The sequence below is a fragment of the Rhea pennata genome, chromosome 2 (assembly GCF_028389875.1).
Source record: "Rhea pennata isolate bPtePen1 chromosome 2, bPtePen1.pri, whole genome shotgun sequence".
NCBI classification, from domain to species: domain Eukaryota; kingdom Metazoa; phylum Chordata; class Aves; order Rheiformes; family Rheidae; genus Rhea; species Rhea pennata.
In genome coordinates, this window is record NC_084664.1 from 99,137,843 (window position 1) to 99,198,790 (window position 60,948).

The 60,948-nt window shown below is 38.6% G+C and overlaps 1 protein-coding gene across 3 annotated transcripts; it reads left to right on the plus strand.

Moving 5' to 3' along the window:
- The first annotated feature begins 24,348 nt into the window (after window positions 1-24,348).
- Window positions 24,349-60,746, plus strand: ECI2 (enoyl-CoA delta isomerase 2). 3 transcript variants are annotated; one of them, XM_062570011.1, is made up of 12 exons: window positions 24,349-24,446; window positions 45,108-45,270; window positions 46,535-46,633; window positions 48,650-48,841; window positions 49,687-49,756; window positions 51,572-51,674; window positions 53,326-53,446; window positions 56,519-56,608; window positions 57,171-57,314; window positions 58,149-58,240; window positions 59,897-59,958; window positions 60,443-60,746. In XM_062570011.1, the coding sequence occupies exons 1-11, from the start codon at window positions 24,379-24,381 to the stop codon at window positions 59,946-59,948; spliced, it is 1,194 nt and encodes a 397-aa protein (XP_062425995.1). In that variant the 5' UTR covers window positions 24,349-24,378; the 3' UTR covers window positions 59,949-59,958; window positions 60,443-60,746. The 3 variants fall into 3 exon arrangements, with proteins under 3 accessions (XP_062425995.1, XP_062425996.1, XP_062425994.1); XM_062570012.1 differs by having other exon boundaries at window positions 59,897-60,746; XM_062570010.1 differs by lacking the exons at window positions 59,897-59,958; window positions 60,443-60,746 and having other exon boundaries at window positions 58,149-58,939.
- The last annotated feature ends 202 nt before the right edge of the window (window positions 60,747-60,948 follow it).

Genomic DNA, 60,948 nt, shown 5'->3' on the forward strand with positions numbered 1-60,948 from the left:
TCTCAGGTGCAGGACTTGACATTTGTCCTTGTTGAACTTCCTGATGTTCCCGCTGGTCCATTCCTCTGACTTTTCAGATCTCTCTGAATTGCAGTCATGCCCTTGAGTACATCAACAGCATGCTCAAGTTGGTATCATCTGCAGTCTTGATGAGGATGCACTCCATCTTCTCCAGGTCATTGGTAAAGGTGTTAAACAGAATAGGTCTGAGGACAGACATCGAAGAACTCCAGTTTTAACAGTCTCCATACACAGTATGAACCATTAACCATGACCCTTTGAGCCCTGCACTCACACTGGACAGTTTTTCACCCATCTAGACTGTAAGAACTCAGACAGAAGGATGCTGTGGGAGACTGTCACCTTACTAAGTCTAGGTAGGCAGCATCCACTGCTCCTCTCTTATCTGTGGATCTAGCCACTTAATTACAGTTCAGGTTGGTCAAGCACATTATACTTGCCAAATCCATGCTGGCTGTTTTCAGTGACTTTCTTCTCCTTCATGTGCTGAGAAATGGCTTCCAAGAGGATTTGCTCCATGAGTTTTCTAGGAACAGGAATGAGGTTGACCTATGAACTCATATGGGCTGAGATTTCTCAAGAGTTCCTTGTTTCGATACTCTTCCATTCCTATTTGAACCTATCTTTAGGCACAAAGGCCCGTGAGACCTTCTTGGTAAAAACACAGGCAAAAAGCACTGAGTGCCTCAGCCTTATTTTTATCTGTTACAACTAATTCACTCAGCCCATTCAGCCGTGGGCCTACATTTTCCTCATTTGTTCTTTTACTGCTAATGTAATGGTAAATGCTCCTCTTGCTGCCCTTGATGTTTATTGCCAGTTTCAACTCTAGTTGAGCTTTTATTTTCCTATCATCCCTGCATGCCTGGGCAACTTTTATGCTCCTTCTTTGTAGCCTGTCTTTTTCCTGAGTACTGGCATTCTTCCTTAAGGAAGCAGTCCTTTTTGCCTGTGTCAGCTGTCTTGAGCTCCTTTGCTCTTCAGAGCTGCCTCCCACAGGTTCCCATCCACCAGTTCCCTGAATTATCCAAAGTCTGCTTTTCTGAAGTCCAGGGCCTGTTCCCTGCTCCTTGCCTTTCTCATTCCCTTCAGGATTTGGAATTCTACTTCCTCATGGTCGGTACAGAGAAGGCTGCCACTGGTGTCATCAACAGACTACACTACCTCAGAAGACATTTCTGTAAGGTCTGATTTACTCAGTCCTAAAACTCACAAAGCAGAGATCACTGCTAAGGTTGAAGTCCCAGAGCCCAAACACTTATAGTGGAAGGCTCATTGTAGAGAAGAAAATGGGTTTATTTTATTTTCCATCTTAAAAAACCTAAGAAATAGCAAAGGCTAAACTGCATGCAAGTACGTATTTCATTATTTAGGAGAATTTATATCAGGTTTTACAGGATACACTTATCAATCCTGATATGTCAAATAAATATATTTATTCTTTATAGAGTAGGGCTGTGGGGAATTTTGAAATAGTGCTATCAACTTTCTTTTAAATGCTCAGCAATGAGAACTGTACCAGTCTCCTACGAATTCAGAGGCAGCTGTTTATTTCTTTATGCTTCACTGTCTTTCTCCACCCTCTTCTCTCTTAAATTGTAAGCTCTCTGTGGCAGAAAAGCCTTTTGTTCATTGTTTCTTTTGGACTGTACACAGCACAATGCGGAATTAAGTTCCTAAGCTTCACCATAATACTAAGCAATGTACATACATCCATTTTTATTTTTATACCAATAGAGATGACACTTTAGATTCCTTTTACCCAACACAGCCAAACTCCAGAAACTATTCCATATACATCTTCTAAAAGTTAATGGATGCAGCTACAAGGAGCAAAATATTGCTCCAAAATACTTTTGTTTATGTACTATTGTAACAGGAAGTGAGACTTGCCTCCCCACTTTTCCTCCCATCATCAAAATATGTGTAATATAAATATTGCCAATAAATATGTAGTCTACAGACAGAATTAGCTTTCTGAAGAGAGACAGAGGAACAAAAAGGTGACCAAGTTATGGACTGCTATTGTGAGAAGGAGCAAAACTACTTTCATTAATGTGTTTTTGTCCAAAAATATTAGAAAGTCAGACTGGGATGAATATGATATTGTTCTTTATGAGAGAGATGTAGTGACACTTTGGGAGGAACATGTTTTTATTAATGACTCCTTATTCCGAGTAAAATTCAGATAAATTAGTCTCTCCTTCCAGTCATGTGAATAAATTTCCTAGCAATTTTAAGCAACTGCATAGCAAAAATAAACCTTTCTTGCAGCCTCACTTATATATATATTATCCTTTATTTTGTGTGTATTGTTCTTCTTGAGAGAATCTCTCATGCTCTGAAACCTGGGTTTATGACACATGGATCTGTTAAAATTTCTGCTATTTAGGCTGTAAGCTGTATTAAAACCTGAATATATTTCGTAATAAACTCCTGAAGCAAATTCACAACATTCATTTTACATCATGCAATACCATCAAAGATGGAAGAACTCAGGAACCAGCATTAGGTTTGACAAGTAACTGTAAAGCCTTCCAGCCTGCCTGTGCAACACAGCTGACGTCTGCCTCTTAGAGTTCCTCTTGCCATTTAATAATTTGATCCCCAGTTTTTCTAAGATACTTATAATAACTACTTTACTTTTAGGCAGGAGCTCCTTTTACTTACTGTATCTGAAAAACTTGGGTTTATACGGGTTAACAGAGTCTTATAGTAGACAGGGTAGCCTTTCCACACAAGCAGCTTTTCCAGTACAGTTACCGAAATCAACATTGAGTACTGCAATCTCAGTGTTGTTCCTGCACCTACTGCAGGATGACAGCATTAATTTCCATGACATTGGTAAGTAATTTATGTTGTTCCCAACAACTCCGAACACATTTTTGAAGGATGAGTGCCAAAAGTATGGAAGTAAGTAAGTAAGGAAGATCTACTGCATGCCTTTCTAAATGAAAATACATAACATAAAATTCACACAACTTCAGAAGATCCAAGTGTCAACCTAGTGTTATTTGAAAGCATTAATTCTGGAATTCTCTGCCCTGAGAGCTCCCCAAAATACCAATCATATTGTAAACCCACATGTTGCCAGACTACCTGAACTGGACTGAAATACAACAGTCAGTATCACTGGAAATGCTGCAACCTGTTCGCAATGAAAAAGTGGAAACTATCGTGTCAAGACAGCAAAGCAGCAGTAATTCCAATTAGGAAGAAACTCCTAGGAAGTGATAAACAAATTCCAAGTGAAACAACAATACAGAGGCAGAATGTATCTTCTGCCAGAAGAGAAATAAATGCTTGAAGGAATAAAGGACTCCTGAAGGATAATGACACTGCTTACATCGCCCATTTGAAGCTGGCACTTCAACCTATCAGCAATCCTTGTGATGACATTTACCAAGAAAAACTTAATATCATCTTTCAGAGTTACTCATTTTCACAGATCATATATTTATTGAAGCATCCTTTGCTTACCGATGAGATAGCAGTAATGAAAGCCTCACAGCATTTTGGATGTTTTTCCTTAGCATAATGCCGACCATATCCATATGAGTAGGGCCATATAATAAAGGGAACTTGATGCTACAACTGTAATTCCTGACTCCTTGGTCAGGGAATCATGACACGGAGGCCTAAAAAGCTGAACTAGTCGTGATACATATTTGTCCACTATGCATGTTTAATGCCTTTGTCAGCTAGCCATCCAGTTGCCTACATGCATATTGAAATAGAAGATTTTGGTTTAGGTTATATTTCAAAACCCTTTTGACAGTATTTCCATAAACCAGGCAGCAAATAAGACTTCTCAGACTTCTTGGGGGGAGGCAAGGGAGCTGAGGATAAAAGCAGCAAGCTTTCTTCAAGGGCTAGGTATCGCAGAACTGCTGAGCACCAACATACTTGTATGCAGACATTTGATAAGCGTGATGCTGTTGAATTATTCATCTGAACTCATGCAGATGACTGGGGCCTGGGATTGAAAGAGATCAAGCAGATGTTGAGTTCTTGCTCAAAATGCTCAAGAACAACTGGACAGATCCTGCAAATACATGTCAGTATGTGAACCTAATCTTGCCATATGTTGCTAAGAAACAAAGAGAAGACAGCTTCCAGAAAAAACTGTCTTGAAAAAAACATGTCATGGTCATATACCTAACCAGAACTTCACATGTTTTTGGATTTCATCTGAAAAAAAAAAAAAAAAAAAAAAAAAAAGAACGTAGAGTTCTCGAGAAAGGGCATCTCAGGTAAGACAGAGGTTTATCTGGATCCATGTTAACTGCTCCTCTGACAACCAGTTCTTTGCTCTGAGAAGAGCCTCCTGTCACAGTAAGCTCAATTTCTAAAGATCATGATAAAAGAAAAAAAAGAAAACAAAGCAAAGCAACTTAAGGAAAAGGAGAAGCATAGAATGCAAATCCTGCTAAAATGAACCCCAGCCAAGGCAGTATTTCTGCTAGCGAAGTCTGAGCCAAAGAATGAATTTGCAGAGTTTGTGGAAAGTGCTTGGTTGTTGCCAGTGTCAAAAGGTGCAAAACACTGGAACTGATACTGTGATCTATACATACTGGAGCACAGCAATAAAATATGCTGACAGGTACAACAGAGACTAAAAAAAATGCTTCAAGAACAGAGCTGCAATCACAATATGATAGAGGAATACTTTATTGCATAGCTTCATCAATAAATTGTATTTTATCAAATGTTTGATCAAAGAACAGGAAAAAATATATTATAAGTATGACAAAGTTAATAATAGTTAATAAAGTTAGTAATATAATAGATGTCGATTTCTCTGCTTCAAGCTAGGCAAAGATCACTGTGAAGAAACTTAACTCCTCAAATTATCAGTGGAGGTGAGAAGTACTCCTGTTATTTCTCTCAATAGGTATAAATAAATTAGTAATTTCTGAAGTCACAAATATCTCTGTACTCCACCTAGAGTTCAGCAATGAAATCCTGCACAATGTAGCAAAGGGAAGGGGTAAGGAGGACACCAAATCAAAGTGTTAGTATGCTCCCTTGTGATTGATGTATGCAAAGCAGTAGTGACCAGCCTTTGCAGGATGCATCAAAAGTGTAGGGGAAAAATTAAAACACCATAGTTTTTCCAAAGGTACGAATTTATCAACAGACCTCCTTAGAACTTCAGTAAATCTGGAATTTTCCCAGCTCTGTTTCAGAATTTGTTGGAATTCACATGCCATCTATAGATTCCAAAAATGCAGCAAACATCACCAGTGAAAGCCATTAGCAATTCTTCTGCTCCAAAAAGCCACTGTTTTACTTCAGACAGCTCCTGCTGTGAAAAAGCTACCTATTCCAGCTTACACTCTATGCAAAAATGAAGCAGGATTTTGGAGAAGATTTCTGCAGCTTTGACCTACTGTTATCCGTTTCAAACAAACAACTGGCTTGCTCCACATGACCTAGAACATAGAGCTGGATAACCTACAAACTTGTATCGTTCAAAAGAACAGTGAAGTAAAGGGTGCTAAAGATCATTTTGATCAGCTCTAGTGAGAGAAGAACGAGTAGGCTCTATCAAGTTTACCTTTAGTTCCCTTGTAATTAGCTTGCAGTACATCTAGCAGCTTTTCTACAAGGAGAAAGATACTGTGTTTATTTCTGAAACTATGAGTATGTGTTGTGTTTCTTTGATTGCATTAAGAATCTCTTTTTAATCACTACAAAATTATGGCTTGAGCATTACAATTCGTGTTTACAAGTAGGTTGGAGGGTAAGGTCTTTAAGAATCAATGCTGCAATGTCATAGTTTGCCAAAGACTACCAAACCCTGAACACAGGCACACACTTCCAGAAAGCATCATTAGCATTCATGCTTCAGCAACAGCTGAAGCAAAATTGTCAATGTTTCTGATCTTACCTCATTTACTCATGGATGCTGCACTCAGCCCTATGTTTTCTATACAACCATCTTTCTATTCTTTGCAGCTTGATATCTGGAAACTATCCTACTAGATGAAAAGAAGTCATGCACAACATTCCTACTTCTCCACACTCGGTTACTTTAAGAATTTGACCAATTATGAATAATTTGATTAACTTTACATATTGTATTTTGTTACTTGTACTGCTCCAGTAAAAGGGATAGTCATCATCCTGTCCTCATTTTGCAATAGTTCACCACCAGGAGGAGCTACCAGGCATCTTGAAATGAGAAAGAAAATTCCCAGATACTTTCTATTTGAATGAAGACCTAGTAAACGTTTGTTCCAGGCTCAGTCACTGCTGGAAACAAGTCTTTTAACCAACTGCTTACATCAGCCTTTACAATATGGCATTAGCACGGCTGAAAATCAAAGGATACACTAGACTCCCGTCTCCTAAAGTTATCCAATGCAATTTCTATTATTTTAAAAAACACTTTCAAAGTTACCAGTGAAGAGAAATACCCATTTTTCCTAGCTTTGACTTCTTTCCCTTATACAGGAGGAGGAGAACCAGCTATTAGCACTGGGTTTCATGCACTGTTATCTATGTTTGTCTATGTAGAAGCCCCTTCTGTACGAGTTTTTTCTCAAGCATGCAAGCTTAGCACAAGCTGGACCCTATACTAAACTACACTGGACACTATACTAAACTGGTTGAGTTGTCTCTGAGAGATATGAAAAATGCATTAGCATGTATTACATTCTAATTTCTTCTAAAAGCTTAGTGTTGGCATTACTTTTAAATCCTAGAGGAGAAATTAGTCAAGAATTCTGTTTGAAGCCTGTGGAATTTTATGTTATTTTCTATTCCCTTTTACAGCAGCTTTACTATTTAGTTACAGAGATGTAAAATACCAACAACATACTGTGAATATGTTACTCAAAGCAACAGCCATAACAAATATTTTACAAGCCAACCATACCTTGAAATCTTCTAACTTTTTTCCTAACTCAGATGAATGACACATTTCTTGATGAATCAGGAAAGGATGAGAAACTTACCACAAATATTTCAACAAGAAACAGGGAATAAGTATATAAATGAATTAATATCACTACATCCTTTTCTTTTTCATCCTTTTTTTCTGTCTTTCAGCATCTAGCCTTCTCTATACTGAACCATGTATTTCATTCATTTGTTGATATTTCCTTTGTCTGAATCTTCTCTCTCTCTGAGTGTATGGGCAGTAGAAGTTAAATGTCCAAATCGTAAAAGTCACTAGCACTAGTTGTCATGGCAGCTGATAATCACAGTAGAGAACCAAAAGGATGAATATATGTGAAGAATGACTTATTTGCTAGGAATTAAAAGCGAGCTTCATCTAATTTCATCATATGCCTCTCTCTGACTGCATTTTACTTTGCAAAATAAATCCGTATTTCCAAACTTGACATGTTGTTCAAATACATTATCCTAGGCCATTCAGCCAATAATGAAGTTTGCTTTTAATTGCAGGAACTTTACAATTTTGCTTTCAACGATATAATAAACGGGATAATTTGGAGCACTGAGATGTTTTACTAATAGCATTCATCACTTACACTTAGGGTCTCTAGGCCCTCATATGAATTGGAGCTCTACATAAAAATGCTGCTGTCTTGAATATAACTGCATATACCATGTACTCTTTCAGTAAACCAGCACTCCGTTGTCCTTGTGTATTGCCAAAACAAATCCAAATTCCACAACAGATATATTTAGAGTCTCCAAAGATAAATCAACTTAAATCTTCCGAGAAGAATATGACACCTCTGCCTCTTACAAATAAATAATGATATGGTGCTAAAACAAATAACTGAAAAATATTCTTCACATATGATCAAAAGCACATTTTACAGCTGGACAATGAAAGGATATCCACTGTACACTGGAGAGAGCATGCCATTATATTTTTCTCAACAAAGCACTGTCACGGTGACAAAGAGAGCACAATTCCACTGACTTAATATAGCAGCACTAAATTCTTTTTCAGGCATAGCTTGCCCCTCTAAGAATGAGGGAACACTTACAGTTCACAGCATTTACAGCACTAGTGGGACGCACAGATTGAGTGCATATGTGCATGAAGAGCGTATTGTGTTTTCCAGCAAACTTAACTCAGTATATGAGAAAGACATATTTTTTGGAACAAAACTAGCAACATTAGGACTTGACTGGATCTCAAGATGTGATGTAATTTAATCCAACATTTTGCCATTTTTAAAGCTGCTCTCCCAGTCCTTTGCCGACCATCTTCTGTTACTCAGCAAGCCACAATGCAGCCCATGGAACGCCAGCTAAGTCACTGATTTAGTCAACTCCTAGCTAAGCCCATAGCTTGGGCTTCCTGTCTGAGCAGAAGCTGTTCTGCCTTTCATTTCACCTATGACTCAAACCATTTACAAGAGATGCCCTGGTTCTTTTAGGGAGAAGTACATACCCAGGATTGCGCCAGTCCCTTCTATAACCAACCAAGAGCCCAAGTTCTCATTTCATAGTTGTGCAATCTCTTTTCATTTCTTTAGTAGTGCATCCAGGCAGTGGAAAAGAAGATAGCAACCGACAGAGTTAAACTACTGCCAAATGGACAAATAGAGGTAAAAGCCTGTTTCCACTACAGTTACTTCACAATTTAAATGTTTTTTCCACAATCTTACCAGGCAAAGATCTTCATTATAAACAAATCTTTCTAAAACATAACTGGGGAAAAGCCTTTACATAATGTTCCCCTCTAAGAAAAGCATCTCCAACATGTGGATTATCCTATCTTAGATTACTGCTGACTGAATTGATTTAAAACAATTAGTGACATGGGGACAAGTCTGCAGTAGAGGAGACAAGAAAACTGAGAGAATAATTTGACAAAAGGAAGCAGGATATAAGACAAAAAAGATTGTCTGTCAAGGAAGAACAAGATAGAAGAAGAAAAAAGAAAAATCTTAAAATCAAGGACAGGAGGATTAGTTTTTAAATATCCAGATTTGAAAATTTTGAACTAGTATGGTATGCTTTTACATACATTGACTGTTAACTAAAACAACTCTCTATCTCGGGGGTGGAAGGTTTCCCATAAGAAAATGTTGCTATTATTCTGATGATCAATAGATTCCTTCATACAAGCTGCTTATCAACCTAATTAAAAACATTCATAAAAGCATTAAAAGAAATCAGTCAGATTAAATACACAAAACACAGCATCAGTTCAGTAATGTACCTCTCTTATCATAATATCTAGGTAGCAACTATACTTAAACTTAACCTCATCAGATGTATGTGATCTAGAGATATTTTAATCTGCTTCACATAGATGTGGAACAAAGATACATAGAGTCAGCTCTTTAAGAGTGTTTAGGGACCTAAAGATGAACACAGGCATTGAGTATTATATTCAAAACTAGCTGCATTTTATTTATCATCAAAATACTTTTAAAATCCAGACTTTTGATCAAGTTTGCAAGACCTGGCCTCAGTATTTCCAAGCCCCAGGTAGTGCTCTAGAATGTAGTATTTTATGTTTTAATTGCTATTGAGCACAGAGCTGCTGTTTCCATTAAACTATCTATTATAACTCAAACTTTGTCTCTGAGTGGCAATAATCACTTTAGCACCTATGTTCAAAATAATTATTTTCTTCTCCACGTGTATGTCACTTACTAGTTACCTAGATTGAATTCACCTGCCTTTTTGTCATCCAGTCACACAGTATCATGAGATCCTTCTACACATCTTTGCTGTTGCCCCTTAGTTTTCTTACTTTAAATAACTCGGTAACATCAAGAAAGCCTTTCTGTTCTTTAAATCCCCTTGGTGTCACTTACGGTTATGCTGTGCACCAAGTTCCATTCAGGTGAGAAGGGACCTCAGGAAGTCATCTATCTCAACCTTCTGCTTCCTGTCAAACTCCTCTAATGACCTCCTACTCAGAAAACCATTTGTTAATTCCTATCATTTGTTTTCTATTATTTAAGTAATCATTTATCCATGTGAGAACCTTCCTTCTTATACCATGGCAACTTAATTTCTTTAAGAGTATTTAGTGAAAATCTTGTCAAATAGCTTTGGAAAACCAAGTAGGATCACTGTTTTCCCTGTGTCTACTGACTCTTACAAGTACAAGGTAGAAGCGGGGATAAGTCACCAAGGAGGAATACAGATACACTGTCAGAGCATGCAAGATGGGTTTAGCAAAGCCAAAGCCTGGAGTTCCATGTGGTGAGAGCTGAGAAGGGCAACAAAAGGGCTTCTACAGGTCTATCAGCAGCAAAAGGAAGACTAGAGAAAACATGGGCCCACTGCTGAATGGGGCAGAGGACCTGGTAGAAAAGGAGGTGGAAAAGGCAGAGATACTCAATGCCTTCTTCATTTCAGTCTTTACTGGTAAGATCAGCCTTCAGGAGTCCCAGGTTCCTGAGACCACTGGAAAAGATTGGAGCAATGAAGACTTACCCTTCTTGGAGGAGGATCAGGTTAGAGAACACACACAAAAGTCCATGGGACCTGATGGGATGCACCCACAAGAGCTGGGGAAACTGGCTGATGTCATTGTGCGGCCATTCTTGATTATCTTTGAAAGGTCATGGTGACTGAGGGAGGTTTCTGACAACTGGAAGAAAACTAGTGTTACTGCTACCTTCCAGAAGGGCAAGAAGGAGTATCAGGGGAACTAGAGTCTGGCCAGTCTCACTTTGATCTTTGGGAATGTGATGGAGCAAATAAATCTTGGAAACCATTTCCAAACATATTAAGAACAAGAAAATGACTGTAAATAGTCAGCTTGGATTCCCAAGGGCAAATTATGCATGACCAATCTGATAGTCTTCTACAACAAAATGACCAGCAGTGGATGAGCAAAAAACAGTGCACGTTATTTATCTTGACTTTAGAAAGCTTGAACTGTCTCCTGTAACATCCTCCTAGGCAAATGGAAGAATATTCTATGTAAGTCAGTGAGGCAGACTGAAAATTAGCTGAACTGCTGGGCTCGAAGGGTCGTGAGCACGGCACGAAGTCCAGCTGGAGGCCAGTCACCAGTGGTGTGCCCCAGGGATCAATACTGGGGCCCATACTGTTTAACATCTTTCTTCATGATATGGAAGATGGGGCAGAGTGCACCCCGGCAAGTCTGCAAATGATACAAAACCAAGAGGAGGGGTTGATTCACCAGATCGTGTGCTGCCAAAGAGACCTCAACAGGCTGGATCTTTTGTTGAGCTCACGAAGCTCAATAAAAGGATGTGCAAAGTCCTGCACCTGGGGAGAAATAACTCCACGCACCAGCACACGCTGAGGGCCAACCATCTGGAAAGCAGTTCAGCACAAAAGGACCCAGGGATTCTGGTGAACAAGCCAGCAATGCACCCTTCTTGCAAAGAAGGCCAACAGCATCTTGGGCTTCATTAGGCAGAGCATTCTTTCCTAGAAGAGAGTGAGGCAATCCTTTTCCTCTACTCAGCCCTGGTGGGACCACATCTGGAATGCTGTGTCCAGTTCTGGGTTTCCCACTACAAGAGAAGCACAGACATACTAAAAGGAGTTCAGTGAAGGACAACAAAGATGATTAGGGGATAGGGTCATACGAGGGGATGTCTAAGAACTGGTTTTGTTTTGAGAAAGGAAGGCTCAGGGAGATCTTATCAATGTATATAAATAGCTGAAGGGGGGGGGGAAGGAAAGCAGGCAAGAAATAAATAAGATGGGACCAAACTCTTCTCAATGGTATCCAGTGAAAGGACAAGAGGCAATGGGCACAAGTTGAAATACTAAATGTAAGAAAGAACTTTTTCACTGTAAGGTTGGTCAAAAACTACAATGGGTTGTCCAGAGAGGCTGCAGAGTCTCCATCCTTGGAAATATTCAAAACCTGACTGGACATGATCCTGAGCAACCTGCTCTAATTTACTTTGCAGTGAGCAGGTGGGGTGGATAAGACAATCTCCTGAGGTCCCTTCCAACCTGAAAGATTCTATGATTCTTCAAAAAAACATGTCCAAACAACATAGCATATTTATCTATGTGCCCACACTATTCTATTCTTTGTTATAGTTTCTACCAAACTCACTGAGTTTGTATCCTCACCATAAAAGAAATCTTTTAATATATGCTGACTAAATTGAATTTCAAAAGTAAACTTGCAGTACACCAAAAAGACAATGCAAAGAAAATGTGCAAAGAAGAAATATTCCAACAACATCATCAACACCAATCAGAGGGATAACCAACCTCTGGCACCTGACCCTTGCAAGTAGTTTAGGCACAGCTCCTGCTATGAAACTACATCATACAGTTGGTAGCAAGCCTGGCCTGGCCAGGAGCCTGCAAGGTCATCTAAACCCACTGCAAAGGAAGTAAGTGAACTAGCAGGGGCAGTCTCCAAATCACACTGGGTCCTAGCTGAATGTTCTGCTCACTCACCTCCAAACTACTGTGCCCTGGTAATACCACTGTCATATTCCACCTGTGAATTACTGCTGAAATTCCTCCTTCCACCAGGTTGCTGAGACACCTGTCTTCTAGCTCTTAGCTATGAGAAAATTTTGATATGTGGCTGTACTCACAGGAAGATCATCTGTCCCTATACTAGAAGGCAATTCTGATACCGTTGAATAAATACATTTTTTAAAAATGTAGATCTTAATATAAACAATGACAATGAGAGAACATGATTGCAAAACAGAACTTAGATAAACCTGTACCAAGGCTGCTAGGCTGCCAGCACACATGTATTTTATTTTGCTCAGCTGAACTGTCCCACTGAGATCAACAAAAATAGAAAGCATATTATACCTTACAGAATCTTCCATACCTTACAGAATTCATGGCTTAGGAAAATTAACCAGTTGGAGATTATGAGCTGTACAGCACAATTATAATCAAAAGGAAAAATTAGTGTCTCCCAATAAAAAAGCTTAACTAAGATCTCCTGGAATTTGGGTCTTTTTATGAATACAAAAATCCTGACCTAGAAGAAAAGCAAATAATAGTTGTCCTCTTTCGAGCATGCATCACTGCCCAAGACTGAACCAGCTATTACTGCCTGACAACTTGTTGCCATGGCCTCCAGCCAGCCCAGCTGTGGCTAATTTAATTTGTCACAGGTGCAGCAGTAACCAGCCAGCAGGAGCCACGGCTGTCGCCACGGGCATCCTGCAGAAACCAGCCACTTACTGCAGGAAGAGAGCTTTAGAAAGTCAAGGCTGGGAAGGCTGCTCAAAACACGTTTACAGTTCCCTAAAGATAGGAAGTTGCCCAGTTCTCTTTTCCATCTGGCCTATGTTAACTTTGTTGCTGTTAAAGTCAGTACAAGAGGACAGTCTATGCATGACTGAAGTACTAAGGAAAGAGCAGAACTACATTAAAACAATACTTAAATAAATTCAAGGCAATTGGTAGGAGCTATAGCATTGAACCTGTCTCTCCAGGCTGCAAGCTTTCACCTCTAGGCAACATGTAAAAGATGGGAAACACATACTTTCCCTTCTCCATCTCTTTCCCTCTCATTTCCTCCATTCCTATCTTAAAGTAAGAATGAGCTCTTTAAATTTCTCTAGAGGAACAAAGTTAGGTACATATCCTTGGAAGGACATTATGGACATCGTTTCCAATTGGAGGGTGGTCCTATCTGGAGCCCTGCATAAGCTCTGAAGAGGAATGGAAGAGAAAGCATTCTCCTAAATTTAGTACTTTGTATGCGTGAGCTTTAGGCGGCTCACCAAACAGTGGATGGACTTTTATGTCACCTTTCTGAAGTTCTTTTCTCTTATACAAGTGCATGGAAAAATCAGAAGCTGGGAAAAACTAGGAGGCACTTCAATCCCTTTTTAGGTCTAGATCTCTGACTTAAATTTAAAGCAAGTTATATCCACTTTTGGAATGCTGATCCTATCAGCAGGTGCATAGACTCCCATGCCAATGTGACTGTGGTTATAGATGCTTCTTCACTGAGAATGCTTTGAGGGTTAGTGTCTGGAATTTATTTATTTATTTATTCCATCAGGTTAAAAATCTGTGATAGTTCATGTGTATATGCCACTACCTCCTCAGAACCATTGTTTTACAAGCCTTTCCTAGTAACTCCATTAGTATATCACAGAATCAATCCAGTTCTCAATGTTAAATAAATTGAAGACACAAAACTTGAGAAATACAAGCTGTGGTGACCCTCACAAAACCTGGCAAATATGAAGTAGCTGATATGCTGAGATCACTGCCTACTATTCTGACTAGTGTGGTCACTGCTATGTTCTCTCATGCATATCTGTCTGTTGTCTCTTGATTTACAGACTTACAATACATCGTAAACCTTGTTCCTTGTGATGTGGACTATCTTCTCATTTGTGCCTCTTCAAAACCTATCAGGCCTATGGCTAGTACTACTATGAAATAAGTATTAAACAAAGAAGAAACAAAAGTTAGACTTGACAACTCTTTGCAGAACAGGTAAATGCTTCACATGGTCCCCTTGAAAAATTCAGAGCTGTTCTGTGCAAGATGAAGACTAAACTCTACTAACTCTACAGGACAATAAAAGTGTGGCCTTGAATAATTGTTGCATTGAACAGTGCCCCATATCAATTCCATTATAAATAACAGAGGAAAAATACGGGAATGAAACCCTGTGCATTGCCAGAAAGGAAATACCAACAAATTAAGAATCCTGTAATAAATCTGAAAAGAGCCACACCAGCTGCGGCACAGATACATAGATACACAAATACCATGATGTAATTTAAGTTTGTGACTGCTGGTATGGAAATTTGTCTTCCGAATCAAGCAAAATTTAGATATCTAACAGTCATGACAATTTTATAATATAAATTAAACTTATACATGGCACTACATAATTCAGTAATGTTTGATGTAACTAATTGTATTAAAGTTGTATGTCTCCCTTCCAATTATTACTTCGTCCAAGACAATTTGATTACAGAGGGACAAAGGATTTTGCAGAAAGTAACATGAAGAATGGAGAAGTTATGGAGCTAGCGAATGAAGTTGTAATGTAATAACAATAAATCAAGGAGTAGTTTAAAATCATCTAAATCCAAAGGAATGAAAAAATTATGAGCACAGTCATCTGAAAATGCCAGCTGGAATGCCAGCCCTCATTAAAAAAAATATGACTTCCTTAGCCAGAAATTTACTATCATTCATGACCATTGCTAAGTAATAAATACCACATTGCCTAGATTCCAATAAGTTGCATTGCTGTGAATGAACACAAGAGATTCTGATAAAAATTCTTTCTGAAAAAAGATCATAATAATTCACAAGCTTTTCACAGACATTGTCTGTGGATACTTTGGTAGCCTAGTTCAACCAAAATCATATTTACAAAAAAGCAGGAGAGATGCCATAAAGGAAGATGAATGATAGATGATAGCATGGGCTAGACAAAAGCAGAGACCTTTAAGAGTTGTGGAGATGCAATAGAGCAATCAACAAATAAATCATAGGAATACAGCTGGAAACCTGTTTACTAAAGTGACATTATTCTAGAGTATTTTAAATTTTTATTTTTCCACTATAGACTCTCTGTCTAAACATATTTCCTTACGGCAGGAAAAGTGAGAAACTGTGGGAAAGTATCATAACAAGTCTAGGTAAGCAACAGTTCCTCAAGTTCTGGAGGAGAGTATGAGATAATGACATAGATTAAAGGTCAAAGCAACACAGAGATTTTGCTTTCAAATATACAACTTGAAAGAACACCAAGAATTAAACTTTTTTAGGAGACAAAGTAATTATGTACGATCTACTAAAAGACAAAAGCTAATAGAGAGAGATTGAAAGGGGTCTGTCCTCCCTCAAATGAGAGGCAAAGGGGCAAGTTGTTATCTTAAAGAGATCCAAGTGGAAAATTCTGAGCTGAATTTTGCCTTTACTGGAATAGAATTGCCCCAGATGAAGATACCTAACAAATCACAAATCCTCCCTTAGCAAGAGGATATATTAAGTACATGCTGAAATATTTTGGGAACATGCAGACAAAAAACATACTGAATTACTAGCAATACAATTGAGGCCATCCTGAAAATCTTCTGTTCCTGATGAGTAAACCAGTCCTGCATAACAGGTAGCCTGTAAAGCAAATTATGCACTGAGGCTGCCAAGAGGCAGTACATCCTATAGTCTGGGTGCTCAGTTGCCCAAACAATCTGGAACTGCTGAAGTGTTGGTGTTGTATGAGGTACAGTCCAACACTAGTAAATCCAAGTCTTAAGTGGTTTAACTCCTTCTCTGAGTTTATGCTGTCTTGAATTCAGCACTTGCTAGGAACCATTATGTAACAGCTAATTTTGTCACAAATATTCTTGCTAATAATACCAGGTAGAGATCTACTCCAGGTATGATCACAAGTATGGAAAGTAAGATATGCTAACCTAGTGAATGAACCAAGTCTTAATAGACATAGGGATACAGCTCAAAGAGAAATGTTCCCAAATCAGTTCAAGCTATGCAAGCTCCACTATTTTTTGCACTCACAGCAGATCAGTTTGGGAATTGGTCTAGATGATAGATTTTCTTGGGTGGGTTATTTTTAAACTGGATCAGTTCTCTGATCTGGTAACACAAATACTAGTGTCAGAACAGCACAAACGGCTATGCAGTGATGAACACAAACAAGCAGAGGTAGAGATTGCTGTCTCTGAGATATATCAGGGCCAAGAGAATCCCACATGTGAGAAAAATCTCACATTTCTGAGTAACTGCTTGATGAGGTTGAAGCTCATGCTACAGTCTCTCTTTTTTATAGAGAGCATTAATAATTTCACTTCTTTCTGTCAGGCAAAAAAACTCGAAGGGACCTAATATGTTTTCATCCCCGGCCCCTCTGTCAACTTTGGTGGTAACTGCTTAATAGATGCACATGTAACTATGGGTTTAAAACTCACTTTCTAAAGGACAAAGCTACCATTCATGCCTATGACTACCTTGAGGTATTTTCTGTGATACAAGAGTAAAACGTTTTATCAATATAAACAGTCTAAGACAGAAAGCAAAACAAATCCCTTAGAGACTATGCTTTAATACCTCAGTGTCATAAACTGATGTAACTCAGCACTGCTGCTGAAAGCAGCAATTCTACTCCTTTCAGACTCCTGTGCATCTCCCTCCCTTGCACCAATACAAGTGTGCATTCTGTTCCGTGATGAAACAAATCAAGGATTTGATCTGGGTTACAACTAACCTTTATAAGAGAGATGTGGAGCTACTGGAGCAAGTTCAGCAAAGGGCCATTAAAATGATGAAGGGACTGGAGCATCTCTCATATGCGGAAAGGCTGAGAGAGCTTAAAGAGCTAGGACTCTTCAGCCTGGAGAAGATTGAGGGGTGATCTTATCAGTGTGTATAAGTATCTGAAAGAAGGGTGTAGAGAGGATGGGGCCAGACTCCTCTCAGTGGTGCCCAAAGATAGGATGAGAGGCAATGGGAGCAAACTGAAACACAGGAAGATCCGCCTGAACATGAAGAAAAACGTCTTTTCTATGAGAGTGACAGAGCTCTGGAAGAGGTTGCCCAGAGAGGTTGTGGAGTCTCCTTCCCTGGAGATACTCAAAACTCACCTGGATGTGATTCTGTCTAACATGCTCTAGCTGACCTTGTTTGAGCAGGGCAGTTGGACTAGGTGATCTCCAGAGGTCCCATCCAACCTCAACCATTCTGTGATTCTGTGATTTATTTATTTACTTACTTGGTTTCGCCTGGTTAATTTTAACTAAGATCAATTCCCTGAATGAGTTCAATGGTTGGCGATGAACATATCAGCAGAAGGGAAGGCATCGAGAGAAAAAGCAGGGACTGAGGAAAACAGAGATTGTTTCTTTCAGTGGCAGTGTTTGCTTACACTGGCTTAGACTTTAAACTGTGAAATGATGGCCCAAAATACTTTTTTGAAAAAGCAGAAGAAGCACAAAAAGTAGAGTGTCAGTTCTTTGACAAAAGGATTTGACAAGCCCACAGTCAACACCTGTATCATTTAATGATTCGGGAAACTATAAAGAACTCCAGCTTAGGAAGATTTAAATTTCTTTAATGAACAACAGTTCTGTTGTTAACTGATTCATATGTAAAATAAGACTCCTATAACCACTTCTCCTAATTGAACTTCTGCCAACAATATTTCTTTCTCAAGTGTTCTTAGTGTGAAACACTGATGCAACACAACATAACACTTCAGATGCATTCAAAAATACTGTGCAATTTGTTGCATTTCAGATTTTTTTTAAGTGGGTATCTTAACTGCCATGGAAAAGACAATATGGCAGGTAACCTTTTGCAAATAACTGTAGTACTTCAGAAAAGCAGGCTGAGTACATACAAATTCCACAGATTGTTAATAGGAGCTGCAGTTCCATAAAACATTTAAAAATACATAAGTCTTAAAAACTAAATGTAAAGATTTATGGGTTACCAGATGAACCTCTAAAAAATCTTTGTGATTTTTTTTGTATGGTATTTTCTCAAAAAAAAATCATTTGTAATTGCACTTTTGTTTCTATTCTGATTAAATATCTCAAGAATAATATTCCTAATCTGTTTAATAGTCCATTTAATACATTGAACTGCTTGTTGAGGAAGGTGCAGCAATTTTTGAATACTCTCACACTAGTTACACAGAAAAGCCTCAAAAGAAGATTAGCAGATAGTTTATTTAAACTATGCAACAGTAGGTTTTAAGAGCAGCTAAACGCTAGTGATAAGAAGCAGAAAACTTACTATAACTAAAAAGCATAGCCTTCTCCTGTGTTTGAATGCTGGAAGCCAATGGTGAATTACAGAAGTAAACAGGAACATGCCTACGTTCCAGTTAAGGGACATTTTCCTGATCTTACACAACACAGAAACCTCCTGTAGCTGTATTCTAAAGGGATCAGAAAGATACTTAGGGTTATCAGCAGATGCAAGGAAGCTTCCAGCTGAACTATTAAACTGTACATGGAAAATACCAAGAGAGACTACAGCACACAGAGAAGAGGAATAAGTAATAAAAATACAATGGATCACAGCACACTTGAGGCAAATCCTCCAATAGTAGTGAAGCACTTAAATAATTACAGTATTTTCCAAAGATAAGGTTTAGCCCCTCAGATCCTCATTTGTGAGAATATTTTAGTTAGGTAGGTCTAAACTTGTAGCCTAGCTTATATGATCTTCATAAAAATGATAGTATGTTGTCCAACTTTATTGAACGCTGAGATTTTTTGAAAGATTCATAATCCAAGATAGAACAGCTGATGTTTTTACCAGGTGAGGCTAAGTAACCTCTATCACAAGAATAAAAACAATTACATTGTTTAGATGAGGGTAAATCAATTTGTATTAATGGTAAAAGAACTGCAATGAGCTAAAGTAGCATGGATGTTTTTTGGTGAAACATTACTGCAGGGTGTGAGAAGACAAAGACAGTTCAAAGCACGTACCAGTTGGTCAGTGGAGGTGATTAATGAGAGAGATTAATGAGAGAGAGGAGATTAATGAGACCTGTGAACTAAGACCTTGGTATTTTGGTATCCTCCAGTCACTGAGGAGAATGCTGCAATGAGAAGATCCCTCCACAAACACTGATCAGCTGAGAATAAACCAGAAATGCAGCCAAGAAAAGCAGACTACAGCACAGTATGATTTAGTTATCTGCCAATTCACATCTCATGTTTATAATTTTCTGTCAATAAAAATCTCTGCTTAAATAAAGGGGTTGAAGTCTAATTTCTCCTTGGAAGCTGGAAACTGAGCATACCTTTCAAGGTAGGAAGGAGGCTCACATCTTGCAAAAATATGTTTAAAATGATGGCAGTGATTTATGCCCTTTGCTAATACACTGCAGTTTCCTACACTACAGCAGCAAAACTGTGAAAATCCCTCTCCCACATTTCTAAATTAACTCGTCATCATCAATGCAAAAAGCATGATAATAACACCACATAAGTAAGTCATGCAGGATTTATTGGATTGGTTTTCAAGTGGGAGGTGAACAAATCAACAGGATAACCTTCTGTTAAATATGTATTAAAGTTCCCTGTAGTGATAATGCAAATCCATTTGTCATGGAAATCAGTTTCTGAAGTGCCCCACACATCTGCTTCCTGGACAAACAACTTCTGTCCAAGAGAGAACAGCTGCCTTGTCATGGTAAAGGATGATGAGTATTCAACTTCTTAATCCTGAGTTCAGTTCATTGACATTACAGAAAATGTATTTTGAAAATCTATGGGAAAAAAATGGCAAGTACCCAATATAAAGACTGCAGAACTGATTGCAAAGATTCCGGACTTACCATTACAGCAAACAAGACGCTTGTGCTGATCAGTTTGCTGGGTCTGTTCTGTAATCTTGAAGAAACCAGTTATGCAGCTGATGATACAGTGATCCTTTTGATGTATCAGAATCAGCTCTCATGATGTCAGCAACTTTCCTTCCATCAACCATGAAGTTACATGAAATACTTTTCACTCAGGCTTGTGTCAGCATGCCAAAGAATCTGCAATTATTCTGAAATATACAGTACATATGTATTGATTAGAGCAGACATACCACTCATTCTGCAACCACAACATCAGGATCCACTGGTCTAAAAGTTTACTGTGTGATTTTGCCTTGTAGCCAAGAAAGTATGTCATAATAAGGGTAGGGTAGTTTCTCTAGCATACATATAGCTTGTATACTATGATGAGACATTTGCGGCACATTTCATGAAACTATAAAGGTCCAGCACGAAAATGCATAATATTAAGACACATTTAAATTCATTTTGTGATGCATGTGACTTCTCTCTCTCAAAACTGTACTTCCCCGGGAATTGCAAACATGAAACAGTTAAAAGTATGCTAAGAAAATAAGTAATATCATGAGTGCAGGGAAAAGGCAGCAACACTAAGAGAATACAAAGATATTTATGTAACACGCTATTTGCGAAATATTTTTTTTTATTTTACCTCACCTGAGCAGACATGAAATTATGCAGCTAAGTATTAGCAGAAAGGAAGACAAGAGAAGAAAAAAGGAATGACGATAACTAGAGATTTAGATCTCTAGAGAAAGAAACAAACAGCAAGTCATACTTTTGTAGACAAAACATACGGACCATGATACGTATCTCATAGAACTGCTGAGAAGGAGAAGTCACTGGAGTTACTGTTTCGCTGTGCCTATTATCTGATGAGCTCTGAATAGTGCTGATGCCTTTATTTCATTCCTACAGCATACCATTCTTCTTTCACTGAACCCAAAGATGCCCTTTACTATCTTCAGGTTAAAATGGGAAATGTTCTTTCATTCCTGGAAATTCCTGTGTGACTGTAAGTCTGTTTAGACCTATATACATTCCTGCAAGCCTATTTAGACTTATATACATTCAATAGAATGCAATTAAGAAAAATAAAATATAAAATATTTAAACTCTCAGATATTTAATAGCAAAAGCTTTCTTTAAGTGAGTGGTACTGGGTGAGAAAGAACCTTCCAAATAAAGCACAGCTGCTGTGCTTTGTATAAAGTTGCATAAAGTCATTACTGTTAGTTATCTCTGACTAAGCAAATATAAAAAGGGCTTTTATAATTTTAAAGGGGTAGAAGCATTTAGAAGCAACGTAAATTCAGGAAAAATGCAAATTTGTTTTTTTTTCCTCATGTAGGTTCTAGATAGTAGAACAAAATGTGAAGATATACCATTTCAAACTAAATTAAAGAATATGAGAATCTTATACATGCATAAAAATGGAGCTAGGAAAATCCTTTAGTCTTACCATTAACAATGCAATGTAGAGATGGTATTATCATTAAGGACTTTTTTGTCAAACAATAAATCTGAAGCAATTTATCACACGAGTTCTCTAGGGAGTCCTCTCTAGATTCATTACATTAGTAATATAATGTTAAGTAAAGCTAACAATACTATTACAGTAAACTTTGAATTGGCATTCATTATGTTACATTTCTGGAATGATTTTTCTAGCCCTTTCAAGCTGTGTAAGTCAAAACTGTTATGTACATAAGCATACAGTCAAAAAAAAAAAAAAAAAAAAAAAGAAAGCATTACTATTTGACAAGACAAATGCTGATATTTTAGAGCCAAATTCTCCTCTTTCTCATTCAGTGAAAGCCTCATTCCCACATTTCAGAACAAAATTTAGAAATTTAGCCCATAGTTTGGTTTTACACATTCAAAATCCTGTCTCAGTCTAACAAAGTACTTACTTAAAGCCATGAGCTTTGTGTGAATAACGGCTAAGTAAGGATATAGACCAATGTTAGCATTTACTACAACACCTTCTAGAGGGTGCTCTTGTAATATTTTATAAATGTGAATTAATTTCACCTCACAGTCCTGTGTAGCAGACAGGGAAACTGCTACTGACAGGTTAAACCCAATAACTATTTTAGGTGGGACAGCTTGAGCTGCAAGGCAGTAGATACTGTATCTGAATAGAGAAATTGATAGCTTTTGGATCTGTAATCGTAAGTAAAGTTCAAGGTGTACTAAGTTCAGAAAAAATACACATATCTGAAATCTATAGCTGCTTTAGAAAAAGCTATGTGTGATTTCACCCGGGGCATACTGCATGCCCATGGCAGGACAAAGGAAAAAAAGTGATCTCCTGATTTGTAGTCCTGTTTGTTAACATCCTGGATAAATGATCTGATGGTTATATACAGTCTCGGGAAACTGTAATCAAGCATTTAAGAGAAGAAAACCCCTTTCCTTGCCCTCTGATCATCCTCGTAGCCCTACGCTGGACTCTCTCCAGTAGCTCCATGTCTCTCTTGCACTGGGGAGCCCAGAACTGGACACAGCACTCGAGATGAGGCCTCCCCAGGGCTGAGTAGAGGGGCAGGATCACCTCCCTCCACCTGCTGGCAACACTCTTCCTAATGAACCCTGAGATACCATTGGCCTTCTTGGCCACAAGGGCACATCACTGGCTCATGGTCAACTTGTCATAGAATCATAGAATCGGTAAGGTTGGAAGGGACCTCAGGAGATCATCTAGTCCAACCTCCCTGCTCAAGCAGGGTCACCTAGAGCATGTTAGACAGGGCTACATCCAGGCGGGCCTTGAAGATCTCCAGAGGAGACTCCACAACCTCTCTGGGCAACCTGTTCAGGTGCTCTGTCACTCTCACAGGGAAGAAATTCCCCCTCACGGTCAGGCAGAACTTCCTGTGCTTCAACTTCTGCCCATTGCCTCTTGTCCTGTCACACGGGACAACTGAAAAGAGTTTGTCCCCATCCCCTTGACATCCTCCCTTCAGGTACTTGTACACACTGATAAGATCCCCCCTCAGTCTTCTCTTCCCCAGGCTAAACAGGCCCAGCTCTCACAGCCGTTCCTCACAGGGCAGATGCTCCAGCCCTCTGATCATCTTCGTAGCCCTACACTGGACTCTCTCCAGTAGCTCCATGTCTCTCTTGTCCTGGGGAGCCCAGAACTGGACACAGTACTTGAGATAAGGCCTCCCCAGGGCTGAGTAGAGGTGCAGGATCACCTCCCTCCACCTGCTGGCAACACTCTTCCTAATGCAGCCCAGGAGACCATTGGCCTTCCTGGCCACAAGGGCACATTGCTGGCTCATGGTCAATTTGTCATCTACCAGCACTCCCAGGTCCTTCTCTGCACAGCTGCTCTCCACAAGGTCAGCCCCCAGCTTGTACTGGTGCATGGGGTTATTCCCTAGTTGCAGGACCCTGCACTTGCCCTTGTTGGACCTCATGAGGTTCCTCTCCGCCCAACTCTCCAGCCTGTCCAGGTATCTCTGAAAAGTCGCCTTGGCTCAGCTACCAAGATGCAGGGAAGAACAGCTCACGCTCCGTCTCTGTTCTCACATGAAGCAGCAGGGGCCGTGGAAGCCCAGGCTTTCCTTCACTTAAAAGTTATTTCACTGTGAGCACACTTTAAAGGTGGAAAGTGATTTTAATAGTGCTGCTCCTACTCATTTAAACACATTACTGGAAGAGAGGAAAGCTTATTGGAATACAAATAACTTGCAAAACACATCTAACGATATTACCGATTTCAGCAGTATCCTGCTCAGGCAGAAGTGCGTTTTACAGCGGCCCACGGTATGCAGACACCTCAGCGTAAGGCTTCGACTTGAGCTCTGCAGAGCCGCGTACCTCTTTTTTTATTTTTTTTTTTTCCTTTTTTTTAGTTTTGGGGTCCCTTTGGTGGGAGAGTGAGTGAACGTGCTGTTTGACCCCGCCAGCACCCAGCGCCCCGCCCATCCCCGCTGAGAGCCGAGAGCCGCGGCGGCGGCGGAGCGAGGGCGGCTCTCGCGGCCCCGCTGCGGCGGCGCAGGGGCCAACGGCCGCCCGCGGGGGCAGCGCCGCCGCCGCCGCCGCCGCCGCCGCCGCCGCAGCGCGGGCCCCCGCAGGGCGGGCTTTGCCGGCGCCGCCCGCCCCGCCGCGGCAGCGCCGTTGTCATGGCGGCGGCGGGGCTGACCTTCGCGCGGCGCCTGTGTGCGCGGCGGCGGCGGCTCCGCGGAGAGAGGTGAGTCCCGAGGCGGCCGCGGCCGCCTCGCTCGAGGAGGAGGAGGGAGCTCGTGCCCCGCGGCGGGCCGCGGCAGGTCGGCAGGGCCGCGGGCAGCGGGGAGGCCGCGGGCGGGGGCGCCGCGGGGTGCGCGGCCCCTGCGGCGGCGGGGCGGCGGCGGCGCCCCGGAGCCGCCTCGGCCTCTTGCGGGCCTGTGGCTGCGGCACCAGCCCGCCCTCTGCGCTGCCAGAAATTCCTGGTGGCGGCGGTGGTGCCTTCCTCCTCCTGCCCATTCTGTGTAACCCTGCTGTGCAGGCTGAGTTGGTTTTCATTTTTTTGAGAAGCCAGCTTGTAAGAGTAAATGTTTCTGCTGAGCGTGAAGGCATCCAGAGGCTTGAAAGATGTCACCTTACAAAATATTTGGCATTTTGTTTCCCTTTCTTTGTACTCTGGAAGATAAAAGGAAGCGACTCTTCAGGACAAGCTGGGCATGTTTTCTGTGCAGTGTCGAGGTTACTCACCAGTGATAAAGCAGAAAAATAAGCTTTTTAGCTTGAAAGCAGGAATAATCCACCTGAAGTGATAACTTTCTGCTTATGATTTGGAGATGTATTAATATTCGTAGGACTTGCAGACAGATAAATCTCTTGTTCAGATAGGAGCTAAACTTCCCTGTAAAAAGTTTGTGAACGCTCAGTGAAAGAAGCACCTGACGGCCCTGAGCTCAAACTAGCAGGTCTTGTCTTCATCTGAGTCAAAAACTTTGCTAGTCAGAACTAAAAATCAAACATGCTCATGTTGGTAGAGAAAAAAATGTTCTTTTTAAAAACAGACTGCAAATGTTATAATCTAAAAGTGTTTTTTAAAATCTTAGTAAAAATATCAGACAGTACTGAGTAAGAATTACAGAATCAGCATAGCTTTTTAAGACTTTCACAAGAGTTGTAGTTTATTTCAGAGTTTTCTAAGCTGAAGAACTCTCTGGGATAAATGCTTGTGTTCTTGAAAAGGCAGTTTTAACACCATGACAAGAAGCAATTAAGAAAGCTGCTTTCCTCCAAAATACAATTTATGTAGGCCTGCAGATCAATCCTACCCCATTATTAGTGCCAAAGTTTCTAAAACTATTTGCAGATGTGACTTCTGTAATGAACAGTACATTAAGAAGTTGGTAGAGACAGAGGCTGCCTTGAACAAATCTTGACCCACATCCCTGAAGAAATCTTGTAGAAAGTTCTCTTTGTCTTATTTTGGATAAAAGTCTGACTGGAAAGTTTGAAAGTGCGTTTGAAGTTTGCACCACTTAGATTAGTTTTTATGCGCCTGACAGTTGATAGAGTAGTTACTGGGATGCGTTATTCTTAGACATGCTTATAATGTGAAAGACTCTTAAACATTGATATAAAAGTCCAACTATAGGAGCTGTAGATGCCCATTCTTCAAAAATAATAAAGTTTAACATCAAGTTATAGTACTATTGCAGTTGTGGGAGCTTGTTATCTAGCAGCTTGTCAGATTGCCAAGTTTGGCTGTTTGTCACCTTTGATACAATCCGTCAGTTACAACACATCTTTGCTGGTAGTGAAACAAGGATTGGCGTGCTTATAGAGCACCACAGCGGCAGAAGTCCTAAGAAGTCCAAACTCGTCGTCTTTGGATCTTGCAGGAAGATTTGAGAACTGATTAAACTAGAACTGCATATACCTACACATTCCTTGTGTTCGGTTGTGATGTGTTCTCCTTGACTCTGAGTTACCAGAGCACGCCTATGTTCTTTCCAACAATATTAATGATATTATTTTCAGTGTAGATTATACAAAACTTGACAAACTAGATTTATAATTCTTAATTTCCCCCCCCCCCTTTTTTTTGAACAAATTGTCTCTTGGCGTTTATCCTCAGATCTGTCATGAAGCGTTCAGAGATGAGGCAACTTATCCTTTGAATTTCTTGGGATAGGAGATACAAGAGCAGGAATTTCTGAGGGAAGAAGTTCATGTTTCAGTTGTTGTTTTTCTTTTGCTCATTTCTTATATCCTTTTTTAGTAAACTGCTTTCCTTTTATAAGTATCTGTGTGCATATCAAAATATAAAAGTTATCTTTTGGGTGTTGTTCCTACCCCCATTCCCGAACAAATACCTGGGTATTTTTTATGTACAAATGCTATACTCAAACACAAAAGCAACAATACATGTACTTATTCCACTGGAAAAAAAAATCAATGTAGGAAATACTTCATTAAAGTAGGAAATACTTCATTAAAAGCATACATCATGTTTCACTGCATGTCTGGTGTTCTGCTAGAGCAGTGGTCTTTTTTGTTTCTGCTTCGTCCTTTCAGAAATTGTTTCTTGTCAAATTTGGTACTGTCTTTCAGGTATGTTAGATTAAAAAAAATTTTTTTTAATGTGCCAAGTATTGAGCAGCTGTGTTTTGTCAGACTTCCGATTTCAGAACAGAAGGGAGCCAGTGCTCTGAGAAATTGCTGAGTTTCTTGTGCAGGCAATGTCACTGAGCAATGTATGTATGTGTAAACCACATGCAACATTGGCTTTAGCGAGGCTGAGAAAAAAGAGTCATGACTATTACCACAAGTCAGGAAGAATTATTTTATTCTTTTAGTTACTCATATTTGAGGTATAAATACCTTCAAACCAGAAGAGGATTATATAATCATATAATAAAGTTTTATACAACTGTAATTTATTGTATAAAATATTTTGAACTGTTTTCCAACAAATATAATGTCACAGTGCCAGAGAGGTTGTAGAACCTCCAAGCTCACGAGTATTAAGAGCTTAGCTGGACAAGACCCTGAGCAACTTCATCTAATGTCCAGCTGTCCCTGAATGGAGTGGTGACTTCCTGATGTTCTTTCTCATCTAGATTAACCTATGATCCCGTGCCAGTTTTTAGGCTGAGAGGCTGAGCTGCATCTTCATCAACAGCAATGCATTTTTATGAGAGGTAGCCAATATAATTTTAATGAAGAGTTTGGTGTAAGTGTGTGTGCTTTATGTAGCCAAGTTGTAGGAGCAAGAAGGGGTCAAAAATCCAAAAGCAGTTTTGTTTATTTACCTCATATTCTTCAGATATTGTGAACTGCAGTTAATAAAATGCTTAGGTACTCCAAAAGAGGTCTTAAACAGACATAAGTCTGGTGCATAAGTCAAAAATTGTGGTCTAGATGCCACTATTACATGCACACGGAGGAGCCCAAACTCAAGGTGCCTCCCATCGCAAAATCACAGAATGGTTGAGGTTGGGAGGGACCTCTGGAGATCATAGAGTCCAACCCCTCTGCTCAAGCAGGGTCACTTAGACCATGTTGTATAGGATCGCATCCAGGCAGGTTTTGAAATCTCCAAGGAAGGAGATTCCACAGCCTGTCTGGGCAACCTAGTCCAGTGCTCTGTCACCCTCACAGTAAAGAAGTTTTTCCTCATACTCAGGTGGAACTTCCTGGGTTTCAGTTTGTGCCCATTGCCTCTTGTCCTGTCACATGGCACTACTGAAAAGAGTTCAGCCCCATCCGTTTGATGCCCCCTGCCTTAAGGTATTTGTAGACGTTGATAAGTCTCCTCTTGATTTTCTCCTCTCCACGCTAAATAAGGCCCAGCTCTTGCAGCTTTTCCTCCTGAGGGAGATGCTCCAGTCCTCTGGTCATCTTTGTTTGCTTTCATTGTTTGAAAGCTTAGCAAGCTGTCTCTTCAAATGCCTGTGAGTGCCCCAGTGCTGAGTGGTCTGATCCATCTCTCCTGCCAAGCCCAGGTATGTAAACTAGGTGTTCTGCCTGTGCCACTTTTTTTCCCCCCCATTCCAGCCCCATGAAAAGGAGTATAATTCTGTGTCTTATTAGATAAAGATCCTGTCTGACACTGCAGGTATTTTAAAATGCCAATTCACAAATCACAGACCACACAGAGAATGTAGGTACCTAATTCTGGGTGTGGAATCAACTTCGACCTGACACCATAAAATCAAGAGTGTGCAACTGCTTAATACGTGGGTGCTGAAGTCCTTTTCTGATTTAGTGTCTTACAAGTATCTAAGTATTTCAAGTACGAATCAGTGTATCTTGACCAGAAAACTTTGCTGATTTATGCAATTTGGCCATTAAATTGTAGTATTTTTCTCCCACAGTTTTGTGAGAAATTATTTCAAGTAGGAATGTGAACATTTTAAGAAATGGGGAAAAACAAAAAGAATGCAAATTGTGAGGTCAGTATGACTTCTGCTTTCATTTTAAGAGAGAATTCTCTAGGAAAGTTTTCTACAGATGATCAATATTAACTTACTGTTGCTAATCTGTTAAAATGAGAGGGAAGGGAAGTGACTCTAAATTGGAAAACACATAAAAGACTGTACTGCTGGACATCATTAGGCTAGTAGAGTTGTACAGAATCTTGCAGTTTCAAACATACATCTCTGAAATAATGTCATATCATTAAACATTAATAAGGACTAATGTTTTAGTATATAATTAGATATATTGCACTGTTTATTTGTGTCATATCTGGTCTGAAATAGCAGGCAAGTATGCCTGCTGCACAATGAACTTAAGGGTTTTTTTGCATCTAAACTAGAAGAAAAGAGGCATATCCTTGGAGCACTGGGAGAGGAAGTTTCTTACAATCTTAAGGACAGAATGCAAGCATTGGTTTTACTTTATATATATATATAAAAACAGGAGGTTCCTAATCCTTCCAAATTTGGAGTTTTGAGTCCCACTGGCTCCACTGCCAAGTGCCTGCTTGTGCTCCCTTGTCTTGCACGTAATTGTTCCAGTTTGTCGGGGGAGGAGGGATACTAACCCAGATAGACACCTAGAGCCATCTTACATTTACTTCAAAAGCACTTTCATGATCCAAACTCAGACAGCAGACAGTAGCATAGACACACCCTAACCTTCTAGTTTGTTTCTTAGTACAGTTCTTTTAGCAGCTTTAAAGGTCAGATCTATTGAAGACTGATCTTTCTAGGAGCTACTCTTATGTTTCTCAGCAGCACTGAAGAACTTTTTTCAAAGGTGCCATTGCAAAAAGTAATGCAAAAAGTATTTGAATAAAGTGGATGGAAATATAGTTAACTTTCTCTTAAGCTATTGGTTTGCCCCTGCTTAAGGGGCCCTGTTGATCTTTGTCCAGGCCTGGAATACTTCCTGGTTACAGCAAATTGTCTTTACTACAGTTTCTGTTCTTCAGCTTGGTGACAGCATTCTCAAGGTTCAGAATTCCCTTTGATCCTGGCTCTTGACCAGTGTCACAAATCTTTAATAGCCTTCCCAACATCCTCTCCCAACTAGGCATCTCCACATTTACAGCCCACCTGCACAGCAGGAGCTCAGGTGCCATCGCATCGTAGCACAACATACAACTGTCCTCATTCTGCTTAGCTCAGTTACAGTTTTTGATCATGATGTTCACTGCCCTCTGATACATTTATGACAAAGCAGATCATTGCAACCCTGGACAGCTGTCCCTTCACCTGTGGCATAAGCGGCATCTCTTCCTTTTCCCATCTCTGACTGTAGACCTTATAGCACTTTCCTGGCGTCTCCTCCATCCTGTTAACTAAACCAGTCAGCTGCAAGGTCCTAGAATGAACAGGTACAGCTTATTCCTTACTAGATTAGTGATAGCAAATCTGTTCTACTGTAGATAAAATGAACTATTTAAGCTTAGACAAAGGTAAGTAGAGGAAGTCATTTACCTTTTTTCCCCCTGTCATACTCTGTTTGGACTCTTTTAAGAACTCCTTAACCCTAATGTTAAGAGAAGTGTCCCCTCAAAGGTAAATATGCATAGGGCAATGCTGTAACACTAATCTCTTCCCTTTTGAAGCACAACTATTGAGTTCCTTTTCCCCTCAATAGAGCATATCACCTGATATCCCAAACCTCACTCAATGTGTATGTTCCCAGTTGTCATAAGCCCTTTGCACCATATTGTCTATGCTTACGCTTGCAGTGTCTTGTAACATAAAACCCGTGGTGTGTGCTTGAAATTTGATCTTGGCCTTGTAAGAGGGCGAGAGTGGTGCTAAAACTCGATTCTGCAAGGCTTCTGCTATCCTCATTGCAGCGTGGTGGTGTTGTTTCCACTTGCATGCTATTACCAGTGACTCCTAAATTTGAGTTAACTGGGGAGTATGCTGCAAAGCTGGATTCAACCCAGAAGTTAGATCTGGAGCTGCAAAGCCTGGGAAGGAGAGAGCTAAGGACTTTTCTATCACTAGACTAAATTCTCTAGGGTTTTGGCTCTACCCTGATAGTGTCTATATTAGGAGGAAACTCCCCCAGAGGATGGAGGAAGAACTAATCTTGCTCTTTCTGCTAAAAGACATTCTGCTCTTGGCTTTTTCATGAAATGGGAAAGCTCTGAAGCCTCTCCCATTGAAGAGAGGCCTGGTATAGCATGTCATTTTCTGAAAACACTTCTCTTATTGTTAATGGTCTATTGATTGCCTTATACTTCTCTGATGCTTTTTTTGTTATTAATATCTGAGAAGGATGGAAACAGTCCTCCACTACTATAGGCTATGCAATTAGGTTTCCTACATTTCTGGGCTAATTGCAGACACCAGCAAACCCAGAGTGCAGGTAAGCCTTACTTTGGGGAAAACCTCTCTGAAGCTTTTATCATCTTAGACAGGAGCAATAAGTTTGGTGATAACCCTTGTTCTGTTCTATGTTTTTTTCTCCAGTTTTGGCCACAGAGAGCTGATGATCCTCAGAGAGAGTCTGCCTTATATCACTCTAGTTTCCTCCCCTGTGGAAATGGGCAATTTCTGCCAGTCTCATTCACGTAGCTGTGCCTGGATGCAGGCATACAAAGTTTAACAGCTTCGTTCTCATATTCTCATGTAGAGGGAGCAAAAAGGGTACTAATTTCTGCTCACTTCTCACCCCCTTTCCCACTGCTGAGCCCTATTTTTGTATCGCAGTTGCTGCTTTCATTCTCTTTCTTACTGTGCACTGTTGTCCCCGGATCCAATCCTCTTCACTTTTACAAGGAGGAGTACTACATTTTTGCAGAGTTGCTCTCAAGTGATACATCAGTAAGGATAATATTCTCAAAAACCCAGTTTGCTAGCACTCCTGGCCCTTCTTTGAGTCTCTGCCAAAATCTCTGCTACTGGCAGTAAAAGTTATTTTTATGCCTGAAATTTTTGACCAGATGTTAGGTCTTGTCTGCGTTTTATGTGGTTTCCCTCTAAATCTGAACGTAGCATGGGCAGCAGGTGTCCTGCAATCTCCTGGATGTTCATTACTAATTTTCACATCTACTGGCAGTTGGATGGGAATGCATCATGACATGTTGGCATGGGAAATGTGCCCCTGTATAGGGCTGGCTATGTTTTTTTCCACAAAATGAAATGCGTATCTTGATCCTAGAGACTCCCCGTGGAGTTGGCTTTCTGTGGAGTGTCCACAATGGCTGTCTTATATGGGCTCTGTATTTCATTTTCTCTCTTAAGTTACGGCTTTCAGTGCTGTGTTTCACGCTGTACTAGCTTGCTCAGCTCTCTTCGGTTCCCTGTTAGGCAGACAACAACTTTTCTATGACAAATTTCTGGTTTTTAGCTCTCCTTTGCTTACACTGGATCCTGAAGGTCTCAAACACTCTGCTCTACTCTTGCTTGAGGTAACTGTTTTTTCAAACTTTCTTTAGGGAGGTCAGGCTTCTAGTTCTTCTAATTGATGCTAATGAGCTAAATTGTCTTGTCCATCCTTTGGCTGACTGTTGACCACTGATCCTGATTATCAGAAGAGCAAGCAGATCAAGTAACTGCCTTGATTTTAAGTCTTTTTACAAGTTTAGCCTTTTTTGTCTTGGTGCAGGTCTATAAGCCTTTTTTTAGAGAGCTTGTTGTATGTCCCTTACCTTTGGAGAACCAATGATTTTCTTTTTGTCTAGATTAAAAATAACTAATCTGCCTTCCTTCCTTGTAAATTTGCTTGATTTTACTGCTGCGGTAACTTTTTGCAAAATACTGTTACAGTCAGCATCCCCTAGCACTGCTGTAAAGTAACCTTCAGAGTGTTTCAGAAAGAGTCCTCATTCTACTGATAAATCTTGAACTTCTGTTTTTCCTAAAGGATCTGACTTCTGAAACATGATCCTTAGAGAAGACTCATCTGCTCTCTTTTGAATATGGAGCCTGAGTGTAACGAGTCAGTGCACAAGTCTGTCTCTTAATGAGGAACTTTATGTGCAAATACTAAGGTTAATTTTATGGATTAGTACATCCTGTTTGCACTACTAGTTTACAAGTATGGCTTAAAAGACAGAAGGTAGTGGTGAAATGAATGAACAGTTGTCCAAAAAAGCTTCTTAACAAACTTAAGCCCTTTCCTAAGCACGTTTTTAAACTGCTTTGTACAGAAATATGTTTAGCAGTTAAAATCCAGAGCAGCAAGCTCACTCACTCTATTTAATTGAGTCAGATTTTGTAGTTCACAGTTAATATAAGGCAATGTGTCTCTTCTAGAAGATGGACTGGATTGGAACACAACTTTCTGTTGTAGTTGATTTGCTTTGAAGCAGCTGCTTATTGAAGTCAGTGTGACCTTGTCAGTGTTGTCTGTTTAGGCAGTGATCACTAGGTGGTTCTGTAACAGCTTTGCTGAGTTCAAAGGAAGCTGGTAATGTGAATGCAAATGAGGTCGTAGTTAATTACATGTTTTTTGTTGTTGTATTTTTCTAGGCTTGTATGATCATTCTCTCTAAAGTGGGCTCAAGTAGTTCCCACCTGACAGGAGGAACTGCAGTTTCTTTGTGCACTTGCTTTTAAGATTTCTATCCGTATCAGAGGAGAGCTGCAATTCTTTTGAGGGAAATGTGAATTATTTTTTTTAAAGGGTGTTAGGCATCCATTTTGAGCTGTCGATAAGATAGAAAATGCTGTCGTTGAATAGTACCATTTTGAGAAGCAGCTTCTCTTTTTGTTTGTTCTTTCTCCATGCAAATTGTGTTGTCTTCAACTGCAATCTACCAAAGACAGCCAGTGAGCAGGACTTCATTCTTGCATAGCAGTCCTCATTAGCAGGATAACTGTTCTGTTTATTTCTAGCAAAATTGTTGGAACATTGCACATATTAAGAAATGAAAAATATTTGAATGGCAAGAGTTCAGAATGTCGCAGTGCAAGATACGACATTCTAGCTGAGCTGAATATGTAGACTTAATGCATGGTAACAAACCTCATTTATAACTAACCTCCATTTATAACAATGCCAAAGTAAAAACCAGGTGTTTCACTGGTAACTATACTTACTGTAGTGAACATGTGCAGAGGATTGACCTGGTTATATCAGTTATGTCTCTTCCCCCCTCCCCCATTTTATTGTTGCATTCAGTGTATGAATCTTTAGGGTTTTTTTCACCCCCCCTTATTTTCTGACAGTTCTATTTTAAAAGAAGCGTTTAAATATTGATCATATGAAGTAATTTCCCTAAAAGTACTGTATATTGATATTCAGTTCAAATTGGATGTTTCTTCATTATTCTAATGTAGTAAATGATTGAGCCCATCTATTTTCATGAGTACACTGATTACAGTGCGCATTTTTCAGGTTCCCTGTAAGATCATTATAATAAGTTTTAGGCTGTAATCAGTAAACTCCAGCAAAACCTCTGGGCTAAGATTTTAAAAGTGTTGTTGAACCATCCTTTAATTCATTCACAGAGAAAGAGAAATCATTGCCCTGTAATTCAGCACAATATGCTCCACCAGAAAAGAGGAAGCAAAAGTTCTCTTGGAATAGGTCCTGGAAGAGTTGTTTTTTTCATCAAAATCAGGTTTTGAGTCATTGAGCAAGTATGCGCATTGGTGATACTTGTTTATCCTTACAGAGATCTGGCTGTTATAAACAGGTAACAGTGGAATGAAATCATTCCGTAATTTGCCCACATCCTGGTTATGAAATTATCCTAGATGTAATCTTTTGTTGTTGAAAGCAATGTTATTAGGATAAAGAAAAATTCACCTTTACAATTGTCAGAATAATATCTCATCATGTAGTAGTTTTTAATATGACCAGTGTTAAGTAATTTGGGGGGGGCTAGTCAGGGAAGGAGAGCATAAGCATTATCGGAGGGCTGATAACTTCATTATTTCATTGTAAAGGTGCTGACTTTTCGTGTTGTCCTGAATACATACGAAAAGAGTAACAGTACTAAATAGCTAGTAAATTCAGTAGATAGATTGCATTTGTGCTGAAATCCAAAGAGAACTTGTGTATAGTTTTTTCATGTTGTTATTTTACTATGTGTATGAAAGTTACCTTTTAATTGATACAGTGAAGTACTGTAACTGGAAATTTCTGTGATCCAGCCAGTAATCAAAGTCTATTTTAATCAAAGACGAAGTGGAAATTATCACTGTGTTGGTGTGGAAACAAAGTTCATAGTAGCTTTCTGACCTTGTTAGCAATGCCATGTTTTAAAAAATCTGCTTGCTTTCTGAATATAGTATGGTCCTTTTAATCTGCTTGCAAGAGTGTCCCCCTTTATTGGCATCTACCTCCTCCAAGAGGAAGCATTTCTCCCCCTCCTTCCTTTTTTTTTTAATCTTACTGCTCTGTAGAAAATAAGCTTAAGTTGGAGAAGGAAGACATACAGAAACAGTGAGTTGTCCCTTGTAGGTCCTGATCTAATTCTTGGTATTTCACATAGTTTGTATATAAGTTGGACAGCTTGCAGAAAACCCTCTTTCCTTTTGGCAGAGAACATGCCTGCCCTCACCCAAATTTACCCTCTTCTCTGATTATCTGAAAATGGCAGACTAGAGAACTTTGCTTTTAGCAAGTGTTATGGTTTCATGGAGTCCATCGGGTATTTCGCTCTGTAAAAGATGTTTACTAACTTAGGTAGACAGTTGTTTTGGATTTTTTTTTTGGTCACAGTCTTGCAAATTGATCTATTTGAATGGAACTTCTTAGCTGCAAAGATTGGATACATACATTCATTCCACTGTTGTTTTAATCCCTGAACATATACTGACTTGCACAGTGAGCCTGCTGGTTGAGAATTTAACAGTCACAGTGTAGACTTCCTAATTCCTGAGTATCCTGGAATAGCACGCCCCCTGAAACAGAGTCTGAAGGCTTTCGCCTGACCACTAGACAAGCTAGCCTCAAAATAAGTTCCAGAGATGAACTGTTAATGGGTCAAGCTGTGTACTGCTTCAGTATAGCTAGCAGGTTAAACATGTTTGTTTTCCAGTTCTTAACTGGGAGTAGGAAGGATTTCTTAGGATTAGATTGATTGTGGGTCCCGGATTCTTCATTGACTCTTTGGTATTCCAAAAAAAAGGCTACTGTTTTTGTACTACAGTGCTGTGATAATTATTCCAAAATATGGTATAAGAGACTTATAACTTGTGAGATGCACAGTCATACTTAAAGAATTTAAGTCTTAGAAGCTAGCTATTAAAAAAGGAATTCAGTTTTTATTTCAAGTATGGCATCGTTTTATACTCTGATAAATGTGCTTGTAAAATGCTTATTCCTTCCAACATACACATCAGTAAGCAACCCTGTCCCTGAAACAAAAGGATCTTGCTGGATTTTTGTTTGCTTTTTAACTGATAGTAAGATGTCAGGTGAAACACTAAGAGAGTGGTGCAAAGCCACTTTCATTCTCTTTTGATTGTCAGCCACTTCCTCATACCAGTATGTTTTCATAATCTCCATAATGATAGCACAAGCCAGTGTGATTCTGTCTGTCTTACATCTCCAGCAGTTACTGACAAGATCAGTGGAGTTCTGACCTCTGGCTTGGGAGCTGCTGCCATTGGCTCAGCCAGTTTACTGCTCTGCTTTAAGGTTTTAAAAATATTTTAGTAGTAAATGAATTGAACTCATTTGGGATGTATATAATTTTCATCTAAAATTCTAATCTAAAAACCAACTAACATTCTTAGTGTTTTATTTCATATGCAAGAACTAGCAGTGTGCAGCATCTACAAGCTCACTCAGTCCTCTGATAAAACTAAGAGCAAAGTCAATGTTACAGAAGATGTCTAAAGTATCAGTCAGAAACTGATAAGATTTTTCAATTACATTGTTATTCACAGAGTAGCTGTAAATTCCTTCTTCACAAAAATACATGTGCAAGTCTCTGCACTGCTAAGGTTTTAGAGAATTACATATTTGAGAGAATTTTAGTTGTGATTCCAAGGTACTATTCAATTTTTATTGTGTAAGTTGGTTTGGGTCTGGTTTTGAAGAATGAATGTACTGAGTGCTGGAAGCAGTGCCAGAACCAAGAACAACACGCCACTATGTGTTTAGGCCTAATTTGTTTAATTCTGATGGTCTGAAAGCATTCTGGGTTCGGATGGATAAGCCATTGGCAAATATTGATCATTATTGTTTATGTAGTTTGTCCAGTCTTTGTGCATCCCAGTTGTATCTAGGTGTTGTAGAGATGTAAGCTTCAACAAAGTGTTCATCTCTCTTTTCTTTCAGCTGAACTAGCAGTAGTGTCAGTGAGTTTCCTCATGCAGATGGGGCTTCAGCTGGCTGTTGTCCTTATGAGAAACCTAGCTGCTTTGGCCAAAAGCCAGTAACACCTGTGGGTGCACTTCCTTACTTTTTCAGTCAGCAAGAACTGTCCCTGGACGCCAAATAAAATGGCTTTTTCCTCACTCCATTAGCAATAAAGTTATTTTGAGTAGCTGTTCAAGAGTGTTTTGTTAGAAAGTCACCTTGGATGAGGTTGTCTAAAGAAGCTATTTAAGTTTGTGACTCTCCAGATGCACAATAGAGCTTTGGTGAGCAATTCTCACCAAGTGTCCCATGCGTGAGTGTCACATCGTTATATGTTTTACTGACATTCATGTTTATAACTTTCAAATATATTTCAGAAAATATCTGTCTGTAAATCTTTCCGCTTGCAGAGATGTCTTACATGCACTGAGGATGCACAAGAAATTCTCTCATGTTTTAATTATTCATCGTGTTCCAGTTAAGTTTGAATTCTGCTGGAGAGAGCTCTTGTAGAGGCCTCTGGAGATGATTCCAATTTCCTTCCCAACAGCTGTGATGAAAGAATATTAACTGTGTGTTTATAGAGCATAAAGAGCAGCCCATATCAAATCTCAATGAATGGTAATCTAGATCTTTGATTCTTAGCTATTCTTTAAGATTGAAAAAAAAACTATCGAGCACAGCTGAATCACTTACACTAAACAACAGTGATTCAGCACTTTGATTTGCCAATAGACACATCATTATCTTCTGTTCTTTATATGTCAAAACAGTGTAGGAGTGTAAAATATTAAAAGCTGATAAGGATTTAGACACCAAACTTGTGTTTAGAACAACTATTAAAAATCATCTAATGTAAAGGTGGAAGTAATTTGACTTTCATTTCTTTCCATTTATTAAAACAGTAGTAAATGAATTGGTTATACAGTATGTGCACTGATCTTTTCTGTCAGCTAGATATATTGGAAATACCAGAACACTAGAAATAGTTCTACTTTCTGATACTAATACATACATTTTAGCTATTCTACTCTAGCTACAGTATTGTAATTGTACTTGTAGAGTAGGGAGGGATAGTCATCAACACCTCCGTACCCTCCCTAATAATCCTGTGGTTAATAATACCCTGTATTTTTCGTTTCCAAGTAAACCAATTGCATTGATTTCTAAGGAATAAGCTATTTCTGTTGTGTTCTGGCAATACACCTTGAGGCTGATGAGAAGCCTCTCTCAGGCAACTGGTTTCTGGTGTAAGAGGTGATGAGTTTGTTCCAGTAGATCTCTGCAGGAGCCCAGTGAATAGTAGCATAACATTGCTTCACCTAACAAGCCTGTACAGTGGTTCTGGCTGCAGGAAAGCAACTCGGGCTGCTCACCTGCTGTGACTTGCTAACCTACAGCTGTGGTGCATGTTAGCACCACAAGGCTCTCAGGGGAATCTGAGAATTTACCTGGAAAAAGTACAGACTCTGCATGTGGTAGTTAGTGCAAGTTAGTTTTTTTGGTTATGAGAAAGATTTAAAAAGGTCTTTGTTATGAAAAGTGTGTATGTGCTACTCAAAGTAGCAAACTCATTTGTTTCCTTCTTTTGCAGTTGCTAGATATTAGAAAAGATAGCAATCACTGAAATTTGAATGTGATCGTTACAGGCAATCTGTGCTTCTCCATGTTCTGAATTAAGACTTATTTTCATGAGTCTTTCTTGCAGGCTATGTTCTGAAATGTTTTTGTTTTAATTAATAACAAAATCTTGAAAGAGATACACACAAATGAGGGGAAGTGGAAGTTTTCAGATGAGATAGTTGGAAGCAGATGCAGGCTTTTTGAAATGGCAGGAATTGCAATGGGAGATATTCATATGTCAGGTATAGTTACTCCACATTTTCTCGTGTAAGACAAGAAACTTGGAAGGAGAGGACCAGAAACTAACAGCTGAAGCAGTGTGACTTGATTAGCGTAAAAACTGTCAAGCTGAGGTTTCTTTGATATGACACCATGACTGTCTAATACAGAATTTCTACCTGTGGGAAAGTCTGTCTGTATAACTGAAAAGGGATGCTGCTTTCTACTCTGACCCAATCTGACAAGACTGTATAGCAGACATGGTATTCATTTGATAGATGTTCTTATCATCAGATACATAGATTGAGAAATAAAATAATTCTGCAGGAAAAAGAAAAAAAATGGAAAGGTGTATGACAAGAAATAGTGTGCCAAGTCAAATGATCTGAAGTTCTTTGAGAGACGCCTGTAACAGGATGACAAAGAAAAAGAGGGTTGCTTTGTTTCTACAACTAGAAAAACCTCCACCAAAATCTTCTACATCTGTACCAACCATCCACCTTCAGACACAACACCCCTTTTTCTTTCTGCAGCAAAGAAGGCGTAATTGCTCTAACAGTGCCACAGGCCTCTCCTTTTGGGTTGGCACTATCATCAGCTGCTTCTTTTCCCAGCTCAACTGCTTGTTGTTGAGAGAGTGGTTGGAGGACTAGGAAGTATAACAGAAATTTGGGATTAGCCCTGTCTACCTTCAGCTATATGGGGAAAGAAACCCACTGCTGTGTAAGAGCTGAGGCTGTATTAAAATTTATCAATCCTAAATGCTACATTGTTGTAAAGGTAAATATCTTTTTGAATAGTCAGTAATATATAACCAATGACATGATAAATGGATTTGGTTGTAATTATTTTTATGTTACAAAAATAGACAATAGCTTCCTCTTGCTCAGCAAAATAAAATAGCATACAGTTTTAAATTTGCCACGTGCATAAAATACTGTAAGTGAATGTGGAGAGCAGTAACATTATTTTTTAGTTACCAAGAAAGCTAAAAAATAGTGGTAGAGTTGATGTTTTGTTTGTTGTCATTATTTGGGTATCACCCTTTCCTTTGTCTATTTTCTTTTTTCTTTTTTTTTCTTTTTTTTTAATGTTCTTTTTAGAGATTCAGATAAAGCCTTTGGGGAAAAATATGAGAGAAGTCAGTGTCTCAGGCTGAATTTTTTCTATCTCCACCCTAACAATTGCTGCAGGTGGGCAGCTCCCTGGTAGCCTCTCCCACCAACCTCTGCTCTTATATCCCTTGATACAGCTGAACTGATGATAGAAGATTGTTATTCCTTCTCCACATCCCTCTCTCCTCACTCAGAATAATTCTGAGGGAGGGTCAGAGAGAAATGCTACTGAAAGCAGAGAAATTGAAGTCTGCGACTGCTTGTAGCTGGAGTCCTTCGTTCCTAGGCACCAGGAAGCACAGATTACTTCTGGTCGCTGTGCGGAGGAGGGCTCGTGGTTCCTGCACTGTTGATGTATGCGGTCCTGTCCTTAGCAGCAGGAGAACACTGAGCGTGGAAGTCCCACATGGATAATTGCTCCCTTTTTTTGACTTCACAGCAGCTTCTCAGCGCCGCAGTTATTCATGCTGCCGCAGGCCTTTTGAACACGCTCAGGATGAGTTTCAGACTCCTGAACCCTACAGAACACTTGCAGCTCGGGCTGGCGCTGGGGGAGGCTGCGGTGGGCTGGGCTGCAGAACGGACACTGTCTCCTCTTTGTAGGGACTCTGTGGAGGGGCATAATCAGACGCTTGTTTTGGGTCATAACTGCTCATGCTTTAGGGGGCTGTGGGACTTGATTCTTTGATTCTCTCCTAACTAAAAAAAAAATTTTACTACAGAAGCAGCATCAAAACAGTATTTTGTTTAATTTACTCTTCACATGGAAAGAAAATTAACACATATTGGCATTTTTTGATGATGTAATACAAGGTGCGTGTGAAATGGCAAGGGGCAGCTGCTGTATTCTCAAGGCTAAATCTCCCTTCACTGCTTTGGGTGAGGAACGTATGTAGAGAGGAATGTAAAAGATCACAGCACTGTGTTATTAATCATGGCAAAGCAGAGATAGCTTGTCAGACGCATTATTTGAAGTATTATGCATAATGTACTAAAGATATCCATATCTTATATTAAACATTTGTTCTAGGATTCATCTAAGTGACAGCTTAATATACTACTTACTTCTGTGTGATAACACTTCCTATTCTTTTTGTTCCTTCACTCTCTAAAGCCAGCTATAATAATGCAAAATGAACATTTCCAGTTCTGTCAAGCATTTTAAACCCATCTATTTCTAATACCACCCACTGCTTTTAATCCTAATAGGATTTTTAACTTTTTTTGTCTGTGCTCCCCCCCCCCCCAGGAGCTACTAAAATTTAAAAGAAACTCTTTCCTAAGTAAATGGAACATGGAGTTCAGGAATAGCCAACCCTTTCCTTCACTGAGCATACCTGATGTCTCCTATGCCAAAGGATCTTTTTGCTTCTATTTAGTGTCTTAATGAGCAAACTGCTAAGTTGCTTTAAAAGTTAGAAAGTGAGCAGTCAGTATTTTTTTTTTAATATCATTTTTAACTCTATAAAAGACCTTACAGAAGTGACAAAGAATTACACTGTAATAAGAGGCTCTCTTTCTGAAAAGGCTTTTGTAGTCCCTGATAGGCCTTTCATGCTATAAATTATTTGCTAATCATTTAAGCAGTGAGAAACTACTTGCAGTGGAATTGACTTTAAAAATCTTAATTAAGGGCTTTATGTTTGAATGTTTGTGAGGATAAGAGATGTTTACATGAATAGGTACAGTGAATAAGACAAATGGCAGACTTGCAAGATACCACAAGTGACTGAATGGAACGAACAGATGTCCAAGGCAAGAAAATAAATATGAAGTGATTGTCAGCCTGGATGTTCTAGCAGTGTCCCAGGATTTGTTCCTTTTTCCAGGGTACACAGCTGGCAAAGTACCAACTGAATGATGTTGCAGGAATGCACAGGCATTTGCTGTGGGCTTTGCAGCTGCTCTGCCAGGTTGTGACTCCCCTAATTTCTTTCTTTCTGAGGGGAGCTGGCTTGTTTGCCCAGCAGCAGGGAGGGTGCCTGGCCCTCACCACTCTTCCACGGGTGCCAGCGCAAGGAAGGTAGCTTGTAGCAGCAGGGACAGCGGCAGCTGATTGCCTGTCAGGTGCAGGGTTTGACACCAGCAGTTTTAAAGTCAGGTTTCAGGCTCTCTGCCTTCCTTGTGCGATTTCAGTGGGACCGCTAAGACGAGACAAGGATTTGCTCACTGAGGGAATAAGGTGGATTTAGTGCCACCGCTGGGGAGCAGCAGATAGAGTACGTTCTCCCTTTAGTGTGCTAGAGCAGCCTCTCCCACTATTCTGCCACTGGGATTGGGACAGGGCTCATGATGCGGTCCCAGAGGCAGCAGCACTGTTGGGTGCTGATGGGTGCTGCGTCATCTCCTCTTCACTCTTCATGTGATATACATGGAGACAAGGAGCTCTGTCCTTGCTATTCGTGTATCCCTCTGAAGATGAGCAAATATAGGGGGAAAGGCATAAAATAACTTGATTTTTACCTTTGGTTTTTCATTTTCATTATTTTAACAGAGAAATAGTAATAGTCAGCTTAGCCTTAGCATCTTGAGAACTGGTAATCATCACTGATGTGCAGTAAACGTCCTCTGAGAACCGAAGGTGTAGAGAAGGGAGTGAATCACAGATTTCCTGCAGAGAACCGAACTACAAGCAGCAAGAAAGAACTGAAAGAAAAGAGAACTCTTTTATAACCAGACTTTAATAAACCACTACCTTTCACAATCTATAGCAAACCAGTCAGTATGGAGAAAAAGAAGAAAGAAAAAGGAAAATTTAAGATGGGCTAGTTGAGCTAGATAGATGACCTGTTTCTTATCTACAAGTCTGGGCTTACTGAAAGATCATTCCGCTTCTCAGCTAGATATTTTTATTGACCTAAATGGTTTCTCTTCCAACTTTTTTCTTGCATTTTTAGTAAGGAAGAGAACTCCTGACCTGCTAATCTGAAATTCCCCCTCACACCCCACAACCCACCCCCTCACCTCACCCCAAACATGTAAGTGCACATGCTTTTAGTCTGGCTCTTGTGCTTCTCCCCCACCTGCATCTTCAGATTCTGTTAATTTATGGTCACAGCTATCAAACTGTATAAAAATCAGACCTGTAATCTGAAAGCCTATTTATAGTATTTAAAGCATTATGTGACTATAGTCAACCTGTAATCAAGTCAGGATTCTCATATATGGTTTAAACTCCTAAACTTATCCTCCTTTTTTAAACTTTGAATCCACTTTAGTATAGTCACTGCCTAGTCTGTCAAAAAAAGAAAATCCTAGCAGATAGAATGACCATCTTGAGACCAGTGCATTCAAGTTCCTCCTGTATCTGTACCTGTTTAGGTATACTTTTTCCTGTTAAAATGCTGTTACGGATGCTGGGCATGAAGTCCATGAGCCTCAACACTTAAGTGAACTGTTAAACTCTGACACAGTCTTCTGAAGGCATCTGTTTGCCTGATGTTAGTTAAACTGGCAGATGATTAACCTGCGTTTTTTGAGCTCACTGCTATGTTAATAAAGGCTTACACTAATCAGTTTGTGTAAAAAGACTTCCTGTGCCCACTGCCTTACTTTAGGATGAGAACTTTCTGCTTTTTTGATACCTTATTCCATTTTGTATTGTTCAAGTAGGTTCTTGTCTAATGGGAAAAGATTTTGAAGACCGTTGTGTCTCTTTAATCACTAATGGCATAATTTTGTACGTTGTTTTCTGTGTGTAACAGAAAATACTCTTTTCTTCTCTGTCATTCTAACTTAGTAGCCTCAAAAAAGTAAATACCAGGAACTTAGATTTTTTAATGCAGAAGGACCATAATAGGACAAAACCAACAGATTTTACAAACATTTTTGAAAGGCAAGTAAAAGCTTGTATGCTTGGATGGTTTTAAAAGTAATAAAATTCATTGTACACTGTTGTCATTGTTCACACTTCTTGCCTGTAATTTTTAGGCTTAAATAGAAAACAAATTTTAATTAAGGAATAAGAGTGATGAAGATGCTTTTGAAATGGGCAGAATTTTCTTATTTCTCTAAAATTCTGAATAAGTGTGTAAAACGGCAGAATTTTCATGATAGATATGAGTTAAAAATTACAGTTCTGTAACTGAAATTATTAACAGAGTAAATTGAGTAAATTGGTGATCAAGCATTCTGCTGGTCTATATTTCAGATAATCATTACTTTTTTAAATGTGACTAGTTAGTCACTAGTTTTAAATGTAACTATTTTGCATGATATTCTAACATGGCAGGTGTGTCTCTGTGCAAGTTACAGTAGGAATTTTTTTTTTCAGAAGTCCAGAAGGAACAAACTGAAACATGTTAACATTTTAAAAATAGTAAATATTCTTAAATATATTAGAATTTAAATGGAAAAATGTGAAACAACAAACTTTTGCCCTATTTAAACAAGTCAAAATGATTAGGTTTCTTTTGGATTCCAAAATTGTTGAAATAGACTGCTTTTACAAAGTGTCACCAGGATTATTTTGGTTGGTTGGTTGGTTCAGATGGAATTACTTTTTTTCTGATGGAAAGTTCTTTTCCCAGAATATTCTGACCAACTCTTATTTCAGGTATCTACATTTTTTTTTTACTGACAATCCTTTTCTTACCCCAAAGTAGATTTTGAAATTGGTCTTGATTTATGCTGCCCTGATAGCAGAACCAGGCCTTTATATTAAGATGCTTTGAGTTAGAAGCACACAAAACTTGCAAGAATAGATTATGAAAACCAGACAGGCTACTCTGTTTAATTCACAGGCATATAAAGCTGTTAATATTGTATACAGAGATGAAAACTTATATATATATATATATATATATATATTTTGTCATGGATGGATCTGTGATTTAGTCTAGAAACAGCAAAGCATTAGTTTACCAATACTGCCATTTAGTGGTCTGTAGATGATCAGCTGGTATATTACTGTGTAGTTTCTCCTGTCATTTGGCAGCATTTTAGTTAATGCGTTGCTCTTGCATTAAGTCCAGCATTTTACATACTAGAGAGAGCTAATGTCTTGTTCTCTAAAAGGTTAATTATGTTACAGCTGAATCCAACTTTTAAAGCAACTTTCCTGTAGTTTCTTTTTGCCTTTTTTTTCCTTTGCTGTTGTTTTGAACAGTGCAGGTACAAATTTTTAATGTTTTACATTTACTTAAATATCTTTAAATCAGCATATTTTTCTTCTCTAGTCTTAAAAAAAGATGTAATTAATGATTTTTTTTTTCCCACTTTATTAATAGGCAAGTGCAAGCTCTTTGCATTCCAGCCATTCACCTGCACATGACAGCAGCCACCATGCAAGTCAGCCAGCAAGACTTTGAAAAGGCTCAAGAGCAGCTGAAGCTTTTGAAAAAGGATCCTGGGAATGAAGTTAAGTTGAAGCTCTACGCTTTGTTTAAACAGGTAGGCTTGACTTGTTTTGTTTTTTAAGAGGAAATTATAATCTGAGGGGATAGACCCATAATATATATATTTAAAGTAAATAGTTAAAATATAGGCGGTTCTAATGTGTTATGTCTTAAGAAGCTTTTCATTTCAAGCAGTCAAATCCTGTTTCTGAAATGCTAGCCCCTCAAATTCTGCCTGAATTCAGAAGGAAGGCAGAGTGTTTCATCTTGTAAACTGTCCTTCAAATAGAAACCTTTATTCAAAGGACTTGAACCGAATTACATCCACTGTGTGATGCCTTCCATATAATATGCCCTGTATTCATGTAGCACAGGAAAATTGCTGGTGCTCAGGAAAAAAAGGGAATGCCACATGCTTTCTCTTAACTTTGTTTTATCTGCAGACAGTCATCTGGTCCTATAATCTAGCAGTATTAACATTTGAAGGTTGACTTTGTGGTATGGTTTTTGCTTGCTTGTTTGCTTTTATTTCAAGGAACTCTTCCTCCACACTTACTCTGAGTGAAGGTTATTTACTACAGCATGGAAGGAAGCTATGTAGATACTGCTGCAAGTCCTTAGGGGGATTTGTACTGGTATGTAGGGAAGTATTTGTAAATCAAATTTGGCTACAGGGTCAGTACAGGCCATGGCTTGTTGAAGGTGGCAATCAATCATCCTTTTAAAAAATCATCTTAAAGATAATAGAATGTTTCAGGTAATTTCAGTAACTAACAATAATGGCTCATAAATACATCTTTTCTTTTTTATCCACCAACTCTAAATATTTATCTATATAATATAATAGCATACCTTTCTTCAGGAAAAATAATTATAGAGTACTTTAGAATAGCTGAGACTTTTGCAGGTCATCTTGTCCAACCACCTTGCTCAAAGCAGGGCCAGCTGTGAAGTTAGTTCCAGTTTACTAGATCTTAAATAATGATATATTTGTTCAAACAACTTACGCTTTTAAAACTTTCTTTTTAATAACAATTTTGAGATAGTTTGCTGAGAATATATTTATACATGTATATTTTTTAATTAATATCTCTTATTGGTTAGGGGCATCTGAAAGCCAGCCCCAGCCATTAGGAAATGGCAGACAGAGAAGTTTCATGGTATGCAGACTGTCTGAATGTAGCTCAACAGTTAGATTTTCCTTCCCTCAGAGCTGAATTTTGTATTCTGATCACATAAATCTTCCTAAAGGTTGTTTTCTTTTCTACTAAGACATCTGACTTTAAACAAAGATTTAGTTTGTTTCGCTTTCTTCCCAGGCTACTGAGGGTCCCTGCAATTCTCCCAAACCAGGTATGCTGGACTTTGTTAAGAAGGCCAAATGGGATGCATGGAATTCTCTTCGCAATTTGTCTCAGGTGATGATATCTATAGTTCACCTAGCTACTTTCTAAATTACTGTAGCTTCAAGTGCCTGGTATGTAAATGAATGGTATGTAAACATATTATGTGCTAGCTAGGGCCTCTGCTTCAGGCACCAAAGTGTTTCCACTGTATTCTCATAATCATTTCAATACTTTAATGTTTGGAGATTTTTTTTTTCTGTGTAAGCCTAGTTTTAAGTTACTACTAACAGCTTGTATCAATGTAAGAGATCTTATGTGTGTACTGACTTACCGTAAAAATGTAGTTTTTAACATTATGTTGTATTCTACTGTTCCCTTTAAGGGAGAGATGGATTGAGCCTCACTCTTCTTGTTCCTTGACTTGTGATCCTTCTCTCTGTTGCTCTCATAGATCTTACTGTTATATGGAGGTAGATTAAACATCTGGATTGGGAGGTTCCAAAAAAGCCTTCCATCTGTAGCAAGTCCTACCAGTCATTAAAGAAAGGAAAAATTGTCTTATTCACTCTTTCTATCAAATGCAGAAGTACAAGAATTAAATGCTCTTGGAGGGAGGCTATATGGTGAAGATTCATACATAGTTTTCCTTTAGCCAAAATGAAAATTCTACCTTGAGAGCACAGAATTAGGCCTCTCCTGTAATTTCACATGCTACTAAACATTGCATGTCTGTCTTTCTCTCTCTCTCTCTCTTTCTCTCTCTCTCTCCCTGTTTAGACAAAGAACAAATCTGTGAATCCAGCATGATATTGATAAGTTTGTCACCTTAAAAAATCGGTCTCTAACTAAAAGACTAGAAAAAAGTCGCTATAAAAATGGTGTATTGAGAGCCTCTTTTCGTTCTTGCTCAGTTGATCTTGAGATTTTTCTTACCTTTTACAACCTTTTGAGAAGTCTTTATCTGAAGTGAAATGAGCAGGCAGAATATAGAATCAAAGGTACATAAGTATTCTATTTTCATGCAGATTGTCTTAAGTCTGATATTACACATAGCTATTGCATGTAGCACAGTTTCTTCCACTTGTAGTAACTGAAGAAAACATAAGCTTTACAAACAGGCTGTGTCACTAATTCATTAGGCCTGCTGTTGGGAATAGTTTTGGATGTTAGTCATAGATGCTACTTAACACAGCTTTTCTTTTTTTTTTTTTTTAATGTGCTTTGAAATATTTCATTTGCCTATGATACGTGTGTTGAAAGAAATTCAGTTAGGTCAGAATATCACTGTGGGTGAGCTGGGGAAAGGATAGGAACCAGGAAAGGTTTTGTGGTGGTGGTTGTTTTTTTTTAGATGGCACTGTGCATCTTTTGGAAGTAGTTAAAATACTCAAGGAGAAGAATCTACTCTTGAAGCTATAGTTGAGAGGGAATAAATATTTTCACGTATTAGAGATTCCAGAAATTCTTGAAGTATAACATCGTTTCAAGGAAATAGATGTAACAACCAAGCATTTGCAATTTTTTTTAATCACTACTTACTGTAGACATGAGGGGGGAGAGTTTTTTAGGCCTTTGCATGTCATGTTTGTGCTAAATGCTAACTAGTGTCTGTAAGAAATTTAAGTGCCATGGATCCATTTCAGTATTCTTATTTCCAGCAAAACATAATGTTCTAAAATAAAATTTGTTGTTGTTGGAGAAGTGGCCAACTGGAAAGCAGCAATAAAGGATTCATGAATTGAAGTGTGTAAATGCTGTGATTATGACAGAGGGCTTTCAGGTATTCTCACGCATGGATAGGGACATTTCTCAAAAAAATAATGTCATTATCATTGCAACATTTATGTACTTTATTTTGCAGATCCTTTGTTGCTGTTTTCCAGCTGAATTTAATCACAATCTGCAATGTTTAAGTACAATATCTTCATATTCTTACCTTAATTAGCATGCTTTCTAATTGAAAGATTTTTTTCATTTATCCTGGGGTCATGTTCCCCTTCTTTTTATGGCTTCCCATTTTAAGAATAGAAGAACAAACTGGTTTGGATTTCAACATTTGATAATCTTGTTGGTTTTTTCTCTTTGCAGGATAATGCCAAGCAGAAATACACTGAGCTTGTCTCAAGTCTGGTCTCTGCAGAATCTTCTAGCCAGGTGAAAGATGCTGCTCCAGAAGAGAGCAGACATGATGGCTATGAAACAATAATAGTTACTACCAAAAACAACATCACAAAGATAATGCTTAACCGACCTGAGAAGAAAAATGCCATCAGCCATAAGGTAAAGAAACTGACTTGGGAGGTTTAACTGTTTTTTCTTTCGTGGGTAAGTTACTTAAGCTTTTAAATGATTATTGCTACAGGTTTAACAGAACTTACTTAAGCATAGTGGTCTGAATCTTATGAAGGTTTAGTGTCTTAACTCCAACTACAGTCTGAGGTATAGTGATGCCATATAGAATCAAATCACTCTGCTAATGTTTTACAAGCGTTTAAAAGATTGATGTTTGCTGTGCCTTTTTTTTCTTTTTTTTTTTTTTTTTTTAACTTAGTATAGAGTTATGGTCAGCGCTGAACTAAAACAGCAACCTGTAGGAAGACCCGTTTGCTTTCTGGAAACAAGATTTGACTGTAGTCTTGCTTATAACAAAGAATGTGGACAGCCTACTTTGGCTCAGCAGTACTGTATTTATCTCTGTATAGTTGTCCTGTTTCTATAGCTCTCTTTAAGAGGAAATGCATCTTGTTGGAGAAGCCACATAATCATCCTGTTTCACAACTGCAGAAATGCCAGAGCTAGGACTCTGGCCCTCATTGCTAATTCTTTAATATATTATTTTGCCCGCTTGTCATACTACTTTTCAGGTTTTAAAATAAGCTGTTTCCAGTTAATGTTTATCTCCCAAAGGACCTTATTTTGACTTTTAGATTTTCATTGGAAGTCTGAGTATTGCAAGCTTATGTCTTTGTGGTCAGAAATACTGCAGTACTTCCTATGGATGCATGTTTTGTACATATTTAAAAGAACCATCCTTAAACTATCTCCCAAGCTCCTTAGTGTGGATCTCCTTTTTATGATCTCTTACAGCATCACAATTGTTCTTTGTTGATTTTTGTCTTATGCAGATGTACAGAGAAATTATCAAAGCGCTTGAAGAAGCTGCCAAAGATGATTCTACCATAGCAGTTATTACTGGTATTGCATTTTTTATGCCTCTCTTAAATTTATTTTATTTTATGCCAAAATACAATCCTGACATGAGCTATCTACATGTCTTTAAGCTAAGACAGAATTGTATATAAGTGAGGAAATTGCTTCCTTTAGTATAGACCAAAAGTTTTCCAAAGCATTTTGACAAAATTCTATAAAAGATGGTGTTTCAAATTTTTCAGTTGGCTTGCTGGTATGTCAAAACATCTTTCTGAGATGCAAGATGAACATGAGATACTCTAAAAGCTATATTACTTTTAAGTAGCTGATCTGTCTGCTCCACAGCTTCTTCACCATAGCTTTTAGAGTTCGTTTGGATGGCTTTAGTCTATTTTGTCTACCTCTGTCATACATCAGAAAATGTTAAAAACAAACAAACCTCTCAAATACTGCCCTGGAATACTTAACAGAAGTTCACAGTTCATCTTTACTTATGATCATACAGAAAAAACTGTTACTTGATTTTGATTTTTCTGTGTCTGTCATGGAAAAGAGTTGTCCATACAAGCTGCAGTCTGGCCCACCTGTATACATCTCAGTCACCACATACATGATGTGTACAACTGGACAACTGCAGCTATCATGCAAAAGGGCAGTCTAAAGTCAAGCTACCTGTGAAGTCATGTTGTTCTGGTGACATCGTATTTGAATTCTAGGGAGGACTCTTTGGTCTGCTTCTGTCTGACACTGACTGAACAACACTGTATCAGGGGCAGGTGAGAGGAAAAGAGTGGCTGTGGCAGGCTCTGCCTGTGTGGCTTGTCCTCATTGCAGTTAGGTATGCTTTTGAGCATACAGCTAGAAAATTAGTCAAAGCTTAAGGCTTGCAGCTAAGTAGTGTGGACACAAGGTGATTTGGGGCTTGAGCAAGTTTACCCTTTGTCACTTCCGAGGTAATTGTGTATGTGTTCATCTCTACTATCATCTTTACGAACACTCTCATATTCCCAGGGCACTGAATTTCCTTTCATTAGCCATGACTAAGCACATCAATCCTTAAAGCATGGGAAAGGCTCTTCATACAGCTAGAATATGTATCAAGTGTATAGCTAGGAGTAAACGGCAAACTCTCCTGCACAAACCTTTCTATTCCATTTTAAATAGTTAGTAAGAGCACTGCAGCATAAAGTAATACATATACTAAACAGAGAAAAGCCTGATCTGTAAATATCCTCATGGAACAGAGGATGATTTAGAGAATTAAATCATGCAGTCATCGTCCTCTCTAGCTTTTAAATAGTCATTGCTTTTTCCACTGTGTCTCAAACTCTCTTATGCCTTTGCCAACTACTTCCTATTGAAAAATACATCATTTAGTACAGTGATTTCAATGCAGTGCTGTCATTGGTCTCCTTAGACTGCTATGCCATTTTCCCAATAGGACATAATAAAAGCAAAACTTGCACTGTATTTTAAATATGTTATTCTATCTGCTCCGATTCCTGTGTCAGTTTGAAGGGGAGTGAAGGGAAATGCATAAACTTATACCTATGTGTGTATATATAAAATATATATACATTATATATAATAATATATTTTTCTGTTTTAAAAAATATTTCTTCGTGCTTTGTGAATGATTGTGAACTGACAGAAGAAAGCTGAACAAGTACTTGGGGAGAGAAATAAAAGACACTTTTCATTTGACGGTATTATGCTAAACTGTAGATGTCCTTTAAGATACTTTTTCTACTTTGAGACAATTCCTCTGATTACTTAATATTGTTAGAATGAAATTCTTTTGTAAATGTAATCCACTCAGAAAACATTGCTGCGTTTTTTTTGTGTGTGTTCTTTCTGCAGGAAATGGAGAGTACTATTGTAGTGGAAATGATCTGAATAATTTTACTAATGTCCAAGCTGGTCAAACTGAGAAGATGGCAAAAGATGGAGCACTACTACTCAGGTAGATCATCTTGGTTTCATATATGCCTAAATTACTGTAAATTACATTTGCAGGCCTTGTTAGAAAGCATGACAGTAGGGACTGAGTTATGCTAAGTACAATACATCTGGTTAGGTGACTGTGTCAAAGAGCTCAGAATGTACATATACACAAGGACTATGTGGGAGAAGCAGTATTAATCACATCAAATAAAGGAGGAAATGAGATGCATACTAGAAATTGTTTTTTAAGTACAGTGATACTTGAAACTTGGTTTTATTTTTAAGCCCCAAAGTCTGTGCAGATAATGCTAAAAACATGATTTTGTCTTTATCAGCTGTAAACTGCAATGAAAAAAATGATCATTTTTTGCTATAAAGCAATGTCTCCACTAGCAGGATATGCTAAGATACCTTCACTGGCATGTTGCTTTCTATAGAGACTAGGTATTACAGGCTTGCCCAAAATGCCCCAGGAAGTCTGATACCTTAATTCCATCCTTTAGTCTCAATCTATTTGTTAAATTATTTTATCTTCTATGGTAAGAAGATAAAATAAATTAAGAGAAGACTCTGGTCTTTTGAGGAAGATCAGAGACATCATCTGAGACAGTGGCTGAAATAGTTCTTGCAACAAACAACAGTCTTTCTTTCCTGCTCAGTTTTAAGCAGATTTTGTCCTCCTTTTATGTCTATACATGACTATTTCATTTGAGAGATGCTTGCCAGTTTAGATTCTTATCTTAAGCACTTACAATTGATGGAAAATCTGAAATATGCAGAAAAGCAAATGGTGTTTTTGGTTTGTTTTAAAGATGAATTGCAAGTACTTAGTTTTGTGGCTTTTACTTAGGCAAGCTATCTTTGCATCACGGTTGCCCCTGCAAAGTACAATGACACAGTCCTAAACTGTTACTAAAATGTTGTTCAGCAACATTTGGCAAGTGTTCCAACCAGCCATGCTTTTGTAGGACATTCATCACAATGCACAGTCTCACATGTATACTTCATGATCTTTCACCTTGCTCTTGTCAGAAGACTGTATTTGTTATCCTGTTGATATTGCCCAAGTGCAGTGCTTCATTACAACTGATGCACAGAGGGGCCAGAGGAGTGGAGTCATCACAGCTGTTCACTTTTGGAAAAAAAAAATTGAGAATCTATCTTGCACTCTTTGGATGGTGCAGTAGCTGTCAAATAAAACACTTTTTTTTCCCCAAACATGTACAGAAGAGCACTAGGGAAATCTGAGTTGTAGTTGCATCACAGTTCTGGTGCCCGCTGGAGCTTCATGGCAGAACAGAATCTATGAAGAGAAAGAATATCCCAAGAATGGAATTGGGATGGATAGATAGGTAGGCAAGTAGGTAGATAGGGCAAAAGATTGTTCTTGTTAGTTAGCTGTAGTCAATAACTGTAGTTCCAGAACACAGCACTTTCATAATTTGATTGCAGCATCTAAGAAAGCTGGGCTGACATGCATGTATTTGGATCTTGGTCAGGAAATAGAGGTATTTCAGGTAGCGCTTATTTTCTTTGTCAATATTCATCTGAAAAAGGTCAGAACATATGCTACCTAGGACATAACCCATGTTTTTTGTAGTACCTAATCATGTCTGTTTGAAAGTAGTTTATATTTCATGCTCTCACATTCTGTTTTTCCTTCTCTCCAGAGAGTTTGTTGCACATTTTATTGATTTTCCTAAACCACTGATTGCAGTGGTGAACGGCCCAGCCATTGGAATCTCTGTAACGCTCCTTGGATTGTGTGACATTGTCTACGCTTCTGACCTGGTGAGTACATTACATAGCTGATCCGAAGACAGTATCTAAAGGTCTCTAGCAAGTGTTATTTGGTCTAGAGTAATCCGGCAGAAAAGCACACACTAGTGTAAGAACTTCTTATGTCATATTGAGGAACACTTATATTAATTAGCAATATAGTCATGCATCAGCTGATGCTTAACATGTGTGGAATTTCTTCGCTGTGGTTACATTACCAAGGTACTGAGCTTCAGTTTAGAAACTTTACTGTACTTTTTACTGTACCAAGAGGTACAGTAGCTGATGTGAGACAATAACTGCAAAGCCACTTGGGGCAAGGTGTGGGGAGAACAAAAGATTAGTATGGAATGGGAGTGCAGTAACTAGCATTTTATCAAATCTATGTTTAAAGATAACTTGAAAAGCTTTGATTTATCCAGCTCAAGATTCTTTTTAAGAAGACTTACCAAATGTACAAAAAAGCTACATTAAAGCATAGCGCAGAATCCTATTATATCACTTACTTTTTGTGCCACTGATATTCTTTTGTTTAAAGTTAGTAAACAAACATAGAACTTAACCCCAGGTGTGAAATCATTTTAGGCAAGCTATTGCTTTCTGAGCTGGAATTGTCCGTAATGGGTGGTACTTTTGGATTCCTTCTTCAGCAGCTGTGTTGGATTTTTTCCCAAAGTCCCTGCTAGGTTGGTGGTTTACCACTGTGAGACTTAGGAAAATTGAGCTGCAAGGGTCCTTCTGCTTGCCCCAAAACACGGTCAATTAGGACCATGTCACTCCTGACAGATGACTGTATAATGTTCTTTATTTATTCAGTCTGTTCCAGTCCTTGAGTCTCTTTTTTGTTAGAAGCTTGTTGGGTTTTCCTTCTCTCTCTCCCCTGCCCCCCACCATCTGTTTTTTCTGGCTGCAGGCTGAACCTATTGTTCCTTGTTTGTGGATGTAAAGAACAGACTTTTCATTCTCCCTTGCAAAAGCCTCCAATGTACTTAAAACTATTAGATACCTCTCAGGTTTACCTCTACTCTTTCTGTCAATTCTTTTGGAGCTGAACAAGACCAATTAATGCAGTTGTTCCTCGTATGCTTTCTTAGACCTGTGACCAGCTCCTCTGGACTCCTTCCAGTCGTTCCAAGCCTCTCTTTAAGCGTAACGATACAAACTGGAAACACCACTCCAGCTCATGTTTTACCAATACAAAATAGAGCAGAATAATTTCTTCATGTTTCGCAGGCTGTGTTCCTGTTTTAACAGCCCAGAATGTCATTTGATTTGCATACAATTTGTGAACTGTCACAACCCCAGGATCCCTTACTGTGAAACTGCTAGTTAAACAGTTCCTATCCTATATTGTATTAACAATTACTCCTGCCAGACTTTATACTTATCTATATTAAATGGTATCTTTTTATTCATACTTACGCAATTTATTGAGACTATTTTGAATTCTAATCATTTTTCCTCAGCGGGATATCCCTTACAGCCATAACTTAGCATACCCTTAGCTGAAGATTAATCCAAATATTTGTTTGGTAATTTTGGCATCCTCTCCGCAGCACCTTCTCACTTGGATATATTTGCACTCATATTTGGACTTCCTTTTACTATTCATGTACATTATCACTGTAGTTGAATCTTACTTTGTGCCTTGTATTTCTAATTTTTTTAAATCTCTACATGTTCATACTGCTCTCATCCTTAGTCATCTGACCTATTTTTCGCTTCCTGTGTACTTGTGTTTAAAGTCAGTGAAGAGCTTATGATTTAGCTGAGACAATCTGCTAGTATCTGCCTACCCTCACTAGGACAGCTTTTCCATGTGTTCTTTGAGGAATTCTGTAGGGTCCAAGTGGGCCCTTCACCTAGTTTTTCAGAAGAGTTTTCCTATTATCTTTGAGTTTACTGAAGTCGTCTTAAAGGTGACTGTTCTCTCAGTCTTCCCTTCCCAGGATTGTAAACTCTCAGGCAGTAATGTCCTTCTCATTCAAATTACCTTTTACTTTCACATTTTGCACCAGTTTGGTTTGAGTGCCCTAGGCACTGGCTACCTATTCCAAAAATAGCAAACGTCAGTATTTTCAGGATCTCTTTTTATTCTCAGGTAGGTATTCACAGAACGAATTATTGCCAGCTATGTTTATGAGACACTACACAGACCAGTCTGACAACAGACTTGTTTGGGAATCAAGACTTTCTTGGGAATCAAGAAAAATTGCCTTCTGGTTGGATCTAGCTGCAGTTTTTGGGGCACCAGTGTGCATCACTGGTATAGTTCTTCTCCTCTTCCTACACCAGCATCAGTTATACCAACTTGTATCCTAGCAGATGCTGTCTAATATATTCTTACATACTTCCAATTTTGTGTGTCACATTCTTAGGAAGGTTATTGATCTGTCTGACTGTAAGGGTATCTGTGGTACAGTAAGCCATGCTTACCTTCTATTACAGTGAAAGCTGCATTGGCAACATCAGTTCATATTTTTAAATGGAAATAAAGTTGAGTATTTTGTCTTCCTTGCCAGATGTTGATGTAAGCTGTTAAAAATAAAGTTCTGCAGTTCAGTTTTAATTTGCAGTTGGGGTACTGTTCTGTATGATCTCAAGATGCATTTCTGCCACAGATTCTTTTAAAATTTGCATAAAATTTGAAGAAAGATTCACAATCACTTAAATTTTTCAGCAGTGAAATAAACTCAGAATGTGCCTTCAGGCAGCAAGGTACTTCTTAGCTATAAATTACTTGGCTATGTACTTAATAACTTTTAGAGCAGATGTCTATGAACATCCTTTCTATAAAGATTTTGCACATGCAAGTTAGTTTTTTGAAGTACTCCATTCAAATAAGGTAACTTCATCAATGGGATTATTAAGAAAAGGAAATCATGTTGTATAAACAAAGTCTTGTGTGCACTGAGATGAAGCTGTGTTACAGGATAATATTTAAAGCCTATTATAATAAAGGTTCAAATATATCTCTGGTAAACGCTGTTACAGCAGAAGCTTTAAAATGAAAACTAAATCCTAGTACTGTTGTCCTGTGAACTGGTTCTGAGGTTTGCTTTATTTCGATCTTATTTTTACTAGGCAACATTTCACACCCCATTTAGTCAACTTGGACAGAGTCCAGAAGGATGTTCTTCTTACCTGTTTCCAAAAATCATGGGCTTAGCCAAGGTAAGAACATCTGTACTATACATGGAATCTTTTGACCTCTCTGTGTTGTTATCCTCCAAGTAGGGTCACAGCAAGTGTCCTCAAAGAAAGCTCCTGTTGGTATCTCTTGAAATGAAGATTAAGAAATGTAATGACAGTATCAGCATAAGCACCATAAGAGAGTACTGAATGCTTCCAAATCCATACTGGGATGTTCATGAAAGTTTTCTGTCTCATGGCATCCTCCACCAGAGGAGAAAGACTTAAATCTGAGCAAGTACTTTATAAACCTAAAAATATCAAGGATAGTCTATTCAGTAAGGTACAGCCTACCAATCCCAGTTCTAGAAATCCTGGAATCACTGTAGGAAGTAAATAAATAAAATAATGATGAGGTAACTTCAGGTGACATCCTTGGAGCTCTGCTCAAATAGGCATGTAGACTCTTGAACAGTAGGAGATCTGTTCTTCTCAGAAAGCAGACATTAACAGTCAAAAGACTAGAACAATGTGAAATGGAAGTTTGCACCTTTCCTGTCAGATTCCTCAAGTCTTGAGTCTCACACTCTCTGCTTTCATTTAGGCAACTGAGATGTTGCTTTTCAACAAAAAGCTGACTGCAGCTGAAGCCTGTGCCCAGGGACTTGTGACTGAAGTCTTCCCCAACAGGACTTTTCAGAAGGAAGTTTGGGCAAGATTAAAAGCTTATGCAAGTCTTCCTAAAAATGTAAGTCTTTTTAGATTTTCTCCAATTTACAAGTCTGTAATATTCCCAGTTTTTCTGCCAGATTTACTCTGTTCTTTGGTTTCACTTCATTCTTAACTGAAATAACAAAGTTCAGTACATTTTCAGACACAGGTCTGTCCCAGTTCCTCCGCTGCTGAGGTAGATACCTTTCTTCTACCCTGAATGAATGTGACTTACTGGCAGAAATGCCTTAAAGATTAGCTACTTAATCCACTTACAGTCTGATGCACTTGTCTTTGATTCCTTCTCTTAGATTTTTATTTTGGCAGCAATTTAGGTTTAAGAGCCTTACTGCTGATTCTACAATATTATTATACTAATTATGCATTTCTTGAGTATTCAAGATGAGGCTGGGTGGGTGGCTTTACTGTTTCCTGAATTCACTCATCATGCTCACTTCTAGTAGTTCAGGTTTTGCAAAACTACTGCTTGAGTCACAATGATACTATGATGCATTGGAAATGAAAAGACAGTCGTACCAACTGTCAATAATGCAAGTTACATTTGGCATTGCAGACAGTTGAACAGGTCTCAGTCTTTACACCCATCTATTTAATTATGAGCACTGAGTGGGCTGATGTTTTGCTCCCCCGTGAGTCCCCATTTTATTAACACTTGTAGCAATTAAATACAATAGTTAGCTTATAGGTAAAAGACTGGCTTAAAATACAATATTAATGCAACTTAGTTTGAGTACAGCTATGCATTTATTGTGCTACTTCTGTAATAACTAAATTAAGGTATAGAGAAACATAACTTCCTTGTTCATGTTCCTCATTGAACGCAAGTATTTTTTCTCTCTTTCTCTTCCAGTCCTTGGCAGTGTCAAAGCAACTGTTACGAGGTGTGGAGAAGGAGAAGCTCCATGCAGTGAATGATCAAGAGTGTGAAGTCCTCAAGGAGAGGTGGTTGTCTGATGAATGTCTAAATGCTATTGTCAGCTTCTTTCAAAAGAAATCAAAGCTCTAATATTTACCAGTAGAATAATCTACCTTCTGACAATAGCCTTACATATCCTTATCCTTAATAAGCTTCCTTTTCAAATAATAATTCTTAGTCCTTTTGATGTGATATATTTCTAAGTACTGTGTTAAAACAGTTTCATAAAATCTAAAACAATGTTGTGTGCCTTGCATCCATTATGGATATTTAGGAGATATCTCTCCATACAATTTTGATGACAAGTACACTGGATCGTTCCATTTGTGATGCTAAGAAAAAAAATCACTACTTTATAGGGCAGCCATGACAATTCTGAATAATTACTAGAGCTAATTGTCTTCCAAAAGAAGCAACAGATTCAATAGCACTATATTTTGACAGCTCTTCAATTACTGACTTATGAGTGGTTGTTTTTATCCATCTGTGGGGCAGGAAATATTGTATTAATGTAAAATAAATATCACTATCTAATTAATGTCTTGCTACTTTACAGTACTACTGTAGTTACAGTACTACTAGCAGTAGTCCTACTACTGCTGTAAAGCATCCTCAGTGAGGGAGGAGGAATCCTTTAAAAATAATTCCTGGAGTTGTATTAATGTTGCTGTTTTGAAATGTGTTCAATTCAGAGGCCATGAAATAAACTGATTACCTGGCAGGGATTAGTGGCATCTTCTTAAGTTCTTTGTTTATAATACTAAAAATAATTCTTTGCCTTAGACAAGGGCAATATCTCTTCCTCTTTGATAGTACTTTGAGGGAAATGGGTTAAAACTAAATTTACTAGTTAAACTAGTAAATTTAAACATCAAAAGTGCTATAATAGTAAGTTTATAAGGCTTCTCAGCATCCCCACAAACAAATTAGGATCTCCCTTTGGTAGCCGCGGAACAAAATAGTAAGTACAAACTAGTCTTTCACCAGAAGAATAAATAAATATGCTAAGATAAATTCATTCAGATATAAACATGTCATAATTAATTTTATGCATATATACATACACACACATATATGCCAATGTACATATAAAAGAAAGGCTAGTCACTAGAAGACTTGCTGTAAGTCAGACTCCATAAACAAATACAACACAGTCTGTAATTTCAGTTGCTAATGAAGTATTTTCACAAAGCAGTAGATTTTGGAGTATTAGGAAGAAAAAGATGCAAATAGCTAAAAGATAAAAATAAGTAGGTCTTCTCCAAGTCATGTGTCTGCCTTAATGATTTTGAGTCCTTGGGATCAAATGCACATATATTGTGTTTGTGTTTTAAGTTCGGCACTTGCGTTTCCTCTGTATGTTCACAATTATGATAAATTTTCATCCATTTTTCTTACTTTGCAAACAACTTCCACTCCTTCAAAACATCTTGACACACATTCTGTTACTAATGGGTTATTATCTCTCAACTATCCAGTACCTTGCTGTAGGTCTCATCAGTCTGATAGTTGAGAGATTTGACTTATGTAAGTACATTCGTCAAACTATTAGGTGCTCCTGAAATGCTCAGAATGGTTTGACTGATGTGCTAAGAAAATGTGTACTCTTCAGGAGTAATATAAAGCTAGAGTGCTTGTATAGCAGAGCTGTCTGCCTTCTTGGATCATGATTGTCTTTTCAGTTTCCATGCTTTCCTGGATGGAAGGAAGCAAAGGCTAAAAATTCTCTTCTAAACAAGAACAGGTATGCACATCAAGTCTCAGAATTTATCCTTTTACTCACCAAGGCTACAACTTGTGTTGCTTTCACTGGTGGCCTAACTACTTATCTTCCTTCAGCCTACAGCCTTTGCTGGGGCTTACAATTTTCTGTTTCACTGACCAGTTCACCTACTGCTAAGGTTCTCTGTACTCTTAACTTCCTTCTCTCACGCTTTCTAGAGGCAAGCATTTGTGCTAATCCCATTCTCTATTTTTCTCCAAATTGTTTCCTAATGGTTCTCACACCAGGAAAAACCTGCTCCTTTTATTTCCTGTCATTTCTTAACATGATTTAGTGCAGCCTAGAACTCACATAGTTTCTTTGCAGTGTTTCTCAGGATCCATTGCACTATTGGGGACTAATTTGCACTCTTAACCACTGTAAGAGAAATTTCTTAGTAACATACAACGATCTCTTTCATGCTTTTATAAATAAAAAAAGGTGATTTTTCTCTTTGATTTTGCAGGAAACAATCTTCAGGAAAAAATACAAAAAAAATCTATAGAAACACAGGGATAAAAATATAGGGCTTGAGTGGAAATTGTGAAACCCATAACTGAATGATTTTTGACAAGAATTTGTGCACATATAAAGCCATATTTTGTCTGTTAATAGCTGATACAGCTTACAGTAAAGAAACTAATTTTTTGTGTTTTATTTTGCATTTGGACCAATTCTGCTTTTATGTGACATATTACTCAACAAATACGAAAACCACCAGGCTTCAGAATGGTCACAGTTGAGTGGGAAATAAATATGGTAATCTTAAATATGGCATTTATTTATCTAACCAGTAACAATATGAACTATGATTAAGAGTGGGAGACAAACTGAATGGTTACACATAGATCGCAGAACAACGGATAATCTTCACTGAATGCTTCTTTCATGACTGACCTTATACAACTATGTGCATGTAGCAGGCCCTGGAATAGAACAGCTCTTTGAAAGTGCGCACACACACACACACGT

What these genes read in the sequence shown, in the direction of transcription:
- ECI2 (XM_062570010.1), top strand. Translation starts at nt 24,379, where the DNA reads ATGGCGGCGGCGGGGCTGACCTTCGCGCGGCGCCTGTGTGCGCGGCGG. An exon ending in TCTACGCTTTGTTTAAACAG is followed by an intron (nt 45,271 to 46,534) that starts GTAGGCTTGACT and finishes CTTTCTTCCCAG; the next exon opens with GCTACTGAGGGTCCCTGCAA. An exon ending in TTGTCTACGCTTCTGACCTG is followed by an intron (nt 53,447 to 56,518) that starts GTGAGTACATTA and finishes TATTTTTACTAG; the next exon opens with GCAACATTTCACACCCCATT.